Source organism: Ricinus communis, chromosome 2 (genome assembly GCF_019578655.1).
Source record: "Ricinus communis isolate WT05 ecotype wild-type chromosome 2, ASM1957865v1, whole genome shotgun sequence".
Lineage (NCBI taxonomy): Eukaryota > Viridiplantae > Streptophyta > Magnoliopsida > Malpighiales > Euphorbiaceae > Ricinus > Ricinus communis.
Window position 1 is genome coordinate 10,488,519 of NC_063257.1, and position 60,948 is coordinate 10,549,466.

At 28.6% G+C, this 60,948-nt stretch overlaps 4 protein-coding genes across 4 annotated transcripts in view; 1 reads left to right on the forward strand and 3 right to left on the reverse strand.

The window, feature by feature from the left end:
* Window positions 1–2,269, forward strand: part of LOC8281626 (MICOS complex subunit Mic10) — a 4,461-nt gene extending 2,192 nt beyond the window's left edge. Inside the window, exon 3 of the mRNA XM_048370766.1 lies at window positions 2,022–2,269. Within this exon, the coding sequence (XP_048226723.1) occupies window positions 2,022–2,027 (6 nt within the window). The 3' untranslated portion in view covers window positions 2,028–2,269. The remainder of the gene's footprint in view (window positions 1–2,021) is intronic.
* A 35,358-nt stretch (window positions 2,270–37,627) lies between these two features.
* On the reverse strand, window positions 37,628–38,269 carry LOC125369244 (disease resistance protein RPS2-like). The gene has a single exon (XM_048371251.1). The coding sequence runs from the start codon at window positions 38,267–38,269 to the stop codon at window positions 37,628–37,630; it is 642 nt and encodes a 213-aa protein (XP_048227208.1).
* Window positions 38,270–38,354: 85 nt separating this feature from the next.
* On the reverse strand, window positions 38,355–44,657 carry LOC112535289 (probable disease resistance protein At1g61190). The gene is made up of 2 exons (XM_025157820.2): window positions 44,575–44,657; window positions 38,355–39,456 (listed from the first exon to the last, which is right to left on the reverse strand). Exons 1-2 carry the CDS (start codon window positions 44,655–44,657, stop codon window positions 38,430–38,432), a joined length of 1,110 nt encoding a protein of 369 aa, XP_025013588.2. The 3' UTR covers window positions 38,355–38,429.
* Window positions 44,658–51,383: 6,726 nt separating this feature from the next.
* LOC125369245 (probable disease resistance protein At4g27220) lies at window positions 51,384–56,102 on the reverse strand. Its single transcript, XM_048371252.1, has 2 exons — window positions 55,667–56,102; window positions 51,384–53,568 (listed from the first exon to the last, which is right to left on the reverse strand). Exon 2 carries the CDS (start codon window positions 53,016–53,018, stop codon window positions 51,384–51,386), a length of 1,635 nt encoding a protein of 544 aa, XP_048227209.1. The 5' UTR covers window positions 53,019–53,568; window positions 55,667–56,102.
* Between the last annotated feature and the right edge of the window lie 4,846 nt (window positions 56,103–60,948).

Below are 60,948 nucleotides of genomic sequence, written 5' to 3' on the forward strand. Positions count from 1 at the left end.
ACTATTTCAGTCTTTTATCTGCTAGTTAAGCAAGGGTGTATTCTATTCTTGGTGTAACAGCTTTCTTATATAAATGCGACTATAACTGCTTGGCCTTGACCTAGCAAATATGTGTGTGGATTCAACTGGGTCCTTTATTCATATACTATTGATCCTGAAAGCAAAGAATTTCTGAGTCATTTTTAAGTCAAATGTAATATGACTTGCTTTAGCATGCTGGTCGATTGATTTAATCTTATGTTATCCTACTTCGCTTCAAAATATCTAATCATGTTGTTCACTTCAAGACATGTTATGTGATAGTTGCCCTTTGGATCTTGGCTCGTGGTAATGCCTCCAATTTAGTGGTTTCCCTTGAGTCTTTTCTTATGCTAGTTGCCCATCAAGTGTTTAATAATATGACTTCTCCATGATTCAGCTCAACTCTTTTCAAATCTGGTTGTAGTTGGCAACACAGAAAATTTTCTTTCTATTCTGCCTGGTTTTGGGCTACATTTTGAAATTTTTCTCTTTTCAATGCTTCTAGTGCTAGAAATGTGATTGGCTACATTGATTGATTTGAAGTTACCAATTCGACAAGCTTTACTAAGTCATTCAACATTCGGTAGATGCTGCTGTTGTTAACTATGCTGCTTGGTTCCTTTTGGAATCCTCTCTGGTAGTTGTGTTAATAAGTATGATAAATTGCTATTCTTTATTAGCAGGGCTTAAAACCAGGACCTGTAAGCTTTGATTGATTAAGAAAAAACCAGATGTTTGCCTTCTCCAGGGATGAATTGAATATACAAGAAGATAACTATAGATGCATGCTTTTGTTGTTAGCATATTTCTAATATTTGAAACCTGCTCTAGGATAAACTAAAAGTTGAAGTGAGAAAGGAACACCTAAGAATTCAGGGATTCTAGTGTTGTGGCTCTGAGTTTGCACTTAAATTACTGGCTGATTTAAAGAAAAATCATGACCAGGATTAATAGAAAATTTATGTTTGGTTCTTACCTTTACGGCCTATTGTTTTTAAATAACAATGGCTTGTTCTTGAGAGAACCCTTCAATTTCAATGACATTGAAACTGTTTAATCTATATGCTCTTTTTCATTCCTCCTTAAGTACAGCCTTATTGTCACCCAGATTTAGCAAGTTAGTAAATGCATATCTCAGCTTGAGCAAGGTTTTAAGTTTGAAAGTCCTTTCATTTTTTTTTTTCTAAATTTACAGTCCTGTTTTCTCATTCTGATCTCTTCTCTCTCTCTCTCTCTATTTTTTTTTTTTGGCAGCCAATTTACTTCCAAGGTTTAAATAATTTTGAATCATGCTAGTTGATTTGAGCAGAGATCCTTAACTTTGTCGAATTCACAGTTTAGCCTTCATCAGGAATTGAGATTAGATCATCATTTTGTACGTCACACTGAAGCAACACCTCGTTGCGTGTTTGTTTGCTCTTTCCATGGATGACATGATTCTTAACTTTGACATATTTGAATTACAATTTCTGGTCTTTCATTGTTGTATTGGAATCTTGAGTTTAGGCCAAACTGAGAAGAAAATTTTAATTTGAAATACGAGCGAGTTGGAATTTGAAATATCAAACTGCAACTGCCATGCATGTCCTAACATGCTAGTGCTTTACTAATCGTGTAAATGAAAACAAAAAAAAGAAAGAAATATTATGAATCATTTTACTTGAGTTATATTTGCATCTATAGATGCATTTTTATGTGTGACTTATGCAGTGTGTTCATAATTTGTAGAAAATTAAATTAAAGCAACTGAAAAGCAAGCGGTTGATTCCTTTATATTCGCAAATCATAATTAGCTGTTGTACATATATGGATGTATGTGTGGGAGGAGATTCAATTATGTTTTTAATGATTTCATAGACTTGGAAGCCTTCCCCTTGCCAACTAATTGGATGTTATGTTGCAAGGTTGATTAGTATATTATACTGATATTTTCACTGTTTATTCTAGGACCATTATAAAGAATCTATATGCTAATGTTGTGGTTTGGTTACCATGGCCAGGAGTAAGCTGAAACTTGAAGGGAACATGAGGAATCGATTACAAATCAAGACTTTGTTGAAATAGAGATTGTGGTTGGTTCTTGACAATGTAGTTAAAACATTGTTCTTGATGGATAAATAGTGAACTTGATGTACGGAAAGTTTCGAATGCTTTCTGCTAGCTTTTGTCTGTAATTCTATTGAGGTAAATTTTCCGTTGGAGGAGGAAAAGAAAATAACCAATTCAGTTGATGGCCTTTCAGAATCTATCTGCTCATTCTTTTATGAAAACAATCGTTGGAAGAAGGTAACCCAGAATAAAAATAGAGATTAATTTAAAGATAAATCATATTGATCGAACTTTGAGGTATATTTATATCAGGCAAAGGTAATTTATATCATAGACCCAGCTACATATAGCATCGGGAACTGTGTCATCTTAGGACTTTGTTTGATTGTTTTTTAATTGTATCTAATTTATTTTTGGTTTTTTGGATAATAAAATAGTAATGTCGTACATTAATTAATTATAAAATTCAGAATATAATTTTTATTATTTGATATTTGGTACATTAATAATTTTATTAAGTATTAAATTTTAAAAATTATTTTATTTATTATTAAATATTAGTTATTATCTTATTTAAATTTTTTTAATAGTTATTCTCTACTAATAGATGTTTTTTAGTATTTTATTTGGATTAAAAAAAGTATTTAATAGATTTAATTATAGAGAATAAATAGCTAATTGAGATTAAATGACTTTTCTATAGATATTAATGTGTATATTATATTAAATGAATCTTAAGTGTACATTTGATAAATTTATAGTTTGTGGATAATGAACCTGTTGTTTTTTAACATATGAGTTTTGTTTTATGCACAGACGCTATATTCATTACTTATAAAATGTATATTTATTTATTATTATTGTCGAATTCATTAAATATGAACTTTAAATTCATCATTTATAAAGTATATATTTATTTGTTATTAGTATCATAATTTTAGGTTCAAGTGTAAGTTTCATTAAATATAAAGTATGTATTCATTAATTTTTAGTTATGAACTCGTTCTTAACGTATGAATATGCTATTTATTACTTGTAAAATGTAAATTTATTTATTATTAGTGTTAGATTCATTAAATATAAATTTTATGTTTATTACTTATAAAACGTATATTCATATGTTATTAGTGTCAGATCTACTGAACATAAATTTTAGGTTCATTGCTTATAAATTGTATATTCATCTACTATTAATGTTAGGTTCATTAAATATAAATTTTAGGTTTATTACTTATAAAATATATATTCATATGTTATTAGTATCAGGTCTACTGAATATAAATTTTAGGTTCATATAAATTGTATATTCATATACTATTAGTGTAAGATTCATTAAATTAAAAGTGTATATTTATTAATTTCTATTGGTGAACTTATTCTAATTTATGATTTTTTTAAGCTATAATCTATAAACCTCATGTATATATACGTATGATGAATTTATATATACAAGTCATTTTATAAATTTAAATTATAATGTTTACTTTTAATTATGTTAATTAAATTTTTATTATTTTAATATATATATATATATATATATATATATATATATTTTATAAAAATGTCAATATATTCTTAACAATGAATTTAGTATTGTAGTAAAAAGAAATATAAAATACACTAAATTATAAAATTGAAATAAAAATATTATAATAATTAATAATAATATAATAAAAATTAATGAACGAGACATATGATAAAAATATTTTATAGTATATTGATTTCATCTATTTTGTAATGAATTTAAATTTTTGGTATTAATTTATTTTTTTGTTTATTAACCATTTAATGATATAAGACAGACGTCAATTAATGTCTATCTAACTTTATAACTTAACAATACACATGTGTGTTTTAGTTTTAGTACATGATTCTTCATGTTTCCGAGTTCATAATATAACAACTCTATTCGAAATACCTAAATTTGAATAATATAGTAAATGTAGCTTTTTATCTAACATATCTTTACTATGATTTTTGTACTACTCAAGCTCATTCTCTAATTTGTAGCTTAGCTTAGCTAACTGCTTTTGATCATTGTATCAAGTTCTATAACTTAAACATTTAAGGGGTCAATGGCACTCTTAAGGATTTAACTTTTTTTTTTTAATTATATTAGTATTGAGATCCAAACGAGTTATCTCTTAACTCTGGAGATGAAGTTTAGTATTATCGACTCGAGCACATTTAAGAAGTCATAGTTTAAGTGGTAATTACAAAATTATGTTACTGAGTTATGGTTTAAGAGCTGCGATGAAAAGAAAATTGTGTTGTAGTAAGGATGAGAAAAACTGTTAACTATGAGTGCTGTAACAATGAAAAAAAGAATTAACACAAAAAATAAAACACATAACGATTCAATCAAAGGCCAAGAAGTATATAAAACCAGCCAGTAATCATAAAAAGAAGCCTAAATTGTAGCAACTAGACTTTCAGCCACTTCTGCAGTTAAAACCAGCAGATTTACGTGTACTTCTGTAACTTAACCAAAATGACAATATCATGTCAATCTTTCAAGATATAGCATCTGTAAAAAAAATAAAAATTGGAGGGTTTATTTAAGATCCTACAAAGAAGAGGAAGAACACAACTGCTATATATATATATATTCTAAGAGTACCATTATAGGTTTCATTCGACTTGTTATGGACTGGATGATGGAAAAACCAAGCAAGTGCCTTCGCGAAAGAATCGTGTGGCGTGGTGAAAGGTTTCCCGTTGGGGTTTCTTCTTTCTACTAATTTGGAAGTATTAAGATTTTGGACGGAAGTTGTTGAAACCTTACCAACCCAAGCGACTACCTTGTTAAACAAACACTCGATCACTGTCCCCTGGAACTTAAGAGGAAAGCGGTCAGTTGCAGAAGATAAATCATAAGATCTTACTCACGCAATCAGGTGCTCCACTCTTCTTTTGTTAAAGCATCAACCATAATATTGTTTCCACAAAAAATATGTGATTGAAAGTGATATTTCTTGCTCTTTCACAAGAAGAGACAAACAGCTCTAAACTTGTGCACCAGTTTCCAAAGGGTTTTTCTTATTCTTTCTTGTCAATGTATCCAATTGCATTTGATGAATCAATCTAAATTATATGTTAAAAACATACAATCTGACTCTTATATATTACTTTAAAATTTTTTAATTTAGTAATTTAATTGATAATTTATAAATATATAAATTACTTTCATTTACATTTTTCTTTTTTTTATAGAACTTCCACTTCACATGCATGAAAAACTAGTGTATAACTCTCATAGAGTTTCATGGATTTTCTTGCTTTTGCACATAAAATTTCATGTGTAACTTAAAATATGAAACTCATTGTTTAAAATGGTAAATGAAAGATTATGCTATAATCATCAACTCACCCTATTTCTGGAAGTGATGTTTTTGTCAAGCATGATTTTCTTCTTTAATCAAGAAGTTTGCTCTTCATCCTGAACTCTGTAGCCCTGTTCACTTGCGCCTGCTTCAGTAAGATCCATTGCTTCCTTTTCTCTTTTGGAGCACTAGCATATATTTAGGAAACAAAAAGAAAAGACTTTAAGAAATAAGAATATAAATGATGATGTTGCTACCACATGAATGACAAGTAAAGGAAAAAGACCATAAGAAAAGAGACCTTACCAGAGATGTATTAAGGTCTTTCTCCATTTGATAGTCCACGTTTTCTCTTTTCGTATTTTTTTAGTTTTGGTGCGATCACTAATCCATAAGAGAAAGTTCTCATTCATTTGCAATGTATAAGTGCCAAATGTTCTAACAAAGACAATTCAACTGTGATAGAACTCTCAATGCAAAACCCCTCCTGAGGCTGTATAATGTATTGAGTTCCAAGGACATTAGTTGAGGGAATACAATTTTGTCACTTCTTGCTTCTCCTTTTAAATCCTCTTCACCAACCATTGCTTCAACCTTTTTCTAGTATTCAATGCTTACTCTATTAGCTTCACTAGAAGTTTAACCACACGGGGTGAGGAAATATATTTTAAAGAGTGACATGCACTCACATCCAACTCTTTTAAATTTTGAAAAGAGGTTGTAATTTCTAGTGAAATTTTGAACCCATATGTGTGTTAATTTTAGTCAAAGTAACAACTTCAATTTCTTCAAAATATTAAGCATTGCTCCATCGGTAATGCCATTCTTCAAATAAAAATATTACTTTAAATGCATAATTTCTAAATGTAATTATGCAAGTAATATAGGCACTTGTGAAATAATAAAAATAAATAAGTAATAAAAAAGAAATTATAGGAATAAGTGAACACAAACAAATAAGTTTTATTGTTCTTCCCATTTTTACTTTTATAGATTGAAAGAGAATATTGTTGTGTTTTGCTTTAGTGTTTTATGATATTCCCAAAGCTCAAGTAACACCAGAGCATTGCTTTAAATTAAATGGATAATTATGTCATTTTCTTGCTAAATACTTTAAAAAAGAGTTAAAAAGGAAATTATTAAATCTCTACTCATCTTCATCTTCCTATTTTCCCCATTAAAACAATTTCTTATTAGAGGCTATTTCCGTTTAAATGTGAATTTAGTTAATAATAATAATAACAATAACAATAATAATATATTTAGCTAATTCAAAATATTATTATTATTATTATTTTATTTTTATAACTTTTTAAAGGGACCAGATGTAATGACGTAAAAAAATTTGATTGATGAAGGATCAATAATATTATTATTATCTTTATTTTGCATATACAATAAAATACGGATTAAATGCTATTAATACACTTCTTGAACTTAGTTCTAAATTTATCCGAATCCGAAAAGAAAAGTAGTCATCTATTAATCCACTTCTTGCTTAGCCTTTTGTATATCTGCGTTGCACATGTCATGTATATTTATTTAGAAAAAAATTATAAATTTAGTGTTTTAATTTTTTTAATTTTTTTTATTTTAGTATCTAAATTATTTATTTTATTTAATTAAGCGTTTAAATCTATTAAAAATGTTCAATACAGTGTATCTAATCGGTTTTACATATTAAAGCGCTTATATGACTTATTTTGGACAATAAACTGCCTTAAATACCCTTTTAAATATAATTTTAAAGTCTTTTTTTTTTTCTTCTTTTTCCTATCTATTTTCAAGAGTATTTTTTAAAAAAACTTTAGTTTATTTCTCAAGAAATTAAAAAAAGAAAAGTAATAAAAATTCTTTTTTCATTTATGGAAAACAAAAAGTTACACGCTATTTTTTGTTTTTTATTTTTTATTTTTTATTTTTTATGCATTCATCTAGAAAGTAAAAACAAAATACATTATTTTCCCAATGAGAAATAAAAAAATTAACTCAACATCTATTCTGTTTTAGTGTTAAAAAAATATAATAAAAAAAAGAAAAAAAAGAAAGAAAAATATAAAAAAATTGTGAGTGACGAAGAATAACGATATTTAGGTCATTATATGTGTAAAACAAGTTAATTTTTTACTTTAACTTTCAAAATCTGCAAGAGACACTGCAATATGCATAAATTAACTGGTTTAGATATTTGACTGAATAAAAAAATAATTCAAATATTGAAATCAAAAAAATAAAAATTAAGACATTAAATTTATAATTATTTTATTTATTAAATACGTAATTTGATTCACCGTGTAGTTTGATATTTATATGAGTAAAAAGAATTTAACCATTTCGAAATTATAATTATTTCAAAATAAAAGAAGTAAATATAAGATAATTTTCTTTGACAAATAAGATTTTTTTATTAATATATAAGATAAAAAACAAATTTAATATGATAACTGAATCTATATTGTGATAAAGAAAGTGTTTCCTCATAGTTTTAGCAAGAATTATAGCTATTTTCTCCTTAAAGAAAAGAATAATAGCAATCTACCATAGTCATATTAATTGAATATATACTGACAATATGTCTTGAAATGAAGAAGTTATAGCAGTAAGGTATATTAAATTATTGATTCATTGGATGTAATCGGCTAATATTTCTACATATAAGCCCCTTGCAGTTTAATTTTTCTATAAAATAATTTAATAGAGAAAAAAATCACTTTATATATATATATATATATCATGAAACTCCATTTGATAATATTTATAAAATGATATCACATATAACTCTAACAGAAAAAAAGGATATGTGGTTTCAATGTAACATGCTTATATAAAGAGCTAATCAAGGCATTAAGTGCTAATATGAATATAAATAAAAAATATATGACTTATTTAAAGTAATAGGATTATTTTTTAAAAATAAATTATTACAAGTATAACAATTTTAGTTACCATATAATAATCATATGTGTGTATAAAAATGTAGTAAAAAACAACAATTAAAAATAAAAATAGAAGTAAAGAAAAAACTAGCATCATGGAAACAAAAAAAAAATCAAAAGAAACTTATGATATATCAACAGCTTATTAGTTCAATGAAATAAGTAATAAAAAATATTTATATTTATATATTTATATACATGTGTATGAAAATTAGAAATAATAAGACAAAAACTAAAGTGGTGCAAATTGATCATGGAAATGATCACTTCAAAAAAGGCAGACATGTAAAAGTTTATTTAATTTAATATGGTAAATAAAAAATAATATTTTTCCTATATAATATATATAATATTTTTTGATTTATGGGGATATATGATAAAATTAAGAGTAATTTGAATATATATCATAAAAAATTATCTTTTTAACAGATTAATGTACATAAATAAATTAATTATAAAAATATATAATAGAAAGTAATTTTTTTTGTAATGAAATTTAATTATAATTAAAAAATAAAATATAAAATATATAAACTAAAAAACTTACACCGAAAAACCATAAGTTTCAAATTAAATTTTCAAAAGTGCCCAAACTTAAAAAAAAAAAAAAAAAGGATTTACTATTTTAAGGAAAAAAATATAAGCTAAATTCAGTATATCAGATATTAATTTTATTTTTCCATTAACTTAAGTTTTTATTTTGTTTGAAGATAAATGATGACTGTTCTTCAACATTGCCCTATAATATTCGAGAAAATAGTTCTTATATACATACATACCTGTTTCAGCTCTTGACTTGAAGGAAGCTGCTCGTTAGAGTTATGTTGTTGAACATTTGAGGGAGCACTTGGATATGTTGCACAAGATGTCTTCATTTTGAGACCACGAATTACCCTTAATTCAAGGAAGTATGAGCGTCAGAATAGAAGGCCACTAGTTCTGGTCGTCGTGAGAGATGAACAGGAAACACTTTTATGGTTGCTCCTTTACTGTCTTCTTTCTTTTCCTTGTCCTCCTGCAACTATATATAATTCCTTGAGTTGCAATAGTTGTCTTGCTGCAGAGGTTGTGAAACCACTTTCAGCAAATCACATCCCTTCAAAATGAGCTCTTGCAAATTTGGCAAATGGAGCTTATTTGATAGAAATGGTGATGATTCAATTCTTGTCCTCTCATTCATTTGAGATGCACTTAATAACACCTGTATTTGGAATCTGTAACCATATAGGTAAAACTGAAAAATTCAATACACGGATTTTTAATGCAGTTATTGGATGAGACTCCAGCTCCTTGAGGCTTGCATTGGTCTTTCCATCTTCTACAGATTCCCATGCCCTAAAATCTTCACTCACATACAACTCTTCCAGCTTGGATCATGGAATGTACCTAAGGGATGACATTTTCCTTAAATTCAATACCCTCAAATTTCTTAGTCCTCCTATTTCTATTGGCAACTCTTTTAAATAAGAGCGCCATTCAGTTTCAATTCGAAGAATTTCCAAACTAATTAGTGCCCCAATTGAAGATATCTCTCCGGACTTTCAAACCAGCAAGATCCAAGTTTTGAAGTTTCTTCAAGACATCAAGTCGCTGCGGAAGGGATGGGATCACCAAAGACAAAACTTTGAGTTCTTTCGTACCTCCAAAAGAATTGTTAGGCAAAGGTTGTGAATCATTCTCGCATCATAGCTGTAAAAGTTGTAGCTTTGGACATTCCAAATCAACAGGGTGCTCGTCAATTTTTCTTCGAAGAAGTGAAATGGCAGTGCAATCTCTATGCCTATTAGTATTTGAAGGCCCACCAGTTATTCAATTCAGAATCACAGCTTACTTATCTCTGGCAATTGATATGGCGACATCACGTATCATATCATGCATTTTGACACACTCATATTCCTCTAAGTCGCCCTCAAGCAACAAAAATGGACCCTTCAGTTCATCAATAAGCGTATAAACTCTGTCTCTTGCTTGATGTATATTCGACAGGTCTTCAAACAACCCCAGACCCATCCCATAACTAACCAAATCTTCAAGCGGTACATTATAATCTTCAGGGAGCAAGCAACAAAGCAGAAAACATGACTTGGCTTCGTCACTTTCCAAAAGATCAAAACTCAGTTCAAGTCTGGAGTACACATTCTGCATTTCTCGGATGCCTTTGATGCTAGAATTCTTCAACCGTAGGAGCACATCATTCCAAATATTTTCTGATTTGCCTTTCAATGCCTTGGCAATAGTTACAGTGCAATATGTAAGCCTCCACATTCATCAGCAATTTCACTTGCTGTGTCAAGCAAAATTCTGTCAATGGAATTGCCTGCTATCTCTCTGAAAAGCTCCCAAGTTTCTACTTTCGATAAAGTATCAAGAAAGGAAGTTCTTTTGACTTCCAATTTTAGTGCATAGATCATCCCTTCGTAAAGTTATCACAATTTTGTACCCCTTTTTGTCACCTTTTAAAGGAAGTCCAATTGCTTCAAAATTCACCTCCTCCCAAACATCATCCAATATCGAAAGGACTCTCTTATCACACTTCATAATCCACTCATGCAGCTTTCCTGCTTTCCGACCAATGTCTTCTCCTCAATTTTCAACCCCAGCCGCTCCACAATATCATCTTGAATAGTCAAGTTTGGGTTTCGAGAGATCACTACCATTGCAACTACACCAAACAAATTCTCAGCTTCTACTCCTTTCACAAGTTTTTTGACCAGTGTGGTTTTTCCCACACCACCCATTCCACAAATGCCAATTATGCTCAGCTCATCATTCTTCAAAGCCTCCCAGACGTCATTCGTAACTGATAGCCTAGACTCAAAATCCTTGGCACCTTCAAGATTGAATGTAGATCCCAAATTTAGTTGAGGAGCATCATAGGCTAGATTACCAAAATATGGAGCTTCCTGAATCTTCTTACGAATTTCCTCGGTCATCTTAGAAGCTTTCCTGCTTGAGGAATGACGTAACCACGGATTTTGACAACACCCATTCAAACACCTGTTGCTTGCTCTAGGAGTTTCCTTTTCAAGAAATTCACCGACCTTCTGGTGGAGCTTGTCTGCTGCCTCTTTCCAGTAGGGTACACTAGGAATAGGAACTTTAAGCTTCCTGTTAGCATCTTGCACGAATTGATCAGCTTCAGTCATTTTATTATGCAGCTTATTTTTTTTCATCTTGCAGGTTCGTAATGTTACGATTGTAGTAAATCAAGTAGCCAATATGTCGTTTGATAGGGGCCACCAATGCTTTTCCAATTTCACCAGCAACAGAACCCACAATTGATGTAAGAAACTCCATTTTTTCTTTTTCTTTTTTATAATTTCTTCAATGGTTATCTACACAACTTAAGAAAGAAAATAGCATTCAACCAAAAAGAAAAAAAAAATACAAAATTAAGAATACAAAAATTTGATTTTCTTAAAGTTATTTATATTCCTAATTAACTTATCTTTGGATAAGTTTATATTTTGCTTACCAACAAAATTTCTCATTTTTTATTGTTTGGTCCTAGTTTTTTTTTTTTTTTTACAATATTTATTTTCTGAATAAAAAAACAATTCTCATGTAATTTCATATATAATTTTTTATTATTAATTAGTTTTAATACTCGGTTTTGCATAGAACTATTAAAATTTATTAGTTAAATTTTAGAATTATGTAATAGACATTTTATTGAAATTTCTTTTTGAAGTTATTCTATTTTATTTTTCGAATAAAATATAGCCTGTTTTTACTCTCTCCGTGTATTTTTTATATTCTTTTCCTCCTAAGTCCTATACTATATTCTAAACTATAAATTAAAGAATTAAAGATATTTTAAATTTTTCATAAATAAAGATAAAAAACATGAACCCAACTAAGATAGAATGATATTGTTTTTTGTTTTCGAAAAGCAAAATAACATATTGTTAGTCCTTACCAATATAATTTCTCATTTTCTAATTGTTTTGGTCCCACAAAGTTCTAGTTTTTTTTGTTACTTTTATTAAATTAATAAAAAAACTATTGTACAATATTTACTTTTCTAATAAAAAACAATTCTTCTATAATTTCATGTGTAGGTTCTTTATTATTAATTTGTTTCACATTTGAAATATAAATTTGAATGAACAATTTAAAGCGGGTTTGGTTTAGTTATTCATAGAAGCTTATAGGTATTGCTGATAAATTGATATATTAAACTGCTAAGTAAAATTTTATTAAGTTTTACTATTAGTATGTTAAATAACTATTTAGGGTATAATTTTTTTCTTAAAACATTCTCATGTGTTATGTTATTTTTTTTTTAATTATGCAAATGATCAAGATACCTTATAGGAATGAAAAATACTACATTTAATTTTATTAAACTCAGCTGTATTTGTTATTGAATATTATTTATAGCAGCTATTTTAAATGTAGGTGTTAGAATATAAATTCCACTAATGTAAAATTTCTTTTTCAAATGTCTTAAACAGAAACATAATAATTATTTAATTACTAACTATAATTTTAAAAGAATAATGATTTTTTATGAACTATGAGAATTAATTTAAAATAATTTATTTTGCTATTAGTTATTTTTGATAATGATAATATTATCTAAATTAAAAATAATATCAATCACATAAGGATTCTATTAGCTCTCATTTGGAACTTTAAATATAACTCTCTTTTAAGTAGGCATTTAGTTTAGAAATTTATGCAGTCACTAAATAGTTATATTAAACCTTTGAGAAAAAAAAGAACAATTACATTAAACCCACTTGATAAGAGATAAAAATTAATAGCTAACAGTTAATTCAGTCTCAATAATGATTCTATAAAATTTATTTTAAAGTATTTTTTCTTAACAGTTGATCTCATATAATTAATTTTTTTATAATTCATGCTAAGTACATTATTATTTTAAAATTATACTTAACAATTAAACAATTATGATATTTATAATTATGACATTTGAAAGCAGAATTATTAATATTGGTAGAATTTAGTTTTTATTCCCTTCTTTGAAAATAAATTTTATAAATATTTTTAATTATAAATATAATTGAATTAAATAAAATTAATTATAACATTTATAATTATTTAAGCTATCTTTATGAAATTATATTATTAAAAATAATATTATAAAATAAATAATATTTAAAAATAAATTATATTCTAAATAATTATTTAACATACTAATAATAATAATCGGTAAAATTTTATTATACAGTTTAATTTATCAGCTATCAACTACCAACTATCAACAATGAGTTATTAAGCACACTTTAAAGAAATCTATGCTTTAATTGCATTTTACGGATGATGAATTTTACCCTCATAAGTTTCTAATTGAGTTTTATTATGCTAATTTGTGTTAGATTTGTGAATTGAAATGTGCTTTACAGCTTATTAGTTTCATTTATTTCCTATAAATTTCTCTATTCAATACATTTGGTATTGTTGTTCAAATATTTAAAAACAAATGCTGACATTTATCTTAAAAACAATGCTGAAAGTGCAGCGTGTCTCTTTTCAATTTGATGTTGCGTTAGGAGAAAGAGACGAGCACCCAATAGTAAAGAAATAAATAAATTTAAAATGCAATTAAATAAAACTAAAAAAAGACATATTAAATACTTTTTTTATTCAATTTTGATAGGTCATTTTTAATTATATAATACTTAAACATTTTAATTTTTTTAATTAATACAACTCTTTTTAACTACTTACTAACTAAAGTATTTTTAATAAATTTTTTAATATAGTGCACGGTAATCTAAATATTAGTCTACTAATTTTGAGATTTATATAAAAATTTAGTAATTAGTAATTTTTTTTTTTTGAGAAAAATGAATACTTATATATTAAACTCAAGAAGGCAAAATCCTAATGAAAGGGTTAATAGCCCTTGGGAATTCTTCTAACCAAACAAATTCCACCCAAACATCATGCATATAATGTGCCAAACTATGTGCCAAAATTTTATTTAGTAATTTTTAATTTTAAAGTCAAACGAGTAATAATTAATTATACGTGTTGATATTTATATTAATTAATAAATAATATTTTAATTAATAGATGATATTTTAAATATTTTAATTTTATATTAATAATAAAAAATGAAAAATAACCTATATTTTCTGGACAGACCAAAAAAGACATATGACCTATCAAAATTGGACAGAGAAATTATATAAATAAAATTTTTCAATAAAATAAATAAAAAAAATGCAACAGGAAGGAAAAGATTGTTTTAAAAAATTTACCTTCAAAACAATAGAAAAAAAGGGTTAAGTTATAAAAAGAATTTAATATTAATGTGTAGATGTTATTTAATTTCCTAGTTTATTAGATCTCAATTATAAAAAGTTTCACTGAAAAGGAACCTGAACTAAATCTAAATAAAAAAATATAAATCTTTTTAACTACTTAAATATAATAAAATCTCTCTATAGTAATATTTTATATAAAAATAACTTTTATATAGTAATAACAAATTACAGTTCTAATTTGGAAAAGTTATAAAGAGAAATAAATTCTTTATTATAATAAATTATAAATTTTTTAAATTCCGCCTTAAGATTATATCCATTTATATAGTAGTATCTATATCTATAACTTTTGGGTATTAAGTTTAAAAGAAAAGATTTAGTATTCAAACTTTCATTAAATTAATAACTTTTTCGTAGTTATAAATTTTATTTAGCAAAAGGTACAAAAATGTCCTTAAACATATTAGAAAAATCCAATTAATTAAATCTATTAATTTTTATAAAACGTTCAATTAAATCTCCATCCTTTTCTTTAGCAATTAAAGTTATTAACTTTTACAAAATGTCTAATTAACTCTAATGCTAACAGTGTCTAAAATGCCGTTAAGTGTAAGAGTCAAATTATTTTGAAAGCATGAATAATAACCGATCTGAATATTTTGAAATCATGCCTATAACACACGAAGAAGAAAAAGACATTTCTTCTTCTTTATTTAACTTATATCATAACTCATGTAACTGTAAAACCTCCTTCTAAGATTGGTCTGTCTCCACGAAGTGTGCATTTTTGTGGTTTTATTGCAAAAATATATTGAAGGTGGTGGGATGTATTCTAACTCTATAACTTGCAAATGAGCATATGATGAAAAATATAAAAGTATTGCTACCATTCCAGGTGAAAAAAGAAATCACTACTCTTCTTTGTGAATTAAAGTTCATAGGAGCTAATTGTGTAAAAAGAAAAAAGAAAAAGTGGCTTTCTCTCCCTTATTTGATATAGGCGTGACTTTAAAATATTCAGAGCGGTTATTATTCGAGCTCTCAAAGTAATGAGACTTTATACTTAATTGTATTTTGGACGCTGTTATCATTATGGATTAATTGGACCTTTTAAAAAAGTTAATGGGTTAAATTGAGCTAAAAAATAGAATGCAAACTTGATTGGACTTTTTATAATGTTAATGAGTTTAATTGAGCAAAAAAGAATGAAAACTTAATTGGACTTTTCTAAGAAATTCAAAGACATTTTATATTTTTACCATTTTATTTGATTACAAGTGTATGACTATAGAGAGGTTCTACTGGATATAAAGTTGATTATTTATGAAAAAATTTAGTTCAAATCATAAATTGCTGATGTGCATTTAGATGTGTGAATTTAATTTTAGAATTTGAATGTCAAACTAATAATTTAAAATTCATGAATTTAAATATTTATTATTTAAATAGCGTAAATGTATTTAAATATGAAATCTCAATTTTAATATTATATCTTTTTAATTTAAAATATATGATTAGCATGTTATATAATTAATATTTTTTTTTAAAAAGAAAAGTTTGTTTATAAAGTGAAAAATCAATAACAACATTTAAGGAGAAAACATTTCCAACTTGAATCTTCAAGCTCAGTATTAAGTGTTTGATTACTACATTAAAGTCTGATGATTTATGATCTCTATTTATTACAAGACCATTACATTTTTTTGATAATGCAGTTAAATAGAAATGCTCATGCAAGATTTGACCATAGTTAGTGCTACTCGTTATCTAACTTTCAATTTAATAACTTGTTAACTATTTAACAAATTAAATTAATTTTATATTTTTTGATAAATAAAATAAAATAAAATAAAATTATTTACTAACAAAAAGGTCATTTCTTTTATATACACAATATTTTATAATTTAAAATTCTCTATTTCAATTTCAAATTTAAAAATATTGATTATGTGAATAACAATAGTTTTTATTTTTAATAAGTTTACACTTTGATAATTATTTATATAAAATAAAACCCATTTAAAGTTGTTGAAAACAAAATTTATTGTTAGTAAATAAATTTATTTTACTTTTTTATTTATTAAAAGAGAGAATACAAAAACAATTAACTTGTTATATATATATATATATATAATTCTGAGATATGTGACTATATTTTTGCACATAGAATTTTTATTTTGACATATATTTATTTTTAACACATAAAATTTAAATTTAAATTTAATAAGTTAATAAATTAAATCTCTAATTAAACAATGAATCTAATCTTGATAGATAGTATTTTAATTATATTTTAATATTATATTAATTAACAAATTAATATCTAATTAGACAATAACTCTAATTTTAAAAAATAATAATTTAAATTATACTTTTCAATATTTTTATTGACTAATAAGTTAGTTGTCTAAGTATACAATAATTTCTAATCCTAAAGAATAGTAATATTAATTATATTTATATTATTAAATTGAAAATCAATTAATAAATATTCTTAAAATATTTTTTATATTATTTATACTAATAAAAATCTGTTTGATATTAATAATTTTAACAACGTCATAATAGTTGAGGCTCTTTTGATGATGGTGGTAAGGTCCTCTCCTTGGATAAAGATGGAACTGAAGGCAACTTCTTCTATTTTATCCAGCAGCAAGAAGATGAAGGCCTCAAGAGGAGATTCAAGTCTGATGTATTATTGGAGCTTTAAATACAACTCTCTCCTCTCTTGAGCGTTTGATCAGTGCTTTTGCTTGCAATTTCTGGCCTAAAGTGCCAATTTATTCCGTCAACAACTTGTTAAAAGTGACTATTAAAATATATAATTTATAAAAAGAAAAAGACTTAAATTTAGTCTTTAAACTTTAAATTAAATACCAAATTATATAACTAAATTTTTATTAAGTTAAAATAAAATGGTTTAACTTTAATGTAATCTAATCTAATAAATAATTGTTAAATATTATTTTTATTAAAAAATTAATTAGATAATATTACCAAAAGTTATATAATATTATATATTTACAAAATTAAAGTAAACCTTTACATTTAAGCAATGTTTAATCGTAGTTTCTAATAAAAATAATAATTTAATAATTTTAGCAATTATTATTTAACTGGTGAATTAATTATATATGTAAATATATGTGTATGTATGTGGATTAATATTTTTAAATTAGTTAATTATTTAACTTAATATGTTTGAAATATTTTATAATTTAAATTTATTATTGATATAATTTATATAATGCTAACTGATTTTTATAAAATATTATAAATTATCATATAATTTATAATCTTAATTATTGTCATAATTAGTTGTTATTAATTTTTATTAGATATTAAAATCAAACTATGTAAATCAAATAATATAGCTTTAACTTAAATAAAAATATTTCTATAGAGTTTGACACTTAGTACAGTTCAAAGGACAAATTGAATTTTTTCTAAAAATTAAATTTCTTAATTAGAATAATTTGCCATTTTTGCAACTTGGCGGATAAATTGACCAAAAAATTAAAATATGAATGAATTGCTCATTGACTCCAAGTTCACGAGTCAATATGATCCTTTAGCCATAATTTACGGGCTACGGATTGTAATTGCATCTAATATTTTAGATTGAGCTTTTTTTGGTTCTAATTTGTTAGATTTGTTTAGATTAATGACTTGAAATGTGTTTTACAATGTATTATTTCATTGGTATTGGGTAATGAGGCAGCGTGTAGCACAATTAATCAACACACGATTGATCAACAAAATAAGGACGTCTCAATCTAAAGGCTAATTCTCAATCCAAAAAATAAATAAAGCGAAAATTTTAGTTATATTTGATTATTTGATAAGAAGTGATAAAAAAATCATTGAAACAAATCCTAGAAAATATTTATACCTTAGGTTTTATATGGGTATAATAGAAAATAAATTAATATCCTAAATAATCAAAATAAGGAATTAACATGATTTTAAAAACACTGCTCGTGATACGACCGTCTCATATCCCTGCCTCAAGTCGTGCTCCTTACTATACGATATGACAGATCCCAACGTAACCATGATATGGCCGTGCTTCAACCCGTGTCAGCTTTTTAACAAAATGATAGATTATAACACAAACACCAACACGCTCATGCTTTAAACCGTGCTCCTTTCTGGATAAAATATACACTTCAATACAGTCTAAGAATGACAGTAATGGGATTCGATGGTCATGCAGTCTTTAAGGTGGTAATTTGATTTGGTTTATCAAAGATAAATTAGAACTTATCAAGCAACAAAAACAGTTAAAAAATTACCTATAGTCTTTGTGGCCAAACTCTTTTAGTAGTCTGAGCTTCTTAGAATGTGTAGGTATAGCATAGAACTATGCAACATAGGCAGTGAAAAACTCTACTAAAGTATCTTTAACATGTTTTCCTTTGAGATTAGCTTAATAATACTGGTGTTAATCCTTTGTAGTTGACAGTACCACCTCTAAATTGGAAGGACATAACTAAAGAATGAAAGTTCCATGTGATGTCCCCTGAAGTTGCTATCCATTAAATGCCTAAGACCATTTAACAACCTCCTAGGGGCATGACTAGAAAGTCTGTGACAAAATTATATCCATGCACCTCCCACCTAAGCTGTTCTTACAAGTACAAACTATCTCTTATCAATTAGCCACTATTACGTAAATAAGGTTAATTAACTTTTGTGAGCACCCTAAGCTTTACCATTGCCATATTGAGGAAGTAATGAGTGCTCCTGAGTCTATAAGAATATGGATTGGCTTCCTCTTGAAATTATCCATTACTCATAGTTTGATGGGTATCTCTGTAACTCCTCTCAAGGCATGTAAAGAAGTGATGTGTACAACCATTGAATCATCACAATCCCGAGAGTAACTTGCATCCTCCTCATCTTGATAGCTCTTACATCATAATAATGTGTAGATTCTTCTTTTTACGTTGGTGTCTTGGTGAAAATTTCTCGTCATACCAGGAGTATAAGTTTTTAGCCTTTCTTTAATTAATATTAGCATCTATAAATCTCCTGAGTCTAGGCTGAAAAGGTTTAAGGGTATGGTTTGGTGGGTATTTAGTAGTTGACGGTGGATTGTTAATTATGGTAGAAATAGGAAGCCTATGGATAATAAGGGTGGCTTATTCTAGTTGGTATTAGGAAGTTAGGTTGTAGCAGTGAGATATGATTTCTGCGGTCTTGCGAGTGCATATGCATTTTAGGGATTTAGGGCCAAAATCTTGAATGGAGTACGTACCTCATCCATGAGTCCACTGAGAAAACAACTCAGTGAATATTCTTTAGAGAGAATGACCTTGTATGATAAGATATCGAAATTCTTTAGATACTCTTGTAATGTCCTCGTTTATAGCAATCCATTAAAATCGACCATAGGATCTTTATATATTCTTTCTCTAAATCTTTCCTTCAATGCCTCCATATATTCTTTCTACGGTGGTTCCTTAACCTTATCTCTATTTTTGAGATATGATTGATGCGATTGCAATGCTCTACCCTCTATGTGAATGGCGGCCAGTTTCACCCTTGGTATTAGGAGAGGTTCAGTATATTTGGAAGAACCTAATGTAATTAAAAAACAACCTTCGAAATATGTTCCATCAAACCTTGGAAACTCGATCTTGTGAATCTAGTAGCAAGTTGGTAGCTGGTGTTAGTATTTATGTTCCTGAATGAGTTTAATTCAAGTCAACAAATGGATTTGGTGATTGCGTAAGATTTCTTGATTTAATAAATAGGTTTGGTGGATTGCTGTATTCTAGTTTTATAGATTGTTTAAACTTCTAATATCCGAAATTTTTATATATTTAATAATGAGTATTTATTTATTTAATTAATTTATTTTTATTTTTATTTTTATTTTTATTTGGTTTAATTTGAAATAATTTAATGGAAATTTTAATATTAGTCAATTAAATGAATTATTTTTCTATACCCAATTAGTTGAAATTTTAAGAATTAATTAAGTAAATTATTTGAAGGGTAGAATATATTTTTGGTTATTCTAATTTTTCCCCAATGTATATGTATATGTATAAATAAAATTATATATTGGAAAAATTATGGTAAAAATTGTGAGGGATGTTTATAAAAGAATTTTGGAGAAAATTGGTATTATAATTGATTAGTAGTATTAAATTTTAAGTTGGAAATTTATTATTTAAATTAATTTTGTGTTAGGACAAAATTGAAAATTTATTTTTGGATGAGGATTAAAAGTATAATTTCATTAATATGGAGTTTTAATGGAAATTTCTGAGTTTCATATTTTTGTAAATAAATATGTCAGTTAGGGGTATTTTTGTAATTATGTATTTCCCATAATTCTAATTTGGCCCAAATTAAATTATTTAGGGGTTTAATTGAAAGGCTAAAGGAAAGTTTAGGGGTTAAATTGAAATTCTGTAGGATGAGATTGTAAGTAATTTAGAAAGTTCAGGGACTAAATTGTAATAAGGAAAAGTTCAGGGGTCAAATGTCGATATTGAAGGAAGAAAGAAAGAAGGAATGGAATCGGGGAAAAAGAGAGGAAGAGAGAGAGAGAGAGAGAGAGTGTTGTGGCGGCAGTGTCCGTCCGCGGACGACCGTGAGCGTCATGCAGTGATAGCATCAGCAATGACATCGGCGGCGGAATCGCGGCTTCCGAGTGTCATTCCGGCCGTTTTCGGTGGCCTTTCCGGCTCGGTGGCGATCGGCTCTCCTCGAAGAGAGCTTCATTTTGGCGGTGGCGGTGTCGGTTTTGGTGGCCGGAGGAGAGAGTTCCGGCGAAGTGGAGGCAGCCGGCGTTTTTGGGTTTTTCTGGCGAGCTCAGGTGAGCTATGAGCGATCGGAGGACGTATCCTGACTCTCCTCAGCTCAAGCTTCGCGATGGCACCTGTTTCGTGGCGATCGGGCTTCGTTTGCGAATCGACGGCCGTGATCGTCTGAAAATCTCTCCGGATGATCGGGTGTCAGATCGAAAAATCGGAAGCGGGGATCGTCATCAGCGCATCGTTGTGAGTCTGATGATGTGTTCAGATCGTCGATCGGACTCCGGCGGCCGGAGGCGAGTCGATCGAGCGATAGAGCGTCTCGGTAATTTTTCTGTGGCCTGTAATTTTGGAAATTCTTGGTTTAATTGTGTGTCTAATGATTTATATTGAGTATTTGATGATTTTTGTGAGTCAAAATAATTGTCAGTCAGTTTGCCTGCCTCGTATTTTGTGTTATGTGGCGGAGTCGGGAAATAGTGAAGTTTGGGGACCCGACTCCCGTTGTTTGAATTGTTAAGTATTTGAAGTGTTTTTCTGGCAGGTCCTGGACCCATTTTTACGGGGGGTAATGTCCGTGTTGTTGGGGAGGTTCTGCCGGATTTTCGGTAGAATTCTCCCGAGTCGAGATTCTTAGACAGTCAGTCGTAGGAGTCTAAACCTAGGATTAATGATCGATTGTTTCAGCGTTTTGATAAATTGTTTTCCGTGACTAGATTGTTCGTTTGTTCGGCTCGCTCCAACCGAGGCACCGGACCAGAGCTAGGAGGTCGCCTAATTCTGTGAGTTAAAGTCATTTAATCATTGCACTATTGCTAAGTCTGATTTTAATATGCTATTTTAGAATTTATGCTTAATATGATTATTAGTATCGCAAAATAAATAATTTCACTTGATTATTAATTATTGAAAATAATATAAATATTATTATTAGTAACGTTATAATAATACAGATATTATTATTTTTTCGACACGAATTGCACGTTGCCTTATCCTAAATTTTTAATCTTTATTTCGATATGTGTTGAATGATTTCATTAGACAATGATATTTATTAAATGTGATGATTGCGTTTTGGGAAATGTGGCTTTCGTAGAACATGCCACCGGTGGGTTACATCGGACGCGTCGCCGGTAATGATCATGGATATAAGATTATTATAGATTTGTTTGCCCTGATCGAGCATTGCTCTCCGGGGTCGAGTTCGATTGATTGCCGGAGTTAAGGTCTCCGATCGAACAGCGGTCTCTGGCTTATTTGGAATTCAAGTGTTCAAATTTCGGAGGTAAGGACCTGATCGAGCTTGCTCTTTGGGCGCCAGACCTGTTGGATTAAGAGAGCCGAAAGGCTACTAGAATTTGGGGTTAGGGTTCTACTGAGCCACTCATCTCGTAAAAGTAAAAATATATTTTATTTATTTATTATGGTATGATTATAATATGATTTGTATATACGTGCATGGTTTGATATACTGATTCAAATAATTAATATTTTTCTATGAAAACTGCAATAGTCTCTAGATTACTTGATTTTAACTCACTCTCGAGACTGACAGTCTCAATTTACTTTTTTTTTTTCAGATGCGTGATTGTTAGTCTTCCCGCGACTCTTATTCAGTAACCCGACTTCTTCATCATCGGGTGATGTATTTGATTTGGTATGTAAATTGGTAAATCTTAGATTCTCCGCAGTAGTAATAGTAGATGTATCAGTTGTAAATTTTATGAGTTTCGGGTCTCGCCTAATTTTTCTGGCAGACCGAAGTATTTATATAGAATGTAACTATTAAGATAATTTATGACTTTAATAATATTAATTTGAGATGAGATTTGATTGAGTTAGTGAGTGTCAGGCTTACTACGGGATTCGGTGGCCTTAAGCGTACCCATTCCCTAGTGCCGGTCACGGGTCCACAGAGTGGGTCGTGACAAAGCTCACTAATCATAGTGGCTAGCTGCCTATTCATCATCTCTGCTAAGGTCTGTAATATTCATTTTACCATATTCTTAATAGATTTTTCAAATTTCTTTATTTCTTGCAATGAGATAATCTCAATGAGAGTCATGGTGGTTAGAGTTCTTTGCATTTAACGGAAAAAAAAAGAAAAGGATCAGAATTACTCTAATACCAATTGATACACTTGAAATTATAGAAAGATAAGAGAGAGAAAGAGAAATTAAAGAAGAAATGATAGAGAGAGTTTTCACTAATCAACCAATATGACAAATACAATGTTTGGAAAACTGCATATAACCGTTGCAATTTAATTCCCTAGGCTAGCTTACCATAACAAAATAACAACAAAATGACAAGGAATTATATAGCTAATATATACCTTACATGTGTCCCTCACAATACTAAAGATAATTATCCAAAAACGACATTATTCTAACTTAAACAATATTGCTGATGTTTTCCACACATCAAAATATTCTTCCTATCCTTAGACCTCCGTCACCAAAATTTGGATATTATGGATTGTATTTCGAACGACAAATAAGATGGTAACTTGAAGAGACTCATCGCATATATTGAAATAGATTGAACTACGACCTTAGCCTTGCTAAAAATCTCATTTGTTAGATGCCCTACTATAATCAGCAATACAAGACAATTATCATGCTTTGGCACTTCCTTTAAGCTCAAAACCTGACATAATATATATCTTCTCTCCAAAGCACTCCATGGCTAAAAGAGACACCAGATTTAGTGATGGTAATAACCTATTCGAAAGCCTTTTTCATACAAAGCTGTAAATAGATAACATATTTTTTAATAAGTAATAAATCAATTATATTATATTAATAAAAATACAAGTTAATGAAAAAGGCCTCTTCTAGAACTAGGCAACAAAAGGGCTAGTACATCAACAATCCTCAAAGCTACTAACAAAGAGAAAACCAACAAACAAAATCAAGAATAATCCAAAACTTACAAGAGCCTATTGAACTATGAATGCCGTGACAACAAAAAAATAATAAAAAATAAAACACAACAATTCAATCAATAGCCAAAAAGTATATAAAACTAACCTGTAATTAGAGAAAGAAACTAGAATTGCACTAAGTAAATTTTTAGCCACTTCTACAATTTAACTAGTAGATTTTTATGTATTTGTGTAATTTAACCAGAATGACAGTTTCATGTCAATCTATAATGACTTCCAGAATTAGTAACCGGACTACATTAATGCATAATTAGTATTGCATCAAACTATACTAGGCATTCCAAGCAATCAACAAAATATCATGAAAACCACATCACAGCACAAAAAAAGAAAAAAATTCAAGGTGTAGTATTTATAAAAAGAATAGAAAAAGATATAGTTAAGGTCATGCAAAAAAAGACACACAAATGCCATGTAATCTAAGAGTACTAGTATAGCCAAGCAATCAGGTGTTGTATGTGTTCCACTCTTTTTTTGGTTAAAGCTATCAACCATAATATTATTTCATAAAATGTGTGACTGAAAGTGATATTTGTTACTCTTTTTTCACAAAATATAAATAGCTCTGAACTTACACACTAACTTCCAGAAGGTTTTTTTCTACCTTTTTCTATCCATCCAATTGCATTTGATGGATCAACCTAACTCATATGTTAAAAACTTACAATCTTACTTTTATATATTACTTTAAATTTCTTTTAATTTGTAAATCTAATAGATAATTTATAAATAAATAAATTACTTCCACTTCACATGCATGAAAAACTAATATAACTTTAATTACTAATACTTTATAGAGTTTTATATACTTTCTTGTTTTGTAGATATCATGTGTAACTTAAGATATGAAATTCACTATTTAAAGATAAATGAAAGATTATGCTATAATTAATAACTCACCTTATTTCTCGAAGTGATATTTTTGTCAAGCATAATTTTCTTGTTTAATCAAGAAGATTGCAACTTTGCTCTCCGTCCTGAATTTTGGGATGCTAGAGAATTTCTATTTGCTCTTCACTTGCTCCTGCTTCAGTATCTTTTCATTATAATTCGTCGAGTAAATCCTTTATTCTTTTCGAGTACTAGCATATATTTAGAAAATAAAAAATAAAAAAAATTGTTAGAAATATGAATATAAACGATAATGTTGCAGCCACATGAATGAAAAGTAAAGAATAGATCACTAATTTATAAAAGTTATTTAAGAAAAGAGAACTTACAATTTCTAGTAGAGTCGCATTAAGGCCTTTCTCTAATTGAAAGTCGTCGTACTCTGTTTTTATTTTCTTTAGCCTTGGTGTGATCCATAAGAAAAAATCTGCATTTGTATGCAATATTCAAGTACCAAATCTTCTAATAAGGGAAATTCAACCGCAATAGAATTCTCAATGCAAAAACCCCTGAGACTGAATAAATTTCTAAGTTCCAGGGACCTTAATTGATGGAAGATAATTTTATCACTTCTTACTTCTCCTTCTAATTCCTCTTCTGCAACTATTGCTTCAATGTTTGTGTAGTAATCAATTTTTAACTTTTCTAGCTTTGCTAGAAGTTTTGCCATAAAAGGTGAGAAAAGATACTTCAAATCGCATAATTTTATCGTCAACTTTTTCAGGTTCTGGAAAGCCGTAATTTCTGAAGGTATCTTAAGCTACACATGCTTCAAATTTTGTAAATAATATAATTTTAGTTCTTCCAAATTATTGAAAGGCACAACATCAGCATGACTTTCCTCGAACAAAAATGTCACTTCTAATGATTCACAAGAGAACACCTCTAGTCTTTTCAGATTCCATATCCTTCCAATTCTGATTGTAAATGGATCAAATGCCTCTGCATGGTTGTTACTACGACCAGATTCATCCTTGTTCTTCATTAATAAAACTAACAAAGTCAATAGACTGGGTTAATTATATTTTAATACATAAAAATACTTGATCCCAAAGACATAAAATGCATGCTACTATAACTCAATTAATTTAAGAATAAAAAGATGGCTTTTAATAGTTATTAGCAGCATATGATCCACTGATCAATCAGTGGAGTTATAGAATAAAAGGAGTTGCTCATGAGAATGTTAAAGTAGTTAAAAAAAGATATTGTACCTTTTTCTCCAAAATATAATCCGCTATCAAATCTTCTAATAATGGAAATTCAACAGTAGTAGATTTATAATTGCAGAAACTTTTGAGCTTTGTTAAACTTTTAAGTTTCAAAAACCTTAATTGAGGAAAAATAAATTTTCCATAGCTTTTTTCTTCTTCTTCTTCTTCTTCTTCTTCTTCTTCTTCTTCTTCTGCAATAATTGCTTCGATCTCTTTGCATCCATCAACTGTTACTTTTTCTACCTTAACTAAAAGTTTAACCACACGGGGTGGAAAAATATATTTTAAAGAGTGACATGCACTCACATCTAACTCCTTTAGATTTTGAAAAGAGGTTGTAATTTCTAGTGGAGAGTCTTGATCCATATGTGCGTTAATTCTGGTAAAAGTAACAACTCCAATTTCTTCAAAATATTGAGCATTACTCCATCGGCATGCCATTCTTCAAATGAAAATATTACTTTGAATGCATCATTTCCCTTCAATACAAGTTTTCTAAGGTTCATAATTGCTTTCATCGATTTGAATGAAAATGCATAACATGTGTCTGGGTAGTCATAATTATGGCTAGAAGAGTAATTGTTCTTCGTTAAGGAAACTTGTATATAATCAAAAGTTATAATTTTTTAAACCTGTATATGTTATAATTGCATGAAAAAGAAAAGAGAAAAATAAATAAAACTAAAGATACATGGATAAGATATTTATATTTCAAACCCTTATATCTATTGAAATTTTTTAAATTGAAAATATTATCCTTCCTTTTTTAATATAGTTTTATGTAGATAATCTAAAGAGAAAATCCATATCTATATCTCAAAGTTAAAATAAAACCAAAATTCTAAACAAGCTTATTATTGTAGAAAAATATGAACCTGATAGAGCAAAATCATAGCTAATAATTTGAGAAAATAAAGATAAAATAAGATAAAATACACAATAGAATACACAGATTTACGTGGAAAACCCCTAAACAAATTAGGGTAAAAATCACGGGCAAGGATAGAAGAATTTTACTATAAGAAAATAATAGGAGTTATAAACTCTCTATTTATAAAGGAGAAAACATTAAAATTCTCTATTTATAATAGGAGAAAAATAATTGCTTAACTCTCTAATATTTTCCTCTTATTTTTGGGATGATTGAATAACAAAGTGAGGCCTCTATTATATAGGCTTGGAAGGTACCTCAAGATTGTTAACTTAGCAATGTGGGAGAAATACTCCTAAAAAATTAATAACTTAACAATGTGGGAGAGATACAAATCCCTAAATATCAACAATCTCCCACTTGAAGATTTGATTGAGGATCAGTCAGATCTTCACATCGTTCTTTCTTCCTTGCCTTTCCATGCTGCTTATACTTTTATCAGGCCACTAGAGGATTGACACCAAATAAATTTATCAGTGTTAACTGCCTTCGTCAAAAAATCTGCTAGGTTGTCTTTAGTATGAATTTTTTGCATATCCACAGTGCCCTCTTCAACTTTTTCACGAACGAAGTGATACTGGACTCGTATGTGCTTTGACTTTGAATGAAAAGCTGGATTCCTTGCGAGATGCAAGGCACTCTGACTGTCACAGAATAGAGGAATATGCTCTTGTTCGTGCCCGAGTTCCTCCATCATCATTTTCAACCATACTGCTTCCTTACTAGCTTGTGTAGTTGCTACATATTCACATACATTGTTGATGTCGCCTGCGGTTTTGATACCACTCACGGCTCACGAAGTGTGAACACATACCCTGTAGTAGATTTGCTTTTATCAAGATCACCTGCATAATCTGAGTCAACATATCCTCTGATAATAAAGTCTGATCCTCCATAACACAATGCAACATCTGAGGTTCCCCTAACATATCTTAGGATCCTCTTTACAGCATTCCAATGCTCTCTGCCAAGATTCGCCATGTTCCGACTTACTAGTCCCACTGCATGTGCAATGTCTGGTCGTGTACAAATAATTGCGAACATTAAACTCCCCACTACTGATGCAAACGGTACTCGAGACATTTCCATCCTTCCTTCTTCACTGCTAGGACTCATACTAGAGGATAATTTGAAACTAACAGGAAGTGGGGTAGAAATTGACTTACAATCTTGCATATTGAAGCGTCGCAAGACCTTCTTCAAATAATTTTTCTGAGAAAGCCAAATCTTCCTATTGTTTCTGTCTCGGTGAATTTGCATCCCTAGAATCTTGTTTGCTGGTCTCAAGTCCTTCATTTCAAATTCCCTAGCCAACTGTGCCTTTAGTTCTTCAATATGATCTTTGTTGGGGCCTGCTACCAACATGTCATCTACATACAACAGTAAGATAATAAAATCACTTTTACCAAACCTCTTGAAATATGCACAAGGGTCTGCATTAAGTCTGTTGTATCCAAGGCTCATGATGAAGGAATCAAATCTCTTATACCAATACCTCGGTGCCTGCTTTAAACCGTATAAAGATTTGTTCAACCTACAAACCAAGTTCCGCTTTTCTTTTTCTTCAAAACCTTCTGGCTGGAGCATATAAATTTCTTCCTCAAGATCTCCATGAAGAAAAGCTATCTTCACATCTAGCTGCTCTAGATGTAAGTCAAATGTAGCACACATCGCTAAGACTAATTGAACAGTTGTTAATCGAACCACAGGGGAAAATATTTCGTTGAAGTCAATCCCCTCCTTCTGAGCATATCCTTTCATCACCATTCTTGCACGAAACCGCTCCACTTGATCATCACTATTTCTTTTGATCTTAAAGACCCATTTGTTGCCAATGGCCTTTCTTCCTTGTGGTAGTGGCATAAGCTCCCAAGTCTTGTTCTTATGTAGATCTTCCATCTCTTCTTGCATTGCTGCCATCCACTGAGATGCATTTAAACTGCTCTTTGCTTCTTGGAGAGTTGATGGCTCCCCTTCCTCAGTTAAAAGACAGTATGCGACATTGCTGCCTATATCATAATCTTTCTGCCAGGTTGGTGTAAATTTTATACGTTTTCCCTTTCCAAGTTCTGACTCTTCAGACTCGGCTGGTTCTTCAAACTCGACTAGTTCTTCCTCTTCGTGCTCTGGTGCTGCTTCAGAAGAATCTTCTTCTGTAGACTTTCTTTCCACCTGTATAGTTGTAGTCTCTGAATTTTCTTTTGAAGTGCTATCATCTTCTCCCTTCAATTTATCTTCTAAGAAGATTTCATCCCTGCTGATTATAACCTTGTGGGCAGTGGGATCCCACAGACGATACCCCTTCACACTATCAACATATCCCAAGAATAAACACTTCTTGGATTTTAGATCCAGCTTTGTAGTTTCTTGGGTATTATACATCACATACACAAGACTTCCAAATATATGGAGGTTTGAATAATCAACTCGCTTCCCAGTCTACATCTACATCGGTGTCTTTTGATCAATTGCTGTAGATGGAGATCGGTTAATCACATAACAGGCGGTGTTAACTGCCTCAGCCCAGAATGCCTTATTTAGGCCTGCAGCTCCCAACAATGCTCTAGTTCTTTCTAACAGAGTTCTGTTCATCCGCTTTGCCACTCCATTTTGTTGAGGAGTGTATGCCGTAGTGAACTGCCTCTTGATATCTTCTTGCTTACAAAAGCTATTAAATTCATTACCTGTGTATTCTCCTCCATTATCTGTTCTCAAACACTTGATCTTATTGCCTGAATCAAGTTCAACCCGCGCTTTGTAAGTTTTGAAAACTGCAAATACATTTCCCTTGCTCTTGATAGGATACACCCAACATCTCCTGGAGTAATCATCGATGAAGGACACAAAGTACTTAGCTCCTCCTAGTGATGAAACTAGTGCTTGCCATACATTAGAGTGAACTAATTCTAGAACATCCTTGCTTCTAGAATTGGATGTATTGAACTGTAGTCGATGCTGCTTGCTTGTTCTGCAATGCTACAAAAAGGTAATGACACCTTTGTGAGATCAGGAAGTAGATTTTTCTCAGCAAGAACCTTCATGCCTTGTTCAGACATATGTCCAAGCTTCTGATGCCACACCATTGCAGATCTTTCGCTTGAACTACTTGAAGCAACAGATGCTTCTGCTTCATGCACAGTCTCTCCCAAAAACATATACAAATTAACAGCAATTTTTTCTCCTTTCATAATTACAAGCGCTCCTCGACTAATCTTCATGATTCCTTTTTGAATTTTGATAATGCAATTAAGATCATCCAGTTGTCCCAGAGATAACAAATTCTTCTTCAGACCTTCCACATGTCGCACTCCTTGAATAGTGCGGACTGTACCGTCATGCATCTTCAACCTGATAGTTCCAATGCCTATGATTTTTAAGACATTATCTTCACAACTATACACAGATCCTCCTAAGATAGGTTCATAATGATGGAACCATTCTCTTCGAGAGGTCATGTGATAAGTTGCTCCTGAGTCAAGAAGCCATACATCAGCAAATCTCTTCCTGCTCTCAGTTGATATTGCTGCTTCACAGCACAATACATTTCCATCATCCGAAGTGCATGCAACATTTCCTTGAGGATTGGAATTCTTCAGACTCCAACAATCCCTCTTCAGGTGACCTTTCTTACCACAATGGTAGCATTTATAATTCTTCTTACTTTTTGATTGTGACTCCCATTTGGACCACGTTCTGTTGATTTCCTTCTCATCACCATCAAGGCTTCCACTTGTTGTGAACCTACCTTCTTGTCTTCCTTATTCTTTCGCCGATTTTCTTCTTCAAGAATAGCGGCTGCTATATCATCAAAGACTAGAATTTGGGTAACAACATTATTTGTCAAACTGATGATGAGTTGATCATACGAATCAGGTAGACTTTGGAGTAGAAGTTCTGCACGTTCTTGTAACTCTATTTTATAGCCCAAAGATGTGAGTTGAGAAAATAGAGTATTCAAGACATTAAGATGCTCTGTCATTGAAGTAGATTCTGACATTCTTAATGTGTAAAGTTTCCTCTTAAGGAAAATTTTATTGTGTAATGACTTGGCTTCGTACAGTCTAGTGAGGTGGTCCCAAATCTCCTTTGCCGTTTTCTTTTCTTCTATACTGGACAAGATCCCATCTGCAAGTGCCAGATGAAGGTTTGCAATAGCATTCCCATCCATCTCGTTCCATTTATTATCATCTGTGAGTGTTGTCGGTTGTTCACTGATAGCCGCAAGACAATTGTCTTTTCTCAATACAGCCTTTATTTTTAATTTCCACAGTGAGAAATTATTCCCGTTGAATTTTTCAATCTCAAATTTTTCCGCCATTGCTTCTATCACAAACGGTGCCTTTTAGCTTGTAAAATGAACCGCAGTAATGAACATAACTCACTAGGTAAGTTCCCAGGAAAGACTGGAGGGTCACAAGCGGACCTCTTAAGTACCAATCTCCTTAGACAGAATCTTCCCTAAATTGTAAGTGTTCTTACTACTCCACACAAGCTCTTTTGCACCAAAAAAACCTCAAAAAACCCTCTTCTGATGTGAAAGATCATACTGAGCTGCAACCATCGAATTTTAAGAAATTTCTTGCCAACCAAGCTCTGATACCAATTGTAGAAAAATATGAACCTGATAGAGCAAAATCACAGCTAATAATTTGAGAAAATAAAGATAAAGTAAGACAAAATACACAATAGAACACACAGATTTACGTGAAAAACCCTTAAACAAATTAGGGTAAAAACCACGGGCAAGGATAGAAGAATTTTACTATAAGAAAATAATAGGAGTTACAAACTCTCTATTTATAAAGGAGAAAACAGTAAAATTCTCTCTTTATAATAGGAGAAAAATAATTGCTTAACTTTTTAATATTTTTCTCTTATTTTTGGGATGATTGAATAACAAAGTGAGGCCTCTATTATATAGGCTTGGAAGGTACCTCAAGATTGTTAACTTAGCAATGTAGCAGAAATACTCCTAAAAAATTAATAATTTAACAATGTGGGAGAGATACAAATCCCTAAATATCAACAATTATTAAAACATAACCAACATAACAATTAAAAGACACTATAAAAAAATTGACAGTAATTTTAATTAATTTAATTAATTTCAGGAATAAACATTAATTTTTATTTGGTGAGCAAAGATAGTTTTAGCTTATTCTCAATAAAAAGATGGTTTTACCTCCTAGATGGTTTTAGGTTAGTATATATAGATACAAGTAAAATAATAAAATTAAATGAGTAATAATAATGAAACTATAGGAATAAGTGAACATAAATATAAATAAAAGTTTTACCAATCAAAGTATCTTATTTGATCTTCGAAAAAGTTGTATTCTTCTTTCTATTTTTCTATGATATATTAAGAAAACAAAACTAGCGTCTTTTATATTTTGATGTTTAAACTATTTTTTCTTTTCAATTAAATTTTAAATCTCTTATAAATGTTTCCAATTCTATAGATTAAAGTGCTTATGTGACTTCTTTTTTGAATAATAAATTAATTTAAATATTCTATTTTAATATAATCTCTTTTTTTTTTCTTTTTTCTTTCTTTCTATCCATATCTAGGAGTATTTTTTTAATTTTTGTTTCTTTCTGAAGAATTTAAAAGAAAGAAAATAATAAAGTTATTTTTTGCATTCTTCGAAAAAAATTAAAAAACATTAAATGCTATTCTTATTTTTTTATTTTCTTACATTCACATGAAAAAATTAAAAATAAAATATATTCTTTTTTCTAAAAAATAATAAAGAAGAAAGAATTTAATCAAAATCTTTATCTTTTTAGTGTTAAAAAATATTTAATAGGAAATAAAAGAAGTTAAAACTTAAAAAAAAAGAAAAGAAAAGAAGAGAGAAGAAATAGGACAAAATTATGAGTAATGAAGAATAAAGATATTTAAGTAATTTTATGTGTAAAACAAATTAAATCATTATTTTAATCTGTAAAACATGTAAAAAATACTATACTATATATAAATTAACAAGTCTAAATACTTAATTATAAAAAAAATAATTCAAAAGTATTGAAATAAAAAAATTAAAACAATAAATTTATAATTTTTTTAATGTTATTATTCTTTTTTGGCATGTATGACGTAATGCAGCTATTTCTTGAATTTAACTCTAAAATAGAGATTGTCATCTATTAATACACTTCTTAAATAACTAGCTTTTCATACATGTATGTTGCACATTACTTGTTTATTGAATACATTATTTAATTTATTTTTGTTAGTTTTATATTTATATAAGTAAAAAGACTATAATTGTATGAAATTATAAAATAAAAAAATAAAAAAATAGTAAATATAGAACAAACTTTTATGGCAAATATAATTTTTATTAATACACAAGAGAAAAATCAAATTAAAAAGTGGTAATCGAAACTATATTAATATCAGAAAGTCTCGTCTCATAATTTTTGCAACAGTCATAGCTACTTTTCTCATAAAAAAGAAAAAGAGTTATAGCTATCTATCTTTTATAAATTATTTATATTTTCTTTTTTGGTAATTGAGATCTCTAACACTCCCTCTTAAATGCAACTAAGAGTCGATTTTCATGCTCAGTTGTTATTTGAAATTGAGATTTTTTTATTAAAATTTAAGACTAGATTGAAATAAAGAAAGCTGAGAATTAAGAAACCGGTGAATTATTATTATCATATTATTTTATTATTATTACTATTATTTGTTTAGTTACAAACTAGTTTAGCATATTTAAATATGAGTAAATTCTCAATCAATTTTTTTATTATTATTTACAATTCAAACAAAATTAAAAATATAATAATCATGCAAAATAACACAACATAGTTTTAAAAGGTGATTTATGAATATTCCCTATATAAATTTCTCATATATTTATAATTATATTGGAAGATTAATGTTAACTACGAATTTTAAATATGTAAATAGTAAACAATTATGAAATTAGATAATATTTAAAAATTCTGAATAAGACATAATCTTTATTTCATACAAATTAAATTAGTAATATATTATTTCTACTTACTATAAAATTAAAGTTTAAAATTAGAATCAAGTTATTTTTGACAATTCATAAAACTATGTCATTTTCTATCTAAAATATTTTTTTTTCTTCATATCCACTTTTATATAAATAGTGTTTAAAGTAAATAATATTTAGCATTTTGTCGACAAATGACTAATCAAAAATAGAAAAGGAAATAGGCTAAATTCAGCATATCAAATATAAATTATATTTTTTAATTAGCTTTAAAACGTTTTTTTTGGAAATAGAGAATGAATATTCACAATTTTCTTATAATATTGCAGAAAATAATTTCTTATATATTTTAAAAGTACTACTGCGCAATTTAAAATGTAAATACATACCTCTCTCCTCTCTTCGCTTGAAGGAAGATGTTGATTGGAGCTATGGCGTTGAATAGTTGAATCAGCAGAACTTGGATATGTTGCAGAAAATGTCTTCATTTTGCTACAATAAATTACCTGCAATTTGTTTAATGAGGGAAAGCTAAATGAAGTGCGACCATCAGGAATAAATGCCATTAATTTTGGTATTCCTAAGAGCTCAATGGACATTAGCATAGGAAAAACTATTATGTTTGTTCCCTTATTGTCTTCTTCTTCTTCTTCTTCTTCTTCTTCTTCTTCTTCTTCTTGTCCTCCTCCTGCAACTACATACTCTATTCTCCCACAGTACTCTAAATGTAATTTCCTGAGTTGCAACAATTGTCCTGTTACAGAGGTTGCGAAAACCACTTTCAAAGAATCACATGACCAAAACTTGAGCACTTGCAAATTTGGAAATTGTAGCGGATGCGATAAGAATGGTGATGGTTCAATTCTTGTTCTCTCATTTCAGCTGACATGCACTTGATTGCTCGAAATTATCTAATAAACCCTGTTAAATATATGATATTTTAATAAGGTAAAATTAATAAGATTAAGTAAGAATAACTCCCTTTCATAATTAAAAACTATAAGATCCTGATAAGGTATGTTAGATTATTAAGTCCGTTCCATAGTATATAATTGACTAATATATCTATATATGTAATTAGCTTTTTTAATAATAATTTTTAAATAATATTAACTTAATATGTGATATGTGAGTGAAATTATGTGGATATCCATTATGAACGGTTTATTTATCTGTAAAAAAAAAAGAAATTTAATAGAAGAAAATTCAAAATTATAAAATGTTCAATACAACACGAATTCACTTAATCTATATATTCACACACATTGACATTTATTTTATATTTTTTCACTTGACAATATCACTTATAAAATACTATATAAGTCTTAAATAGTATTACATCCTCTTATCTTTATAACTCAAAAAAAATATAATAATCATATAGACACGAGTTTAAAGCTAGTAAAACAAAGTCTAAGGATCCATGAATGTTGCCTATATAAATTTATAATTATATAAAAAGATAAATGTCAATTACGAATTATAGATATATAGATAGTCAACAATTATGAATTTTAAAAATTTATCAAAAAGGGATTCGATTTGGTAATATTTAAAATTTTGAGTAAGATATAATTATTATTTTTAATTTATAAAACTGAAATTATTAATATAATTCTGAAATTTTTACTTAATAGAAAAAACTAAATTAAAGTGATTTTTGACAATTCATAAACTATGTTTTTTTTTTTTATCTAAAAAATGTTATCCTTCAAATAGTATTTAAAGTAAATAATATTTAGTATTTTGATGATAAAGGAAAACGAGTAGCATAGGGAAAAAACATAAACACATATATATTAATTATATATTTCCATTAACTTTAAATATATATTTTTAAATAGAAAAGATACGGTCACGTAATTAGAACTCAACGATGGCTTTATGGGCGTATCATTCTCGTAATCCCAAAAACCAATCAGCTTTGGAAGATTATACAGTTCCAACTCTGTTAGTTGAGGAAATTCAGTGTCAACTTTGGATGTTATTTTTGTTAAACACTGTAATTAAATGTTTATTGTAAGGGTAGTATAGTCTTTTCCATGTTAGAGTATAAATAGTCATCTTTCCTTTATTTTTAGGTTAAGCTTCTTTTGATGATGTACATTATGATTTTCTTTCAATCTTATCATGGTATCAGAGCTTAATTGTTTTGCAATCAGAAACAGCCTCGACGTCTGCTCGTTCTTCCTGTTCTTTGCTGCGTGGTTCTACTTCTTGTGTTGTGTGCGTTGCTGCTGTGTGCACTGTTACTGTGTTTTTCATCCTCGACGTCATTTCTCGATCCTCAACGGAGGCTGAATATCGCGCTATGGCTTCTACTACTTGTGAAATAGTTTGGTTGCGATGGTTGCTTGCTGATATGGGTGTCTTTCTGCGGCAACCAACTCCTTTACATTGTGATAATAAGAGCGCTATTCAGATTGCGCACAATTCAGTCTTTCACGAACGGACCAAGCATATCGAAATCGACTGTCATATTACCCGTCATCATCTTCAGAATGGCACCTTGACTTTGCCTTTTGTTTCTTCTTCCTTACAGCTTGCGGACTTATTTACAAAAAGTCTAACTGCTTCACGTTTTCATTTTTTATCTGACAAACTCTCGATGTTTGTTGCTATCGCATCGTGAGTTTGAGGGGGAATGTTAAACACTGTAATTAAATGTTTATTGTAAGGGTAGTATAGTCTTTTCCATGTTAGAGTATAAATAGTCATCTTTCCTTTATTTTTAGGTTAAGCTTCTTTTGATGATGTACATTATGATTTTCTTTCAATCTTATCAATCTTCTGATTATTCTCAATTTCTTCATCTTCTATCTCCAACACACAGTTCTTCAAATTCTTCACTTTCAGACGAAATATTCAGTGTTCCTCAGCAAAGCACTCATCCTACGCGCCTTCGCTAAAAAATCATGTCCATCACCTTCCATATACAACTCGTTCTTTGAATCTTTTCCATATGACCTGCATATGAAATCTGTACTGATCATATAAATTTTAAATCTCCTTAGGTTGCTAATGACAGATTCTTTAGGCAAAGCTGAGAAATTTGATACGCAAATTTGTAATGCTGTTATTGGATGAGACTCCAGCTCCTTGAGGCTTGCGTTGGTCTTTCCATCTTCTACGGATTCCCATGCCTTGAATTCGTTACTCACGTACAATTCTTCTAGCTTGGACAATTTTAGTAATACACCTGATGGAATGTAGCTAAGGGATCTCAAATGTTTCAAATTCAGTACCCTCAAATTTCTTAGTCCTCCTATTTCCATTGGCAACTCCTCAAAATGAGAAATTTCAATCTGAAGAATTTCCAAACTGATTAGTGCTCAAATTGAAGATATCTCTCCTGACTCCAGACCACAAAGATGCAAGGTTCGAAGTTTCTTCAAGACATCAAGTGGCTGTGGAAGTAATGGGATTTCCAAAGATAAAACTCTGAGTTCTTTCATACCTCCAAAAAAATTGTTAGGCAGAGGTTGTGAATCATCGCCATACCCGAGCAGTAAAAGTTGTAGCTTTGGACATTCCAAATCAACAGGGTGCTCGTCAATTTTTCTTCGAAGAAGTGAAATGGCAGTGCAATCTCTATGCCTATTAGTATTTGAAGGCCACCAGTTATTCATTTCAGAATAGCAGCTTACGAAATATGCATACTTATCTCTGGCAATTGATATGGCGACATCACGTACCATATCATGCATTTTGACACACTCATATTCCTCTGAATCGCCTTCAAGCAACAAAAATGAACCCTTCAGTTCATCAATAAGCGTATATACTCTGTCTCTTGCTTGATGCACATTCTGCACGTCTCCAAACAACTCCAGACCCATCCCATAACTAACCAAATCTTCAAGTGGAACATTATAATCTTCAGGGAACAAGCAACAAAGCAGAAAACATGACTTGGCTTCGTCACGTTCCAAAAGATCAAAACTCAGTTCAAGTCTGGAGTACACATTCTGCATTCCTAGGATGCCTTTGATGCTAGAATTCTTCTACCGTAGGAGCACATCATTCCAAATATGTTTTGATTTGCCCTTCAATGCCTTGGCAATAGTTACAATGGCAATAGGTAAGCCTCCACATTCATCAGCTATTTCGCTTGCTGTGTCAAGCAAAATCCTGTCAATATGAATTGCCTACCATCTCTGTGAAAAGATCCCAAGCTTCTCCTTTCGATAAAGTATCAATTAGGAAATTCTTTTGACTTCCTATTTTAGTGCACAGGTCATCGTTTCGTGAAGTTAACACAATTTTGCACCCCTTTCTGTCACCTTTTAAAGGAAGTCCAATTGCTTCAAAATCCACCTCCTCCCAAACATCATCCAATATCAAAAGGACACTCTTATCGCACTTCATAATCCACTCATGCAGCTTTCCTGCTTTTCCAACCAATGTCTTCTCCTCAATTTTCAATCCCAGCCGCTCCACAATGTCATCTTGAATAGTCAAGTTTGGGTTTCGAGAGATCACTACCATTGCAACTACACCAAACAAATTCTCAGCTTCTACTTTTTTCACAAGTTTTTTGACCATTGTGGTTTTCCCCACACCACCCATTCCACAAATACCAATCATGTTCAGCTCATCATTCTTCAAAGCCTCCCAGACATCATTCATAACTGATAGCCTAGACTCAAAGTCCTTGACGCCTTCAAGGTTGAAAGTAGATCCTAAATTTGGTTGAGGAGCATCATAGGCCACAGTACCACATTCTGGAGCTTCTCGAATCTTCTTGCATATATCCTCGGTTATCTTTGAAGCTTTCCTGCTTGAGGAATAACGTGACCACGGATTTTGACAACGCCCATTCAAGCACCTGTTTCTTGCTCCAGGATTCTCCTTTTCCAGAAATTCAGAGATCATTTTACTGAGATCATCTGCTGCCTTTTTCCAATGGGGTACACCAGGAATAGGGACTTTAAACTTCTTGTCAGCATCTTGCACGAAAAGATCAGCTTCAGCCCTCTTATCATCCAGCTTCTTTCTTTCATCTTGCAGGTTCGTAATGTTGCGATGGTAGAAAATCAGGTATCCAATATGTCGTTTGATAGGGGCAACTAATGATTTTCCAATTTCGCTGGCAACAGAACCGACAATTGCTGTAAGAAACTCCTTTTTGTTTTTTCTTCTAAATTTCTTAAAAGGCCAACTGCAAAACAAATAATAAAAAGAATAACGATAAGATAGAGTTGAAGTAGAAAATAACAATTAACCAAAGGAAAAGAAAAGAACATAGCAGTCCAATGAACAAAAATGAAATATTAATGAAACTTATGATTATGCAATAACGAGATTGACAAACTTAAGAACCTAATTAGTTGATGTTAGAGGGCGTAGCAAGGGAACAAAGGCGAGGACTATATTGTATTATACTGAACAGTGCTATAAAGAGAGTAACCCACTAAGAAGAATGGAAAATATTTATTTTGCTAATTTAACTTGAACATATTTCATTTACACAGTTAGTTTCCTCCCTTTTAACAGGATGAAATTGGCAAGTTAGAGGTAGTTGAAAAATGTCTTGTACACCAATGTCACAATCATGTGGTAAAGCTTAAAGATTTGAAGGGATTCAGAAAGGTCAACTAAAGAGGAAAATCAATCCATGAGAGTTCGATTAAATGCGTTGGAAGATGAAATGTAGAAGCTCAAATGAATGCTCCAACTTCCCCTCTTCAAACCAGATTCCCATCAACTTGAGTATAAATCGGGTGAAACACTTACAACAGATTTTGCTATCCTAAGCCTAGATAAATATTTTCCATATGAAATTTGGGTCTTTGATAATGATAGTATGTCTTATACGGTTTTAGTTGATTATTTCTTAATTCACTTATGTGGTGTTTAATTGAAATACATAAAATTTATGAAATTCATTTATAAATTTAAATGGAGTGAAAGTACATTTAGTATTTCTATGTAATTAAATTTGTGTAGAATTGATTATAGCTAAATTAAATTCTAACAAAATATATAAATTTTTTAAATGAATTCCACATTAGTAAGTGAATACATTTCACGATACAAAAATATATATTTCAACTTTATTATTTTTATTATATTTTTTCTTATATTTCTTTTAAATAAAATAATTTTTTTATAAATTTCAACCAAATATAGAATTATTTTTTCCACAGTCTCTTCTTATAAATTATTACCATTAGTAATTTAATTTTTCAAATACTTCACGTATAACAAATTTTATCTTAGTATACTTTTATAAATTGAATATAGTCGATGTGACTATTAAGCAATTTATCATGAAATAATCATTATTTATTATTAATTTTTTCATATTAAATTCTGAATTGGCTTTATATAATTATAAGTATATATATTATAATATAGCAGCAATGAATATATAGTAAGTGCTATTAAGCTGAAGAAGATAATATATATATAAACTAATGCAAGATGGGTTTAAAGGAGATCAGGAATGAAATATGGAAGGGCCCTCGTTTTCTCTTCTTAAAAAAACCCTAGCTGTCTCTTCCTTTATTCTTTTACTTTTTTGTTTTCATCAAAATTTTATTTTTTAGCTCACGGCCGATCTTTTTAAATCCACAGTAGTCCATATTTTTTGTTATTAATTAATTTTAATAAATAAATATTAATACTTTTTTAGAAGTTTCATAATCCTCCATGATGGAAATTTTGAGTTCTCATTCTATATGAGTTTTATAATCCTCCATTACATGGGTGTTGAGTTCTCCCTCTATCGGGATCGTGAAAAGAAAAAAGAAATCAAATCTGATATTCAAATAATCAGGCTTATCAAAAAATATCTATAAAGTCGATATGTGACTTAGTCCTACCGAGTGGAGTATTCTTCCTACATAATTGCATTTTACTAGTCTATCAATACGTTTGATTATTATTATAAGTAGATTTTCTTTTTTGTATTTTTTGATGTTTGATATTTATTTTTATCTTTTATATTAAGATGTACTTATTAATTTTTATTAATGGAATATCCATTATTCTTCTAATAGAAAAAGAAACTAATGCAAAATTTAAAATGGATGCCCACATAGTCTTTGTTGTGTTATATATTTAAGAATTTACATAATAACAGTGGAAATTTTTTATTGATCTATAATAGTAATAGTATTAGAATCTATTTGGCTAAACTATTATTAATAGCTGGTAGTTATTGTCAGTCATTACAAGTTACCAAATATATATATATATATATATATATGAAATTTTAAAATAATTAATATAGTATTACAAGTTACATTTATTTTGAAATCAATAGTTATCATAACAAAGTTTTCTTATTCTGTTAAAACAAAGTAATGGTAAAAGTCACCATCAATAAGTTTGAGTAGCATACACATGAATATGAAATCTCAAAAAGAAGAAGAAAATGGTACCAGAGCTTTAATCAGCTTGCAATTTTGGCCGTGTTCTCTTGTGACAGCAACTCTGAGCTGTAAACTGAAAACAAAAGCAAAAGAACAAGAACAAGAAAAGAGAAGAACAAACGTTAGTTCTGGTCAAACAAGAAGTGACTTAAATTACTGTATAGATCTTATTTCACATCAGGTATTCCATTAAAGTAGAGATTCATTTACATACATCGAAACAACAATTTCAACTCACATTTATCATATACACATGTAAATGCAGCAAGTTTTGTTCCAAAGAGAGTCAAGAACAGCAATAAACGTAGAGTTAATTTTTGCAGGTTTTCACATTTATAGCAGAAAAGATTAAAGAAAATTTAGCAAACAGTAGTTGCTAAGTATGGACTTACTTGCAAAGAAAGCAATGGAGTGATGTACCGAATGGGAAATAATGAGACTGTATTTGAGGAAGTGAAGATGAAAGAGAATAAAATCTCCAATTAAAAATAAAACGAATTAACGGATATATAAAACAGAATATAAAAATAAAATCATACGTTCTCATTGGTGTTGACTTTGCATTATGTTATGGGTACCATAATATTGAAAGAAAAAAAAAAAAAAGAGATTAGAGCTTTAATGGAAAATAGGGAAAAAGAAATAAAAACCACTAAAGGTAATTAAGTTTAAGAAGAATTTATCAAGATGGAATGGTGGCGGAATTAGGAATAGATTTAAAGGAGGGCCAAAAGTTTTATAGCAGAATTAATATATATATATTAATTATCAATGTAAATTAACAATATATAAAATATTAAATATCATATTTCACAATAAAAATATAAGAAAATACCATATATATATATATATATATGATCATAGAAAAATTTTAGAGAAAAAAAATACCTTAAATTAGTTATTAACATTAACATTTTTTTAATTACATAAGCTATTTAATTTTCTTTGATGGATGAGTTACTTTCTACTTAAATTTTAGAAAGTATTAAAAAAAGTAAATTAATAATGATGGAATTAAAATGAAACCAATATCTTAAAGAAATTTTACAGTTATGTGAGTTTCTATAGTGATTCTCATAGTTTTTTGAGATAGTCATCAAGCTTTCTATTAATTCATTCAACTATGTTTCTAAAATCTAAATCAATAATCATAAAGCACAATCTAAAGTTCTCAAATATGATTTTTAATGTTTTTAAATGAAATAGAATGTGAAGTGCTCAAATATTAGTAGATATAAGCCGGTACAATGTGAAAAGTGATAATAGAATATTAATTTAATTTATAAAATTGTAAGAACGAAGGCGCTTTAGGTGTGTGTTGACCGGATCTCCTGCGAGAATGATTTTGAAAATTTAAAACAAAAAATAGTGGTATTTGCTAGCAACAACATAATGGAGGCAAAAGGACAAAAAAAATTAGGATTATTCAAGGGTTTGCCTCTTTGTTCAATTTAATTTTAATTTTATAATTGAAATAATTTTAAAAGAATTATTTATATTAATAAAATAAGACAAAGACATTTATGATGAAATTAAATTCCATTTAAGTTATTTTAAGTTATAATATGGTTCTTTTAATATTTTTCATTTTTTAGATAAAATTCCATTACTTTATTTTTATATTGTTACTCAATAATTTTTAAAAAATTTATTAGTTATATATATATATATATATAATATTTTAAGTTATTTTATTAAAATAGAGTTGTGTTTTTAACCCATTATATTGGAAAAAATATATTCACAATCGTCTTTTTGTGAAAGCTATTATTTTTTATATAAGAAATTTATTCAGGCAGTTAATTTTCATATATAATTAATAAATAACAGTTTGTATACTAGAAATTATAAAAATATTAAATCTTTTTGATAAGTTTCATAGGATAAGTTCTAAAATCTAGATATGTAAAAATTGAAAAAATAAGAATAAATAGTTATACTCAACTAAATTGTGTTAAGAAAAAAAGAATAATACTCTCTAGCATAAAGTTAATGTTTCATACTTTTAAAATTATCAAGTGCATTCAGATTTAATCAAAAAAATAAATATTGAAATTTAGACTATAAAATTAATTTCTTAGACTCTTTGCACCATAATGTTAGTATAAATCTAGTCAAGAGTATATGATAATAATAATTGCACGAAAATGTAGGAAATAGATCAAAATATTATAGCATATCTTCAATCTCAATAAATAAAGAAATATTAATTAAAAATTTATAGCTTTAGTATACAATCGGTTCTTAATATAATTTTTAATTTTTTTAAATCAAGAAGAAAAAATAGAAAAAATAATTATGATACTAGAAAATTTTATTTTGAGAATTACGAGCACTAATTATTTTTTAAATAATTATGAGTTTTATTGATGATATTAAATTGGTTTTAATAACTTAAATTTCCTAGTTAGATCGGTGGTTATAACTTCAATGTATTTTAGCACTAATAAATTTATTATAATATATGCGATGCTTTTCTGATGCTTTATAGTTAAAATTTCTCACAGTTTAAATAAATGATGTTTAAATTCATTCAAATTGCTAACTAAGAAAGAAAAAATGTGTTTAGAACATTGCTTATATAAATATATTCTAATGCTTTTAGATTTACCATAACTATCAAATAAAATTTAAAATTTAAAATTTAAATTTAAACAAATAGTAACAAAGAGAAAAAAAAAAAAGAATGCCTACTATAAAGAAAATAAAGCTTTATATTTTCTTTAAAAAAAAAAATACAAGAGAGGAAATCATATATCAGGACATTTCAACTAGGTTGTCCGAAAAATAAAATTAATAAGAAAATGTAAAAACCAAACAAGGAACTAGCAAAACGTATAGTTCTCTTGGCAACTTAAATCATCATACACTTCTCTAGTAAAGAATCCCATCAAGCTAACCTTGAGATAGTTGTCCCATGTCTTGCCAAAATGTCTGTTGGCCTGTTTCCTTCGCCGAATACGTGAGTTGCTCTAAAGTTCATCTACTGCACATAGCAGAGACAACGAGTTCAGTCCATGTGAAGTTCCCAAGGAATCGAGGTCCCTTTATGTTTAAAGCAGTAGAAAACAAAAGTAGAATCCAGAATATTTATATTCTTTACTTTCAATTATTTGTAAATTTACTCTAATATTATTTAAATCAATTAAATACTCTATTAAACAATTTGTAACTTACCTTAATAAAATTTAAATTATCAAATATTTAATTGAAGAATAGAATATACTTGATGAAATCATTGATTGACAAAATAAGAAATAAAAGTTTGAAAAAAAAATTTAATTAACACATAAATTAACTACATTTCAGGAAAATATTTTAAAGAACATATAGCTTGCCAAACAAAAACAAAAAAGAAGAAGAGATCTTTCATAGAATTTCATGCACTTTCTTGCTTTTGTAGATATCAGATATCATATGCAACTTAAAAATATGAAATTCATAGACTAAATGGTTTATGGAAGTAATTAGGCTAACCAATACCTCACCTTAATTCATAGCATAGTTTTCCTCTTGAAGAAGATTGTAGCTTTGCTCTTCGTCTTGAATTCTGGGATCCTGGAAATTTTGCAGTTGCTCTTCACTTGCTCCTGCTTGGGGAACATCTACTTCATACTTAAAAAGATCATCTTCAGAGTTGGATCCTTTTATAATTTTCAATGCTGCAGTGCTAGCATATGTTTAAGGAAACAAAAAGAAAGCATTTCCATTAATAAGAGTAAATGGTGATATTGCTGCCATATAATAAAGGATAGATCATTCATCCATAAAAATAGGTACGATGCATATATTTAAACATTTGAATTTTGATCATTTAGTCATTCTGATATTTTAATTTTCAATTAACAAACATCCTAACTCTATTTTTTTAATCTTTTAGACACTTTTAGTTTTCGATTTATCTAATAGACACCTGAACTTTATCTTTTTGTAGCATTTAAGCACTTATGAGCAGTACAAGTGAATATATTGAATAAAGCCACATATGTCAAAAAGTGTTTAAATATAAAAAAAAAAAATTCAGGTGTGTGTCAGGATATATGAAAAGTTAAAATATTAAACTGACCAAATGGATAAAACTCAGTGTCTAAATATGCATTTAGCCATAGAAGTAATTAAGAAAAGAGATTGTACCTTTTTACCAATAGATTTGCATTGTAGTCTTATATTCGCTTCAATTCATGGTCTTCAACATCTATTTTCTTTAGTTTTGGTGCGGCCACTAATCCGTAAGAGAAAGTCTCCATTCTATAACATTCTATAAGGTACAGATGTTCCAATGAAGGAAATTCAATTATGATAGAGCTATCGATGCTGAAACTCTCGAGGTTGAATAAAGATTCAAGTCTCAGCAACCTTAGTTGAGGAAATATAACTTTTTCACTTCTTACTTCTCCTTCTAATTTCTCTTCTGCAACTATTACTTCCATTAAATGACAACATGTAATTCTTACTGCTTCTAGCTTTACTAAATATTTGGCCATAAGAGGTGAGAAAAGGTGTTTCAAACGGTGACATAAATATACATTCAATTCTTTTAGGTTTTGAAAAGCTGTACTTTCTGGTGGTATCGTGTGCCACACATGCTTCAAATTTAGAAGATATTCTAATTCCAGTTCTTCCAGATTATTGAAAAGCACACCATTAGCAGGGCTCTCTTCAAATAAAAATATCACTTTTAATGAAGAACAATATTTCAACTTGAGTTTCTTCAGATTCTGCATCCTTTCAATAAATCTGATTGAAAATGGACAATATCTCTCTGTGTGACTGTAATTATGACAACATCCATCCTTGTTCTTCATTAACGAAACAAATAAAATCAACAGATTGCTTCATAATAATAATAATAATAATTGATTTTAGAGACAAAAAAAGAATTGCATACATAATATGCTACAATGACTTAATCATTCTTTTAATAAAACACCTTTTTGCCGGACAATAAAACTCCATGGTGATTGCCTTTTCTTTTTCTTGTTCTCCCCTTCTATTACAAGCAAAATACATAATTACTGTTAGTGGTTATTAGTAGTGTATGATCTATTGCTCAATCAATAGAGCAACTGAACAAATGGATTTGCTTTTGAGAATGTTAAAGTTGTTAAGAAAAGACGTTGTACCTTTTCCTCCACAATTACATCCACGTCATTTAATATCAAATGTTCTAATAATGGAAATTCAACTTTGGTAGATCTTTCAATGCAAAAACTTTTAAGTTCTGTTAAACATGTAAGTTCCAGAAACCTTAGTTGAGGAAAAATAATTTTGTCATAGCTTTCTTCTTCTTCTGCAACAATTGCTTCTATTCCATCGCATCGATCAACTGTTACTTTTTCTAACTTTACCAGAAGCTTAACCATACGGGGTGACAAAATATATTCTAAAGAGTGACATTTTCTTACATATAACTCTTTTAGATTTTGAAAGGCTATGACTTTTAATGGAATTTTGAACCATATGTGTGTTAATCTTGGTAAAGAATATATTTTCAATTTTTCTAAAACATTAAGTATTACTCCATCAGTATACCATTCTTCAAATGAAAATATTACTTCGAATGCATCATTATAACCCAAAATAAGCTTTTTAAGATCCCTAATCACTTCAATTAATCTGAATGAAAATGGAGAACATTCGCCTGTATGGTTGTAATTATGGCTAGAAGGAAAATTGTTCTTCATCAATGAAACCTATATAAAATCAACAATTGTGTTAACAAAATTATAATTTATTGCCATATATAATTACATGAAAGAAAAGAATAAGTAAATAAAATTAAGATATGTGTACTCCAACCTTTGTACCTCTATATATATATATTCTCCGTATCTATTATGATTCTCTTAAATTGATAACTTTATCCTTGCTTAATATAGTTTCATGAAGATCATCCAAAGAGAAAACCCATATCTATATCCCAAAGTAGAATAAGATCAAAATTCTAAAGCAAGCTTACTATTAAAACAAAGCCAACATAACCATCAAAAAAAGACTGTTACCAAAATTCCTTAGAACAAAATCAAAATACATGCCACCACAAATTGGAAAAAAAAACTGAAAAAACTCTTTTTATTAGTTTAATTAATTTAAGAAACAAACATTAATTTGTATTTGATGAGCAAAAATTGTTTTAGTTCCTTTGTTTTTGCCTCTATTAAATGTAAGTATACATAGGCAAGTGTAATTTAAAAAATGATAAATAACAAAGAAATCATCACATTGCTTATATCAACAAGTTGAGGAAAAACAAACTTAAAATCATCAGTATTTTGTTGTTCATAAAATTTTTGTTGTTCTTCCCATTTTTCTATTATAAATTCATTGTTTTAAATTAAAAGATATTATGTTATTTTCGTACTAAATAATTTTGGAATGTAAGAATCTCCATCCATTATATAAATGCGATTTTAATTTAATGTGTATTCATCTTTATCTTCTTATTTTCCCTAATAATTTTTTATTAGAGGCTATTTTTATTTAAATGTGAATTTATTTAATAACAATAATAATATATTTAGCTAATTATAAATAATATTTTTATTAATATTTTTTTTTTATAACTATCTAAGGAAACGAAGTGTGCTGACGTGAAAAGATACGATTCGTGAAGTGTCATAGCATTATTATTATTTTTGCATATATGATAAATTGGAGATTAAATGTTATTTCGTGAAATCAACTCGGAAATTATCTTAATTTGAATTGGAGTTAGTCGTTTATCAACTATGCTTTCTAAATAGGGTTAAATTTTTTAATAACCTTGAATTTTGTTATATTACACTAAGTAGGTCTTTTTATTTTTAATAATTAATTTTAATATTTCTCTCATTTAGTGAAACTAACTAAATTCTATTAAAATTTTCCATTTTAACCATTACTTTATCTAAAATACCACGACCCTTAGAGATATAGAGACCTTAACATCCCTAAATTTGATCACATTGCACTAAAAAGGTTTTTTTGGTTTAATAATTAATTTTAGTATTTTCTTAGAAATATTAAATAATTAACATATATTTATAATTTTAGAACTTTTAAATTTTATTAGACTAATATTTTTATATTCAACATTTAGATATTCAATATTTAAAAGTTAAAGTTATAAATTATTAGAAGAATTTAAAGAAATCTAGAATTTATACAAAAATACATTAACTAAAGAAAGTACCTTATATAAAATTATATAAAAAACTTTTATAAGTTAATATATTTTATAATTAATGACGTTAGTTAATATTAAGTTAAGTCAAAAAGATATTATAATTTAATCATATACTTTTAATATATAAATAAATTTACAAAGTTTGGAATTGACTATCTAATATAGTAATATTAGTAAAGGTAAATTGATATTTTAATTTTATTTAATATTTATTTTTAAGTGAAAGATGTAATAGTTTAACATAATAAAATGAAAGAGATGTTAAAATTAGTTATAAAAGGGTAGGGATCTATTAGTATAATTTAACAAAAGCTAGAGATGTTAAAATATTTAATCCATTAGAGTTTATTATACATTTTATTCACATTTATATCTATTTTTAACTTAAAGATGTAATAGTTTAACAGAATTAAAAAATAAAATTATTAAAATAATTATTAAAAGCATAAAAGTCTACTAGTATAATTTAATATTACTCAGAAATATTAAAATAATTGACTCTTTTAAATAATTGGCTTTTCTTCTACATGTTTGCAACACATCTAACTAAAATCTATATATATATATATATATATATATATATATATATAAGCAAGATTATAATAATGTTTTCTCTATCCTACATAGAAGGATGTATGATTTTTAACTCAATTTTTTCAATTCTTAGAATGAATATCTATCTTAACATATTTTTTTACATTCTTAAATTACAACATTTCAATGGTGATTTTTAGTTATTCCATAAAAAAATTGCTATTTAGTACTATTTATAGTTACAACCTTTTATATTTCTCTTTATTTTTAAATTTTTTGTTATGATTTTTTTAAAATTTTCTCTATTCTTATAGGAATTAATTAATTATTAATTAAATAATAATTAATTATTTATAATTTCATATACTTATTTTTATTTATTTTTCATTTTTTGTTTTATTTTATCTCACATTTTTTCTATTTATTTTTTAAAATTAAAGAAAATTATTATTAACGATTATCGGAAGCAATTACATTTAGAAATGGTAATGATATTTTAATATTTATTATTATTTTCAAATTTTTTTACTTTTATTTATTATTTTTAGAAGTGATGATAATATTGTAATATTTACTTTTATTTATTAAAATTATTAAAATAAAAATATTATTAAATACTTACTTTGGTTCATTCTTTTTAAGATTTTATATAGGTAAAAGTAATCAATCCTATGACAATAGTAATAACTAAAGTTAAAATAAAAAATAAAAAATATAAAATAGGTGTTGTTAGTCGTTTTCTGTCAAATCCAGGTAAGAAGCATTGGGAAGCAGTGAAGTGGAATCTCAGATATCTACGTGGTACTTCCAAATTGGGTATCACATTTGGAAATGGAAAGCTGATACTTGTTGGTTATACTGATTCTGATATGGCAGGAAATAAGGACAACATGAAATCAATTTCTGGATATTTGATGACTTTTGCAGGGGGAGCTGTGTCATGGTAATCGAGACTGCAAAAATGTGTGGTTTTATCCACCACCGAGGCTGAGTATGTGGCTGCAACAGAAGCGTGTAAGGAGCTATTATGGCTCAAAAGATTTATGCAAGAGATTGGCTTTGTGCAACAGCGCTACGTGGTTCTTTGTGATAATCAAAGTACTATTCACCTTGCTAAAAATTCTATGTTTCACAAACGAACCAAGCATATTGATGTGAGGTATCATTGGATTAGAGATGCACTTGAAGACAAACTATTTGAACTTGATAAAGTTCATACTGATGATAATGGTGCCGATATGTTGACAAAGGTTCTAGCAAGGGAAAAGTTGAAGGTATGTTGCTCCATCGCCGGTATGACGAACTCTTCCTCATAAGTAAAAAAGGGGGAGATTTGTTGGTTTTTTTTTCTTTGTTTTTGACCCATGAGGAAAGCCCAACTATTGAGCCCATTAAAGTCTTATTTAGACTTTCTATTTTGGGAGCACAAAAAGGCACAAAAAAACATGAGCTGAATGCTCATCCCGTTTTTCAGCAGACAGCAGTAGAAAAGTTCCGTGTTCCGTAGATTGAACCGTTGGATCGTCGTGATTTTTGGACAGCAGCTACATAGCATCTGGGCAAATATTTTGGACGGTGGAGATCGGGTTTTGAGGTTCGGAGATCGGGTTTCGTTGGTCTGGATAGTAGCTAATTTTTCTGGTGATATATTTCTTATCTTGGCTCTATTTTGATTCCATACACCTTGATGTGCTTCCAAGGATATGATGATTTTGTATGCCTCTAGTATTATCTAGAGAAGACTTTGTATTACTCCTTTGATGATGATAGTAGATTTAAGCGGCCAAAATGGTCCCGTGGTTTTTCCCTAGTTTATGGGTTTTCCACGCTAAAATTTCGGTGTCTTTGTGTTGTTGTGTACTTACTGTTTTAGCTCAATATCTTGGTGCATAGCAGTGGTATTGTGTGTGTTCTAATTGCATTAAGAACACCCTATTTGTTTGCATCCTCAGGGGTTTATTCAAGTTGGGAAAATTTAGATAAACGGAGATTAATTCCGCATTTATTTGTTTACCGGTTGTGGCTGTTTTTCCAATCAAGTTGAACAACTGGATCCTTATTCTGCAACTGTAAAATTTCTTTTGAACGTTCATCTTTTAACTCCAAGAGAGAATTCCTCAAATTGTTCACCTTTAGTCTCAAAACTTGAGTGTTCCTCAATAAAGCACTGATCCCACTAGCTAAAACATCATTGCTATCGCCTTCAATATTCAACTCATTCTCTGAATCCTTGACAATTGAAAACCACCGTAAATTTGAGTATTCACTGTTTTTATGTATAGAGATTTTAAATCTTCTTAGGGGGCTAATGACTGACTCTTTAGGCAAAACTAAGAAATTTAATACATTAATTTCTAATGCAGTTATTGGATGAGACTCTAGCTCCTTGAATTCGTTACTCACATACAACTCTTCTAGCTTGGACAAACTTGATAATATACCTGATGGAATGTACCTGAGGGATGACATTCCCCTCAAATTCAGTACCCTCAAATTTCTCAGTCCTCCTATTTCTATTGGCAACTCTCTGAAATGAACAGTTCCAATTCGAAGAATTTCCAAATTAATTAGTGCTCCAATTGAACTTATCTCTCCAGACTCCAAACCATGAAGATGCAAGGTTCGAAGTTTCTTCAAGACATCAAGTGGTTGTGGAAGTAATGGGATCCCCAAATGTAAAACTTTGAGTTCTTTCATACCTCCAAAAAAATTGTTAGGTAGAGGTTGTGAATCATTGTCGCATATGAGCAGTAAAAGTTGTAGCTTTGGACATTCCAAATCAACAGGGTGCTCCTCGATTGTTTTTCGAAGAAGTGAAATCACAGTGCAACCCTTATACCTATCTGTATCAGAAGGCCAGTTTCTCATTTCAGAATCGCAGCTTACAATATATGCATGCTTACCTCTGGCAATTGATATGGCGACATCACGTACCATATCATGCATTTTGACAGACTCATAAAAATTTGTATCGCCTTCAAGCAACAAAGACGAACCCTTCAATTCATCAATAAGCGTATAAACTCTGTCTCTTGCTTGATGTATATTCTGCACGTCTTCAAACAACCCCAGACCCATCCCATAATTAACCAAATCTTCAACTGGAACATTATAATCTTCAGGGAACAAGCAACAAAGCAGAAAACATGACTTGGCTTCGTCGCTTTCCAAAAGATCAAAACTCAGTTCAAGTCTGGAATACACATTCTTCATTCCTAGGATGCCTTTGATGCTGGAATTCTTCAACCGTAGGAGCACATCATTCCAGATATTTTTTGATTTGCCTTTCAATGCCTTGGCCAAAGTTACGATGGCAATAGGTAGGCCTCCACATTCATCAGCAATTTCACTTGCCGTGTCAAGCAAAATTCTGTCAATGGAATTGCCTGCCATATCTCTGAAAAGATCCCAAGCTTCTCCTTTCGATAAAGTATCAATAAGGAAGTTCTTTTGACTTCCTATTTTAGTGCAGAGGTCATCCTTTCGTGAAGTTAATACAATTTTGTAGCCCTTTCTATCACCTCTTAAAGGAAGTCCAATTGCTTCAAAGTCCACCTCCTCCCATACATCATCTAATATCAAAAGAACCCTCTTATCACACTTCACAATCCACTCATGCAGCTTACCCGCTTTTCCAGTCATCATTCTTCAAAGCCTCCCAAACATTATTAATAACTGATAGCCTAGACTGGAAGTCCTTGACGCCTTCAAGGTTGAATGTAGCTCCCAAGTATGGTTGAGGCGCGTCATAAGCTACAACACCAAATTCTGGAGCTTCTTCAATCTTCTTACGAATATCCTCGGTTATCTTTGTAGCTTTCCTGCTTGACGAATAACGTGACCATGGATTTTGACAACAACCATTCAAACACTTGTTTCTTTCTCCAGGATTCTCCTTTTTCAGAAATTCACAAACCTTTTGACTGAGATCATCTGCTGCTCCTTTCCAATGGGGTACACCAGGAATAGGACTTTAAACTTCTTGTCAGTATCTTGCACGAATAGATCAGCTGCCGCCCTCTTATCATCTAGCTTCTTTCTTTCATCTTGAAGGTTCGTAATGTTGCGATTGTAAAAAATCAGGTAGCCAATATGTCGTTTGATAGGGGCAACTAATGATTTTCCAATTTCACTGGCAACAGAACCTACAGGATTTTCCAATTTCACAAACCTTTTTTTTTCCTTAACTGGCCAACTGCAGGACAAATAAGAACAAACATAACAATAAAATAAAGTTATTAACTAAAATGGTAGAAAAACAACACTTCAATAACATACTTATGAAACTTAAGAATTTCTCAGAAAAATGAGTTTGTCAAATTCATTTGTGCTCCTAATTAATTGATGGTAGGGTATAGTCAGAGCAAATCCAAGAATTATGTCAATGGAACAATGGCAAGCACTAGGGGTAAGTGCTATACTGATAGGATTAGACACATAAATTTTAATAACTCAGTACTTTTAACACTTTAACTTTCTATTTAATTTAATAAATACTTAAATTTTGTTTGTATAATCTCTTAAATACTTTTAGTTTTCCAGTTGACCTAACAAAAATTTAAATTTTATTTATTGATAATATTAAAACATCTAATATCCATTACATGTGGATATATTATATGAAGTCATATATTAAAAGTTATTTAAAAATAATAAAAAAAACACAGGTTAAGATGTATATCCGATTATATATGAAAGTTAAAATATTAAAGTGATCAAATAATTAAAATTCAGATATTTTAGTTCAACAATGCTATATAGACTAATGAAACAACCCCATCTAAGAAAAGAGGAAAAAGTGAAAACAAAATATTTTAAAATTAGACACATTTACACTTAAGGCCTGTTCTTTTTATGAAAATTTAAATTCTTGAGATATTTAAAGTCTTGAGATTCATAATTTTCCAATTTTATTAATTTCTAAGAGTTTTTAAAATTTATTATTCTTAATAGATGGATTTTAAAATTATGTTTCTATATTTGAAATTTCATTGTTCTTTTTATTTTAGAAATTACATAGAAGTTTCATAATAAATTAAAATAGTCTACATACTTTAATATTATGAAACTTGTTAATATGATCTTAACATTTAATCATTAAATTTTATTTTAAAAAAAATATTAAGTAATCATATTAAAAATTACAATTGAAATAAAAATTAATTATCTAATATAGAAAAGTAAGAAAATTATTTTTTAAAAATAAGAATATTTTATTATTAGAAAAGATTAATCAACTAAGAATTTTCATTTCAATATATAACTTTAAATCTTATTTTTTGAATTTAGAGTAATATCTAAGGCTAAGAAATTTTAGAAGTTATCTTTCTCAAATTTAAACTTTTATGAATTTAAATTCCAACATTCAATTATCTAAAGAATAGTAAAATTTTATGAATTTCTCACAATTTTTTTTAATTCTATTATTATTTTTCCATTTAAAAAACAGGCCTTTAAGAATTTATGGTTTCTTTCTTTAATTTTAAAATCAGTAGTTTCATTTTTTACACTTTGATTAATTTACCAAATTATAATATTAGAATTTCACAACCTTATATTGATAATATGAATTTTTAGTAAAATTATTATTAAATAATTTAGCATACAAATAATCATAATAAATTAATTTTTTATATTTTTTAAAATTTTATTAAGATTCAAAATAAATAACATTAAAAATAAATTTAAAATTTTTAGATATTAGAAAACCATTTAACTTTCAGGTCCAAACTACTAATCCGAAAATAATTAGTCTAAATTAACTAGTAATTGAACTTAATTATTATTAAATTATTTCCCTTTCCTTCCTTTATGTCCTCATCATAGTGCAAAATAGTAAATGAATCACAAATTTTTAAAGCATTAAAAAAATTATGTCAGATTCACTTTGATACCATATTAGGAAGTGAAATAATTTAATAGAAATGAGAATTAATTAAATAAAAAATATAATTTATTTTATATTATTATTTATAATTAACAGTTGTATAATGCGTGAGAAGATAACTAATATTATAGTCTTTTCACCAAATTTAAATCCAATTAAATAGTAGTGTACATTCTAAATAAAAAGAAATTGACCCAACATTTAAAACCAAATCTAAATCTATGTAAATATTTGATTTTAACTATAAATTAAATCAAATATAAACAATTCAACTACTTGTTTTTGTTAAAAATCAACTATTTGTAGTCGAATAATTATACAACAAAATCAAAATCGTATAATATAAAAATAATAGCAGAAATAATCAAACAATAATTATTAGTGGATTAAGTGTAGAATTGTTTACGGAGCAAACTATTGATACAAGAGTGTGTTGTCCCGAATGAGAAATAAATAAAGAAGAAACACAAAGCTTAGAGATTAAGAGATTGTTCAGAGTTTAGAGGAAGAAAGAAAGAAAGATGCATAGAGATCAATTAGAGGAAGAAAGGTTTATAAAGGAAGGCCAAGTCTTCGATCGTCTTTAATTATACTTTTAATATCAAAGTCTTTGTTTATGTTTATACATAAAAGTGTAAAGGGAGGGGATTAATAAATTTACTAAGAAGTTTTTTTATTTTCTTTATTATTTATGTTGTTTTGTTGTTTTTTATTATTTAATTTAATAATTTAAATATTTACAATTAATTATCACAAATCTAATTTTAAATGTCCAACTCTATTAGAATTTCAACTTTAAAAATTAATATTTTAATTATAATTTTAATATCCTATTAACTAGTAAATTTATTATATTAATTACACAATGATTTATATAATATTACAAAATCAATCTAAGATAATTGTTCTATGCAGCATAAAATTCCCTTCAAGAGGGATTTTTAAAGAGAAAGAAGAGAGTTATTAACCATAAAACATATTATTTCTTTGTTTCATAAGTTTTTAGTTTCTATTTTTTTTTTAAAAAAGAAAAAAAGTTAAGGGATATTGATTGGTCTTTGGCTGAAAGTCTCCCTCTCTTTTATTTGTGTCTTTAGTATCTTTTGTAATAATTTTAGATTTTCTAGATTTAGTTTAGTTCTCACGTTTTATTAATGTTAGTTCTTTATTTATTAAGTATATTTTTTTCATATCTCTTCTTCAATCAAACTTATAAAAAAATAGAAAAGCTATTAAGAAAAGTTATTAAGTAGAGCGCATCTAACAAAAAAATATTTTAAAACTGTTAACATTATTGACGATCTTCAGTACAAATTCTCTTTATCTTTTATATTATTATATTTTTTGATCATTTTTATAATGACATAATTTTATATCAAAAGTTTACAAATTTATTTATATGAATGACAACTATGATAATTTCTCTTATAAAGATATATATTTTAAATTAAAAAAAAAGAATTAAGTAACATACTAAATTAACAGCTATTATAAATAGAAAAGATACCAATATATATACAATTATGATGCTAAATTCAAAAATATAAATTATTTTATTCTTTAAATAATAACAAGTAAAATATTTAATATTCATGTACAAACACAAGTAATTAAAAAAATTAGTTAATATTATATGTTCTTTTTATTATTTTAACAAAATATTTCATATTTATCTACTAGAAAAATAAAGAAAATTCTGCTTATTCTTCAAACATCTAGTTATAATTTTTAGTATCAAAGTCTTTGTTTATGTTTATTTATTAAATAAATAAAATAAGGTGGCAGCTTCTACTTGATTGAGACGGCTTGAATTATTGTATAAGACAGCCAGAGAAACAATAGTGACAGGAAAAAAAAAACTAATTTATTTTTGTTTGGTACGTAAGAAACGAATTTAGGTTGGGTGACTCGAACTATGTAAAATGGCAAAGCAGCATACTAACTGAACCTTGTTATTAAATTAAATTAGCTTAGGTGACTTAAATTGACTTAAATCTGAAATAAATAAATAAAATATACAAATAAACCAGAGGCAGTAGGTACCACTTAATATTATTATTTAAAAAGTTGTTTATATGACTAGCTTAACATGTGTATAATTACAAACCAGATTTTAGATTTGAGAAGCACATATAAAATTAAAATATCAAAACTTTATATTTTCTAAAAATTAATTAAAAATTCAAACCTCAAAACACCATTGATTATCATAATACACATAAAAATTGAAAGAATTAGTCATCTCAATGACCGACCCATTGACATCAAGGCTCAAATGACGGGTTAATTGCACCGCTGGTACCAAACCTTTGCACTTTTTTTCAAATGGTACTAAATCTTCAATTTGTTTCTTTTTGATACCACTCTTATTATTTTTGTATCTTCCCCCAGTACCAAAGAGGAATCCAGCACTTATTTGCTAATGTGGCTGCCTGATTTTGAATTGATAACACACCACTTGACACACTTGTTGCTGACTCAACAACTTAATTCTTAGTCAGCAATTGGAGAGAGTGCTTATGGAAATTTTTATCTTTTGGAAAATATCACTCAAGCCCCCATCCTCTTGCTCCTTCTTTCTGCCCCGCTACACCTCTCCCCACCCATCTCCACCATTTCTAGCCACCCATCACTACTACTAGCCACCGAAACTTCTTTCTCCCTACGTCCTTCACTGGCGCTGCCTTTTTTCTTTTTCCTTCTTCGTCGTTCCACGTTGAGCTTGAGGAGGGAGTTGCTCATCCTCGCTACTGCTGCTAGTGCAGCATCCTACCGCCATTTTTCTGCAAATCTGACAATGGTTTGAATAAAAACTAGGTTTCATAATTTGGAAATTTTCCTGATTTAGAATTTTTTATTTGGGGTTTAGGGTTATAAATTGGGAATAAAAACTAGATGTTTTTAATTGCTGAGTTGGATAACTATTTGTTGAGTCAGCAACAGATGTGGTAAGTGGTGTGTTATCAATTCAAAATCCGACAACCACATCAGCAAATAAGTGCCGAATTCCTCTTTGGTACTGGCGGAAGATACAGAAATAATAGGAGTGGTACCAAAAAGAAACAAATTAAAGGTTTGGTACCATTTGGAAAAAAATGAGAAAGTTTGATACCAGCGATGCAATTAACCCTTCAAATGACCTCTTATGGTAATCAAACTTGCGACTCATGAGAGTCGACCAATGGTGTTAGAATATCAGATAAAGAATATTTTAAAACTAGGTTAAGTTCCAACCTGACAGCAGCAACATGTGCAGTAGTTCTAGAGAGGCCGACTGACGTCGTCGACTTCGTTTGATGTTGGCGACAAAAATGGTGCTGGCAATGAGGGAAGAAGGTGAGTTTTGGGTAAAAGTGCTTATGGTTTCAGAGATTGTATGGATAACGAGTATGGTGGTGGGTATCGGGTTGGTCGAGAGAGTGAGTTTTATGTGCTGGTTTATGATTTAGAGGGTGTTTATGGTGGTGGGTATGGTTATGGTGGTGGAGTGCTAAAATGTTCACAGTTAGATTTAGAAATTGAAAAGGAGATAAAAAGATTTTTAAGTTTTAAGATTAATTTTTAAGCTAATATAAGTAGGATTGATGGTCCACAATTAAGCTGACATGGAAATTAGGTGGCTGCCATGTGGACTTCCGGTGGCCACCTAGGCGCAAAGTTATTAGAATTTAATAGCTAACATTTGATTGACACTATAATTGAAGTTTAGGTATCAAAATGATATAAATTAAGATTTTGTATCAAAATTAAAACAAAAAATAAAATTTAGTAACCAATGAAGCAATTAACCGAGAAAAAAAGTGAATAAATGAAGAATTAATCTCAATGTATTTAGCAAATAAGTTTTCTTTTAGGGTGGAAAAAACTGAAGATGAATGATTCCTTCATTCTCTTAATAGAAATTAAATTTAATTACACTTCAATTTGCAGTGTAAAATATCTCAATTTATAAAAAGAAATTAAAATATAATTAATTATTTTTTATTTCTATAATTATAATAAAAAATTTTAAATTAATTAATTTTCTTTTACTAAATTTTTTTATGTAATTAAACACGATAAAATAAATATTTTCTCTTTCATTTCCTATAACTTCCTTCTCCCTCTCCCTCGCCTCTTCATTGTCACGTACTGATCACAAATTTAATTTTTATAATTAATATATTACAGAAAGGAGAGAGTTTCTTTCATTGCTATCAGAACTATAGAATTTAGCAAGTTATATAGAATTTAATAAGTAACATTTAATTCATACTATAATTGAAGTTTAGATATTGGAATGATACAAATCAAAATTTGATATCAAAATTGAAAAAAAATGTAAAATTTGGTAATTAATAAAGCAATTAACCGGAAAAGGAAATGAATAGATGGAGAATTAGTCTCAACCGTATTCAGCAAATAAGTTGTTTTAAGGGGAGAGGAATTGAAGGGAAATGATTCCTTCATTCCCTTAATAGAAGTTGAATTTGCTTACGCCCCAATTTAGAGTGTAAATTATTTCATTTTATAGAAAAAAATTAAAATATAATTAATTATTTTTTATTTTTATAATCATAATAAAAAATTAAAATTAATTAATTTTCCTTTTAATGAAATTTTTATATAATTAAATAAAATAAAATAAATATTTTCTTTTTATTTCCTATAACTCTCTTCCTTTTTTTTTTTTTAAATACCTTCCCTCTCCGTCGCCTCTTCATTGTCATGTATTGATCACAAATTTAGTTTTTATAATTAATATAATATGGAAAGGAGAGAGTTTCTTTCATTGCTATCAGAACTATAAGGAATTAATTTTGGATATAGTTTATTCTTTTCCATGCTTATTCTTCAAATAGTAAAGGTGTTATCTTTTTATATTTAATTTTTCTAAATTGGCATTGATATTGTTATAGTTTCACTGAGAAAAGGATCTACACTCAAAAACAATACTATTGGACAATCATTTCAAAAGAAAAACAAAAAAAAAAAAAAACTACAAAAAGAGTTAAAAATAAAAGTTATTAAAAAATCAAAAATAAAGTTCAAATGTAACTATTTCAAACACTAAACTAAGATTTCTGAAAGAATATTAAGAATTCATTCTTTTTCTTGCCAATTCATTCATAAAAATAATAATATGAATCAAACAAAATATTCAAAAAAAAAAAATTGAGCTTTCCCTTAAATATAAAAACTTCTATTTATAGAGCATATATATTATAATCTAAAAGTTAAAAAATATTTATTAATTAAATTAAAATTGAGGAAATATCTAAAAATCTTTAAATTATAATTTAATAAAATGCGTATAAAAATATGCTAAGATTAATTTACAAAATTAAAAATTAAAAATAAAAATATGTCAAGATACAAGAAACTAACTCTATTAATTTCATTATATCTTTTCTTAAATAATAGTACCATTACACAACTGTTTGTTGCTTCTTAATTGCAAAACTAATTAATCTTGCTATTGAAAATGAAAATGAAAAATTAGTGAAGGCAAATACAGCTTACAGTGTGAGCAGCACAACCCGAAATTAAGATAGTTCTTTATTTAAAAGTAAATAGCTAAATATAGAAAAGTAGTGAAGCCATACTTTTAAATTAAGGTTTTCCTATCTTTATATATATATATAATAAAAAGAATAAAATAAAATAGGCACACGTCCTCTTACCAAGTAAAAGTAAATTACCAAAATC

Excerpts from the sequence above, each read along its gene's own strand:
- LOC125369244 (XM_048371251.1), bottom strand. The coding sequence starts at position 38,269 with ATGCAGAATGTGTACTCCAGACTTGAACTGAGTTTTGATCTTTTGGAA.
- LOC112535289 (XM_025157820.2), bottom strand. The coding sequence starts at position 44,657 with ATGAACTTTAGAGCAACTCACGTATTCGGCGAAGGAAACAGGCCAACA. Across the intron at positions 39,457-44,574 it reads CATGGGACAACTATCTCAAG|TTGGCCTTTTAAGAAATTTA; the intron begins GTTAGCTTGATG and ends TTTGTTTTGCAG.
- LOC125369245 (XM_048371252.1), bottom strand. The coding sequence starts at position 53,018 with ATGATGACTGGAAAAGCGGGTAAGCTGCATGAGTGGATTGTGAAGTGT.